The sequence below is a fragment of the Pholis gunnellus genome, assembly GCF_910591455.1.
Source record: "Pholis gunnellus genome assembly, chromosome: 3".
NCBI classification, from domain to species: domain Eukaryota; kingdom Metazoa; phylum Chordata; class Actinopteri; order Perciformes; family Pholidae; genus Pholis; species Pholis gunnellus.
In genome coordinates this window covers 3,123,381-3,195,469 of record NC_136529.1, presented here as the reverse complement: position 1 = coordinate 3,195,469, position 72,089 = coordinate 3,123,381, and the positions used below count along the sequence as shown (strand labels likewise).

At 42.0% G+C, this 72,089-nt stretch overlaps 3 protein-coding genes across 3 annotated transcripts in view; all 3 read right to left on the bottom strand.

The window, feature by feature from the left end:
• The window catches only part of LOC306715795 (putative chitinase 10), an 11,504-nt gene extending 2,709 nt beyond the window's left edge, over positions 1–8,795 (bottom strand). Inside the window, exons 1-17 of the mRNA XM_079186271.1 lie at positions 8,733–8,795; positions 8,602–8,628; positions 8,248–8,452; positions 7,980–8,036; positions 7,649–7,814; positions 7,430–7,554; positions 7,210–7,333; positions 6,429–6,611; positions 6,209–6,325; positions 5,955–6,087; positions 5,516–5,803; positions 2,129–2,211; positions 1,056–1,110; positions 779–805; positions 475–679; positions 185–241; positions 1–19 (exon numbers count right to left, since the gene is read on the bottom strand). The exon at positions 1–19 is cut by the window's left edge and continues 147 nt beyond it. Of these exons, the coding sequence (XP_079042397.1) occupies positions 1–19; positions 185–241; positions 475–679; positions 779–805; positions 1,056–1,110; positions 2,129–2,211; positions 5,516–5,803; positions 5,955–6,087; positions 6,209–6,325; positions 6,429–6,611; positions 7,210–7,333; positions 7,430–7,554; positions 7,649–7,814; positions 7,980–8,036; positions 8,248–8,452; positions 8,602–8,628; positions 8,733–8,757 (1,896 nt within the window). The 5' untranslated portion in view covers positions 8,758–8,795. The remainder of the gene's footprint in view (positions 20–184; positions 242–474; positions 680–778; positions 806–1,055; positions 1,111–2,128; positions 2,212–5,515; positions 5,804–5,954; positions 6,088–6,208; positions 6,326–6,428; positions 6,612–7,209; positions 7,334–7,429; positions 7,555–7,648; positions 7,815–7,979; positions 8,037–8,247; positions 8,453–8,601; positions 8,629–8,732) is intronic.
• A 10,872-nt stretch (positions 8,796–19,667) lies between these two features.
• On the bottom strand, positions 19,668–28,348 carry chia.1 (chitinase, acidic.1). The gene is made up of 12 exons (XM_079186389.1): positions 28,296–28,348; positions 27,901–27,963; positions 26,394–26,423; positions 26,081–26,285; positions 24,744–24,800; positions 24,459–24,624; positions 23,344–23,468; positions 22,738–22,861; positions 22,099–22,281; positions 20,877–20,993; positions 20,557–20,683; positions 19,668–20,106 (listed from the first exon to the last, which is right to left on the bottom strand). The coding sequence occupies exons 2-12, from the start codon at positions 27,917–27,919 to the stop codon at positions 19,898–19,900; spliced, it is 1,362 nt and encodes a 453-aa protein (XP_079042515.1). The 5' UTR covers positions 27,920–27,963; positions 28,296–28,348; the 3' UTR covers positions 19,668–19,897.
• Positions 28,349–32,460: 4,112 nt separating this feature from the next.
• Positions 32,461–67,453, bottom strand: cntn2 (contactin 2; the record flags this gene model as incomplete). Its single annotated transcript, XM_079186099.1, has 22 exons — positions 32,461–32,570; positions 35,028–35,196; positions 36,177–36,289; positions 38,100–38,286; positions 39,690–39,805; positions 42,627–42,861; positions 43,609–43,679; positions 44,643–44,792; positions 45,075–45,233; positions 46,311–46,431; positions 48,197–48,372; positions 48,584–48,711; positions 51,766–51,916; positions 52,525–52,654; positions 54,545–54,681; positions 57,414–57,595; positions 57,810–57,912; positions 58,798–59,010; positions 59,296–59,391; positions 59,568–59,743; positions 60,139–60,280; positions 67,393–67,453. The coding sequence occupies 22 exons, from the start codon at positions 67,451–67,453 to the stop codon at positions 32,461–32,463; spliced, it is 3,126 nt and encodes a 1,041-aa protein (XP_079042225.1).
• Positions 67,454–72,089: the final 4,636 nt, after the last annotated feature.

Below are 72,089 nucleotides of genomic sequence, written 5' to 3'. Positions count from 1 at the left end.
GGACACCATGATGGAGAACCTGAGGAAATTTGTTTCACTCTAAATAAGACTTATACTGACACGCATTAGAGCTTTTGATCATGAGTTTGACATATTTCATGCTTCTATTTCTGTCTAAATCTATTCCTTGTTTGGGATGTTTTTAAAGGAGCACACATTTGATAAACAAAGTAGAAACACTCACTGAGCTGAGCCAAAGTTCCATCCACCAACAGCCAGCAGAGTCTTCAGATGAGGATTTCTGGAAACAGCACAGAGGGTAGGTCATTTCCACCTCACTTTCTCCAAGCGTGTCGTTCAGACTTCAGCAGTGTGTTTACATTTAACAGTAGGGAACATCTCTGGCCTTGAGTCATTGTTTAAGCAAAGTCCCAATTGTAGCAAGCATTACCCTGCTGAGGGCCTCTTGTGCAAGGCACTGAACCTCTGCTAGCTTAGCCTGACCTATGACCTATCTCAACTATTGCCACTTACTTGGCCTTGAGGCCATTGAAAGACTTGTAGAGGACTTCATCATTCCACTCGTAGGTAATCAGCTCGTTCCTAGTGTTGATGATGGAGAAGGCGTAGATCAGGGTGGTGCACAGGAAGGGGTCCACATTTTGTGGCATGTACTTCCCCTCACCAGGTCTGTACTGGGACCAGTTGGTGAAGTAACATACCATCTGGGTGGCAGATCCTGTGTTGGAGTAAAGGAACATTAAAGAAGCATTGAGTCCAGTCATTTCAAGTGAAAATCCAGATCGATTGATGCTGATCAAAAAGTATTACGACTTACCCAGCTGGCATATCACCAGACATAAGCCTAAAGAATATAGAAAAGAAACGGTTAGACAAAGAAAAGCACCAACCTAAAAACATATTAACGGTCGAGTGTGTAGGATCTGGTGGCATGTAGCTGTGACACAACCAAAGAGAACCTTCTCTCGTGTGCCAAGCGTATAGGAATACTACAGCGGCCACATGAAAACGTAAAAATATTAAAACATGAATGAATCTTTGGTTTGTCCATTCTGTTAGGGAAGAGTAATACAGCACCGAATGTAAATAAATACCTGCTAGAAGTGTGAGCCTGGTCATCTTGAATTCACTTCTCACGACACTGAAATACTAGTAGACACAAAGTGAACAAGGGTCAAAGATAGAAACAACAGCAGAAAGCAACCATTCTTAAGATAATCACGGTTAAAAATAAGAACTTAGAGGCATTGTTTTACCTTGTAAACTCACCTTGTGACTGGATGAGAGACCCAAATATCAGCTGCAGAGTTTGGCCTTTTATACAGTCGATTGTGCACAGAAAAAGGAGGTGTATCAGCCTTTGATACATTGGGGTAATAAATGTTGTGATTATTAGAACACGTTTTGATAAGATCCTGTGAAGTCTGAACCGTAGGGTATGTAGATAATAATTGACTGAGTGCAGCACTCTGTTCACAGCATGCATTCAACACATGAACTGGTTGTAATTTTGTAAATAGAAGCCAAAATGCCATGTCATCTGATCATAGTCCTGATATTTTAAATGTGTTTGGATAAACGTCTCATTGTTACTAGAAGTTAAAACGTCACTTTTAAATCAATTAATTAATTACATTCAGTCAACTGATAAAATCAATTAATGGTTTATTCAGCCTGCAAAACCCATACATTAGCTGGTTCCAGTTTCATATTATTGAAATGAAATACCTAAGTTTGATTTTCAGTGTTGCTCTGACAACCAGTAATATGATGAATTTGGGATACATTGTCTTCATAAATGTACTATAGTGGACTAGTGAATAACACGCACAGCCTGCGTAAAGTGTATTATTTGTGTGTATATATTTATAGTCTAGTATAGGCTGCAACTGGTGTTACATTTGTCACATTTTAAATGAAGCTGGACAAGAAAAACTTAAGTGAAATTAAAAAAAGTCTCACTATGTAACACTTAATATGTTTTGACTGAATGCACAATAATACCAATAATAAAAACAAATGCAATATTTAATAAATGAATAGAGGTTGCGACTCTTGTTCCCAGATTAACAGCTTTGATTAATTTATCTCTTTCCTTTGTTGGACACTGGCAATGACCGTTGACCATCAAGATGTTCCACTGCTGGCAGCTTGTTTTTACATTCACTTGGAGATAAGTGTGGAGCTGACGGGGGCATTCTGGGACACAGACTGGTGTGATAGTGGTGTGAAACACATTGGAGGTGTAACCTTCAAACCACAACGATATCAAGTATGGCAGCTGGTGACAAACTAGTAACATCTCTCGTGATTGTAAAATAATGAATTAAAATAGAAAATATGTACCACAATGTTGAAATGTAATGTGTTTTGACAAATTAAATAATAAAACAAAAGAGACATTGTGTTGTTTTTATTTTGTATGTTATTGGGCCAACTACATTATATTACTGATTCATTTACAAATTTGACAAAATGACTTGAACTGGACCCCATTAATAATTTAGTCTATGAGTATATTTAATAAAATAGTTATAGCAAATTGTCAAAGCTCCCTGCTTTGTCTGAGGTTGCGAATTGCAAGCAATGAAAACTTCTCCCTTGTGCCCAGCGTGTCAAAGAACTCCAGTGGCTGACATAAAAACGTGAAAACTTGAACGGCCCTATCTACAGCCAGTGTTTGGTTTGTCCGTTCTAGGCTACTGTAGAAACATGCCGGTATGTAGATATAAATGACTAATTCCAAGCTTACAATGCACCAACGAAGAAGAAAAAGACTGCAGGCCAGTAAACATGTGGACATCGAAATGTCCGCGATGCACACACTGTTTTGGTGAGAAACACTGAATGTAAACAACATTTTAGTTAAACTCCACAAATAATGGGTAAAAAAGCAGCTATTTATGAAGCAGTTATTTTTCTAATTAAGATAGAACATAATATATACATAAAAGCTACAAATTCTCACTTTGAGAAGCTGTGCTAGTCACAACACAAATATTGTGTGAAGAAAGCAAAATGATGGAGTAAAATTCCCACCTTGAGTACAACGCATTCATTTAATAAGTTGGTCCACATGGCTCCTGTGAGCCCAGTTCATTCTTTCATCTGTCTTTAAGTGAGTGCTCAACAGACAGTAAAGGAGGATGCAAAGGGCAACTGATGCTAAATAGATGAATGGTTATCACCACGCCGTGTCATTATTCTTGGATCCAGTATAAACAGGTATATGACAACAGTATCACTGGGATTTTGAAATGAGTCTTGTGAACCAGAGAGCTATCTCTCTCTACACAAACTGACTAGCTCTTGCTATGGTGGTGTGTAAAGTCTACTGCCATGCAGCTGCAACAACACCAGGTGCTGCTGCATAAAACTGACGGTAGGCGTCTTGCCCTCTGAGTGGGTATGCAGTTGTTGTATGCAATTATTGTAAGCACCTTCTATCTTTCCATTCACCTACAGCATGCAGCTTCCAACTTTTCTCTTTTCCAACTTTTGTCATATGCATTGAATGTGTTGTAACTCTGTTATGTTATTCATTCTGTACACATGACATCTATTGCACTTCTGCAACAGAACCCTCTGTTGCTTTCCTTCAGGTTTTTTCCTTTTGTTTCTCCCTGTGAAAGAGTTTTTCCTGTACCGATGTAAGGGTCCCAGGGCAGAGGATGTCTTACAGATTGTAAAGCCCTCTGAGGAAAATTTTTGATTTGTGATTTTGGGCTATACAAAATAAATTTAACTGAATTGAATTGAACAATAAATGTTGCAAGCAAACTACACCAAAGCCTTGATATGGAGGATTTTCAGTAATTGCAATGCCCAGAACGAAAATGGGATTTCTATTTTGGTGTGTCCATAATGTTCTTCTTTCCATAGACAACTATCTTGGCATTCTTCACATTCTTCTCTCATACTGTATATACTGACCTTGCATTGACCTTGCATTCTCCTTCAAAGAGTCATCTTAAACCTGAGTGGATTATTCACTGAAAGCAATTAATGAAGTGGTAAAATACTCTTTTGAAGTAGCCAACTCCACACAGCAAAAACAGGGCTGACCTGAACGTGTTTTTATTGCTCCCTACTTCTAGTTCCAAGTGCCAAAGGGCATGTGTGATACAGTCATGAGTAAAGCCAAATCTGAGGTAACATTCTGGCAGGCATTCAGAGATATACTGTCTCCATCTCATATGGCACAAACACCATGCGGTGCCCGATAGATACTGAGGTGTTTGTGCTGACACACCCCTATCACTTGCCTGCAAAGGTCCTCGGGCAGAAATATAAGCAATGCTGAAAACTGTAATGAAAATGTCCCTCTGTGACTGATATTGTGCTGTTGTACAAATATGTCATGCATTAGCCTTTGAGCTCAATGGCACAATTCTGCACTAGGACTATTTCATGGTGAATGAATATTTCCAGTTTTGGAGCCAAGCTAGTCCATGCCATCTCTTCTATGTGATGGTGGAATTCTGCTGAGATGTTGATTTATTGTTTAAAAGTATCCATTCATAATTAGTGCTTCATTTGAACCTGTCTATATGAGCTTATGGTTTGTGGAAGTGTACAGTGTACAAATGTAAGTCTGAACATAGTTCATTATGTAATAAGTTGTAAGTGCATGGATGCCATTTACAGCTTATGTTTGCACTAATTAGTACTGCAGTGTTGTAAAGGCAGATACAGGTGCCTTATGATTGTTGTTTGTGTGTTTGTGAGCGTCTCTGGGTGTGTACCAAATTATCCTTTTGTTCAATTTTGTCAAAATTGACCAACCCGACAAAATCCTAAAATATTGATAAAATTACTGTTTTAAAAACCCCATGTTCATGATCAGTGTACCTTTAAAATGATTAATATGATGTGATATAAAACAAAACCCATTATCTAGTAACTCCAGTTTGCTAACATTAAAAGCTCACATCACATTATCTGTGACTTTGGCTTGATTAAAGCTTCATAAGGTATGTGCGGCTGTGGGAGCATTCTGCTTTTACCAGAATAAACAACTGGTTGGAGTGAAATGCACCAGTTTGTGCCTCATTCATCACCCAATGCAAGAGAAAGTACACAACTGTGCAGACTTCATCAGGAGGGAAAGTAAACATTCTATGCCAACGCAGGTCAGACCACGTCACCATTTTCCGAATAACACACCCTTGCTGCATGCTGTTTACATTTCCAAACCTGAAGGGAGTGTCTGAATTTGAACTCCATTTGAACCCCTCCAAATGGCATTGAGTGTTTATTTGTATAACGTTCAACATTTATGCGATTGATATAATTCTCCAAAGACAACTTATAGAAATGTGTTGCACTATTTGTCAAACAAATATTTGATCCATCATGTTACTTTTATTCTGATGGACCATATTCTAAACAACACAATTGTGCAGCTTTTTGTAGTCAAAAAGCACAAAAACAGATCTTTCTCAGAGGCCTTCAACTTTTAGAGTCAGTACTCAGATATAAGTCAGTGACAGTCTTACACAAGGTAACACTTAGGGCCACGAACAACACTTGCAGCTGTCATCAAAGATGGTACCATTTGCACATGCGCTCAGAAAGGTTCGGCCTCCCGCACACATGTAGAAGCTGGCATTGTCAGCTGGGTTGGGGTACAAGCCGTCGGCCTTGTCTTTGCAGAAGCCCCGTCCTGGGATAGGAACAGTTGTCTTGGTGGATGGAGCATTGGTGGTACCACTGGGTTTGGGGGTTGTTTTGGAGGTTGGTGCCGCAGTGGTAACAGCAGGTTTGGAGGTTGTGGTAGTGGCTGATGCTGTAGTAGTAACACTAGGTTTCTTGGTTGTTGTTAAGGGAAGTGGAGGCATCTCTGTGACAAGTGAAAGGCACAAAAAGACAACATTAAACCAAAAGGTCAATTTTGTTCAAATATGGCATGTATGAATGGAACCACTGTGTTTCCCAAAAACCTGCCAAAAACCTCTACGTTGCAGATTATAACTTCATTATTCTTTTCTTACCAACATCGATGAGTTTACGCAGATGGGACAGCAGAGGATGGCTTCCCTGTCCACAGAACTCTCCTTTAAAGTCATCCAGATCCAAGGCCCACACAAAGGCACCGCCGTACTTCATATCCTTCATGTACTGGACCTGAGGATTGAACAAGAAGATGAGTCAACCAAAAGATAATAAAGAATTCATCCATCTCTTGAATTCCACCCTGCACACCAACCCTAAATATGTAATCCCTATGTATTGATGTGCTACCTACCTTGATCTCATAGCTCTCCCTGGTGTCGAATCCCACCCACTCATTGTTCTTACTGGCATAGGGAACTTTCTGGTCATCAATCCACTGAATGGTGGTACCCTTCAGAAAGGTGCAGACCTGAAAGACCAGAATAAAGAATGCCATTGGATTGTTTCATGGTCCAACCATTCTACTCATTAAAGAATTTATTTAATTTAGTTTAATTTAGTTCATACTCTACCTCATAGTAGGACCAGAATCCAGCTTCACGTGTGAATGGGCCGGCTGATGCAGCACCGCTAGCTGGGGCTCCAACGCCAGTGTTTGATGATGTCAGATGGAAGGTACGACCATAAGCAGCAAATCCCAACATCAGCTTCTCCACTGGGGTGCCGTTGTCTCTCCAGTATTTCATGGCAAAGTCCTAAATGTAAATGGAAGGATATGAATGACGTGGATTTTTTTCATGCATACAGTTGCAACTGACAGTGCATGTCAGGAATCGAAACATTATCCTCGGGATTTGTTATTGCACTTCCATAAAGTTGGGGGCTTGTGAGAGATGACGCAGCAGAGGCCGAGATATCTTTTTAGTCCCCCTTAAGTGTCATGCCTAAAAAGTGCTGGATCCTATATTCGTCAAAGACTTAAAAAAGCTCTTCAGTTGTAGTTGTAGCCCATTGGTACTCCCCAAAATTAGTAAACAAGTTTATATGTAAAATTGGCGGAGGGGATAATGATAAAGAAGTTAAGGAAATTTAGCAGTAGGCCTGACTAATTCAACTTAACAAAGATAAATCTATTTCCTGTAAATCCCTCACAGTAATTGCTTGTTCCTCGTCACATGTCAACCGCAGTGTTCAAAGGTTGAACTATTTGTCTCGGGATGCAGCCGACATAACCCTGAAGAATAGGCGATTGGGAACGCTTGCGCAGCATTACGGTGTCACGCCCCCTGCGCATCTACATTGATAACAATGAATTTGAGGGTCCAAATACGCAACATGTGAATGAACCCTTACAGTGTTGAAGTAGATGAGGTCACCAGTGTCATGTGAGCCGCGGTACAGTGGGCTGTTGTGACCAGTGAACTGCTCCCAAGCACCATGGAAGTCATAGGTCATCACATTGATGAAGTCGAGATGCCTGGAATGCATATCAAATATTGATTAAGACAAGCTACTATCATCACAAACATTGATTGATTTAATATAATAGCATTTTCAAAAAAATCTGCAGTACTTGGCAATCTCAGCAATCTCATATCCAGCATCGATGGTTCCCTTTCCAGCAGACACTGCAGCAGTTACCATGAGCTGAGGTTTGCCATTGGCCTTGGCCTCAGCTGTGTAGGCTTCAACAAGTTCCTGCAAGTAAAGGCAAATAATTACTTTTTAAAATATAGTGTTATCAATGTAATATATAAATATGGTCCCTATGGCTCATGAGTTCCTGACCCACCTTGCACAGCAGACTGAACCTCATCTTGTCCACTGGGGGACTCCCACGAGATCCAGGGTACTCCCAGTCCAGATCCAGACCATCAAATCCATGAGTTCTCAGGAATTTGATGGAGGACTGGATGAAGGTTTGACGATTGGCTGGTGTGGACACCATGATGGAGAACCTGAGGAAATTTGTTTCACTCTAAATAAGACTTATACTGACACGCATTAGAGCTTTTGATCATGAGTTTGACATATTTCATGTTTCTATTTCTGTCTAAATCTATTCCTTGTTTGGGATGTTTTTAAAGGAGCACACATTTGATAAACAAAGTAGAAACACTCACTGAGTTGAGCCAAAGTTCCATCCACCAACAGCCAGTAAGGTCTTCAGACTGGGGTTCCTTTAAAACACACATGTGGTTTGGTATGATTTGTTTATTGCAGAATAATTGAGTTGAAAAAGCCTGTTTATCATATTCAGTGTTTGTATATATATATAAACTGGGATTTTTTTATTTCACATTTAAATTTTGGTCATTCACAAACAGATTAAAGCTCAAGCTGTAATCACATGGGGAGAATATTTAATACCATTGAAAGACAAGTTCTTACTTGCTCTTCAGGCCATTGAAGGTCTTGTACAGGGTCTCGTCATTCCATTCATAGGTAACCAACTCGTTTTTGTTGTTGACGATGGAGAAAGCATAAATCAGATGGGTGCACAGGAAAGGATTCACATTTTGGGGCATGTATTTCCCAGTCCCAGGTCTGTACTGGGACCAGTTGGTAAAATAGCACACCATCTGGGAGGCAGTTGCTGAAGATCAGTGAAAGCAAATCAGTTGTCAGTATTGCACGTAACCTCTATTTCAAGACACACATACAACTACACTTTGAAGTTTGTCAATACAAACTTCAAATAGTTGTATGACCATGTCATAAGTTTTACTTAGAAGTGTAACTTACCCAGCTGGCACATCACCAGGCACAAGCCTAAAGAGAGGTACACATTTGAGAATAAATTGCATACATTAAATTTAATGTATCATGTGATCAAGACAGGTGACGTAAAGCACTGAGGAATGATGACTGTTTACCTGCTAGAACAGTCAGCTTAGTCATCTTGATTTTCAAAGCTCACAACTTAAACTTCTTTGTTTCTAGAATAAATAAACAGAAGGAAAACACAAATACAAAAAAAAATGAATATAATGTGATTGCATATTCTTTGGAATTTGACAATTAATATTTTGAAGCATATGGCCTGTAACAATGTTGGGCTGGTGCACAGTATCTCCACCAATTTGAACTATCATAGTTTCTTTAAAAAATTGTTGCTTGTCTGAGTCAAACAATATCAGTCAATTATGTATTAGTTACCCCCAAAATTTCATATATAAAAGTAACTAATTTTACATTGTTTCAGAAATTCAGAATAGCAGCAATGTCATGAATTGCACATGTAACATTCTCTTAATAAACAACTTTACCAAAGAAATGTCTTAGATTGAGCTTCACCGTGCAGACTTCCCATGCTCTTTCCCTGTGAACCCCATGTTGCAGGTGTAACCATGTCTGGATGATTCCATTCCAGCCCTAAAAACAACTGCAGCACTTTCCCCCAACTTACAGGAAGCACTGTGTATACATTTGTCTGAAAACTGAGTCATACTAAACTGGTGCTAAATCGCTACAAGAAGTGACACTGCTGAATTCCAAGTGCAAGCTTACCTTAGGACCTCAGAAGGAACTAATGTGTCTGAGGTTTCAATCTTCTTATATACATGAGGAGCAGGATACCAGTCCTCCTCACACACCATGAAGGGGAGGTGGGCGATAATGGTGAGTTTCTTATGTACGTACAGAAGGGGATAAGATAAGTAACATCAGGTCTGAACTGAGTGATAAGCTTTAGTATATGGCAGAAACAGCTTGAAAAACAATCTATTTCTCTGAAAGATATGACTCAAATTGAAGTCATAACATCAAAGCTTTTACCCGGAATATTCAAAGCAGCAAAACAAAAACAGAAAATAAGTATATTTCTAGTGTGCTACTGTGATCTCCTGAACACAGTTAAGCTGTGTTTTTATGTTTCAGTCATTTGTCAGCAGGTGTTACCATGGGAACGCAGCTCAACAATGTCTTTGACTTGTCCAAGGACATCGTCGCCTCACATAGAGTAAGTCATGCTGTCTGCTGTGCATGCTTTACTACTCTTCACTGATGGTCTCAAAGAGCTGATGCAGTAGTTTATGAGCATTAGCAGAGACTGCAAGTGTGGGAGAGCAGAAGAAACGTTTTTTTTTGTGTGTGTTTTGTACCAGTATTTTTTTCTTTTATTAATCTATGTGTCGTAGATTAATACAGCATCATGTGAGGCTGGGCTGGTACATGGCATCAGAAAAGATATGTTATAGAGACCATATTATGGCATGTTAAGCGTGACATGTGAAAGTGTTTTAAAAAGTACGATTTTAGCAAAAATACATATGCTTGAGCATAGAACTGGATAAATAAGACTTGGATTTTATTGCAGGAGTTGTGTGAGAGTTTGTAAACAGATGTGTCAATATAGGTTTGCTGTTGTTAGACCTGGACTAAATTTCCGTCAATGCATCAAAACTTTTTTTCTGTTTATTTGATACTTTGTCTGCCCTAAAGGCATGCGGAAAAAAACAAGGTTTTCTTCAAGAATTCAATGTAACAAAACGTGAGTAATTCCTTTAAAGGCCCAGTGTGTAAGATTTAGTGGCATCTAGTGGTGAGGTTGCAGATTGCAAACAACTAAATACCCGTCGCCACACCCCTCCCTTTCCAAACGTGTTGGAGAAGTACGGTGGCCTTCAGGTAGGGAGAGTTATCTTTAGAATTTAAGTATAACTAGGAGCTACTCTTATCAAGAAAACCTTTTAAAACATATAGAATTTTAAAAACATATAAATTCAGAACAGGATTATAATTTGTATTTCAAATATATCTACATATTTTTTTATAGATCACCAAAGTCACTATATAAAGTCATTAATATCTCACTGGAAACAAATGTATAATGTCAACTTCTGAGTGAAAATTAGAAAGAATGAAGAACAAAGACATCGTCATTATCAGTCATTCCTCCTGTCCTCTGTCCTCTGACCTCTGATCTCTGTCCTCTGACCTCCTGTCCTCTGTCCTCCTGTCCTCTGACCTCCTGTCCTCTGTCCTCCTGTCCTCTGACCTCCTGTCCTCCTGTCCTCCTGTCCTCTGTCCTCTGTCCTCTGCCCTCTGTCCTCTGTCCTCCTTTCCTCTGTCCTCCTGTCCTCTGTCCTCCTGTCCTCTGTCCTCTGTCCTCCTGTCCTCTGTCCTCCTGTCCTCCTGTCCTCTGACCTCTGATCTCTGTCCTCTGACCTCCTGTCCTTTGTCCTCTGACCTCCTGTCCTTTGTCCTCTGACCTCCTGTCCTTTGTCCTCTGTCCTCCTGTCCTCTGTCCTCTGTCCTCCTGTCCTCTGTCCTATGTCCTCCTGTCCTCTGTCCTCTGACCTCCTGTCCTTTGTCCTCTGACCTCTGTCCTGTCCTCCTGTCCTCTGTCCTCTGTCCTCCTGTCCTCCTGTCCTCTGTCCTCTGACCTCCTGTCCTTTCTCCTCTGACCTCTGTCCTGTCCTCCTGTCCTCTGTCCTCCTGTCCTCTGTCCTCTGTCCTCCTGTCCTCTGTTCTCCTGTCCTCTGTCCTCCTGTCCTCTGTCCTCCTGTCCTCTGTCCTCCTGTCCTCTGTTCTCCTATCCTCCTGTCCTCCTGTCCTCCTGTCCTCTGTCCTCCTGTCCTCCTATCCTCTGTCCTCCTGTCCTCCTATCCTCCTGTCCTCTGTCCTCCTGTCCTCTGTCCTCTGTCCTCCTGTCCTCTGTCCTCCTGTCCTCCTTTCCTCCTGTCCTCTGTCCTTCTGTCCTCCTGTCCTCTGTCCTGTCCTCCTGTCCTCTGTCCTCCTGTCCTCTGTCCTCCTATCCTCCTGTCCTCTGTCCTCCTGTCCTCCTGTCCTCTGTTCTCCTGTCCTCTGTCCTCTGTTCTCCTGTCCTCTGTCCTCTGTCCTCCTGTCCTCTGTCCTTCTGTCCTCCTGTCCTGTCCTCCTGTCCTCTGTCCTCTGTCCTGCTGTCCTCTGTTCTCCTGTCCTCCTATCCTCCTGTCCTCTGTTCTCCTGTCCTCCTGTCTTCTGTCCTCCTGTCCTCCTGTCCTCTGTTCTCCTGTCCTCCTATCCTCTGTCCTCTGTTCTCCTGTCCTCTGTCCTCCTGTCCTCTGTCCTCCTGTCCTCCTATCCTCCTGTCCTCCTGTCCTCTGTTCTCCTGTCCTCCTGTCCTCTGTCCTCCTGTCTTCTGTCCTCCTGTCCTCCTGTCATCTGTTCTCTTGTCCTCCTATCCTCTGTCCTCTGTTCTCCTGTCCTCTGTTCTCCTGTCCTCCTATCCTCCTGTCCTCTGTCCTCTGTCCTGCTGTCCTCTGTTCTCCTGTCCTCCTATCCTCCTGTCCTCCTGTCCTCCTGTCCTCTGTTCTCCTGTCCTCCTATCCTCCTGTCCTCCTGTCCTCTGTCCTCTGTCCTGCTGTCCTCTGTTCTCCTATCCTCCTATCCTCCTGTCCTTCTGTCCTCCTGTCCTCTGTTCTCCTGTCCTCCTGTCCTCTGTCCTCCTGTCTTCTGTCCTCCTGTCCTCCTGTCCTCTGTCCTCCTGTCCTCTGTTCTCCTGTCCTCCTGTCCTCCTGTCCTTCTGTCCTCCTGTCCTCTGTTCTCCTGTCCTCCTGTCCTCTGTCCTCCTGTCTTCTGTCCTCCTGTCCTCCTGTCCTCTGTCCTCCTGTCCTCTGTCCTCCTGTCTTCTGTCCTCCTGTCCTCCTGTCCTCTGTCCTGCTGTCCTCTGTTCTCCTGTCCTCCTATCCTCCTGTCCTCCTGTCCTCCTGTCCTCTGTTCTCCTGTCCTCCTATCCTCCTGTCCTCCTGTCCTCTGTCCTCTGTCCTGCTGTCCTCTGTTCTCCTATCCTCCTATCCTCCTGTCCTTCTGTCCTCCTGTCCTCTGTTCTCCTGTCCTCCTGTCCTCTGTCCTCCTGTCTTCTGTCCTCCTGTCCTCCTGTCCTCTGTCCTCCTGTCCTCTGTTCTCCTGTCCTCCTATCCTCCTGTCCTCCTGTCCTCTGTCCTCTGTCCTGCTGTCCTCTGTTCTCCTATCCTCCTATCCTCCTGTCCTTCTGTCCTCCTGTCCTCTGTTCTCCTGTCCTCCTGTCCTCTGTCCTCCTGTCTTCTGTCCTCCTGTCCTCCTGTCCTCTGTCCTCCTGTCCTTCTGTCCTCCTGTCCTCTGTTCTCCTGTCCTCCTGTCCTCTGTCCTCCTGTCTTCTGTCCTCCTGTCCTCCTGTCCTCTGTTCTCCTGTCCTCTGTCCTCTGTTCTCCTGTCCTCTGTCCTCTGTTCTCCTGTCCTCTGTCCTCTGTCCTCCTGTCCTCTGTTCTCCTGTCCTCCTACCATCAGCTTTGTGTGTGTGAGAGACAGAGAGAGCAGAGTAAATGCACGCTGTAGCGTGATAATAAATGACACCAAAACATTACAAAAACACCAATAACGTCGGGGCTCATCAATACTGCGGTAATTTAGCACCGGGGCCCGTTTAATACCGGGTTTCGGAACGCATCCACACCTTCAGCTAACGTCAAACGGGAATTGCTCTCACCAGAGCCAGTGTTCAGTTTGTCCGTTCTGGGCGTCATGGTGATGCAGGATGGCGGACTCCATGGAAGACGACCAGCTCCCATGTAGATATAAATGCCCTTTTCTAAGCTAAATAAAATATAACGATTCTTAATTTCAGGTGCTTGTTCACTGATTAAAACATAGTTTTGAATGTTATATTCCATTAATAGAAACATGCTTATTGGCTTTTATGCTTTAATGTTTGTACATTAAAGAACACATTTGTTATTGGAGTCGGTGCGTGTTTAGCTTAGCTTTGGCTGTGAGGAAGAATATTAACTGTGATTTGAGCACATGTTGGAGCTATGTTCACGAACAGCAGTTTCCAGTCTCAGACATTTCTGTTCATCTTCATGTACGGATTACCAAATGAGATACAGCATATTATTTAGTGAGCATTAGAGGTGCAGGTTTATTTTTCACAGGACAGACCCTGGATAGCTGTTAACCCCTGCTTCCTGTTTTTAAGCTAAGCTAGGCTAACCACCTCATGTCTCTAGCTTTGGACATGAGATGAGTACGATCCTCTCGTCTCTCTCTTATGGGAAAGTTTATAAGCACTTCTTTCAAAACGTGAGCTTTTCCTTCGATGCAGCTTTCCACTAGCCCCTCTCCTTCTCCCGGGACATGAAATATCCAAGGACATGTAGATCATATGAATAATGACACTGTCGCTAAACATGCATATCATTCCATTGTACACAACGTGGCTGTGTACGGTTTAGAGCTAACATCTAGATTACTTTATCTCTCTTTTGTAGTAAAAGCTGAAGAACATTGAACACAACCATTAACAAGCCTAATTATTAGTGAATATTGCTACATGTCTGATAACACATTGGAGCACAAATAAATGATTAATGTTTTTATTGATAACAGTTATATAACTCTTATTCATGTTTGTTGGCTGTGATGTTGTCCTCTATTTGACATGCTTTTGTATTTTCCAAGAGAGAAGACATTTATTATCGGATATCTTATCACAGCCTCATGAACACTTATCTAAACTAGAGCTGTAACTGCTCCTTGTTCACTACTGACTACTAAGCATTGTGCGACACAGATTGTGATGAGTGCTTTGTAAATAAATAAGAGTATTATCAGTATTATTATTGTTCAATGCTCGTGGTCAGGACCAACATTCATTGTTTTCTCTTCAACCCCATATTCAAACTCTTAGTTTTGCAGCCTATTTTTCCACATTAGTGGCAGTGCCACCAGTCGGTGCAAAGTCGATCTAGCTATTAAATGTTAAAAGGCCTTGCCATAGGAAGCAGGTATGGTAGGTTGCAACACTTATGTGGCATCCTTTGGTTCAATACTGTGGACCTCAGGATAAAGATTCACCAACAGTCAAAGTGGACATGAAGCATTGCCTTCCAAGAACAACGTTCTATTCCTAAACTATCCCGATGATACATTTACTTTGGCCTGTCCACCGATGTGGGTTTTGGTGGTGACCTGATGTGATGAGTCTCACCCACGGCACTGTGTAAATGATTTCACGGTCAAAGAGCAAAATTCCAGATCACAATGAATGGAAAGCTCAAGGTTCATGCAATTAATTCATAAAAGCATATCAATAACAGTGCTTGTATCATCATCATCCAAGACCATTAAAGAAGATATAACCTATACTTCTATAAAACTTTCCACGAAAGTCTAGTATTTGTGAAGCACCCTCAATATCTTCACTTGTTATTTCTGGAGTTCGCCGAGCAACTCTCTTTTGCCAACATGAATCATTAGAATGAGCGTTGATCTCCGTCATCATCCAACTTCTTAGTAGAACTCAAGAAGGCATCTTCCTTTGATGTCTTCTAATCAGTTCTGTATTCATGTTTTTCAATTCAATTCATCATCAGTTGAATCTGTAGTTTTCCAACTTTTTAGGCCGAATTTGTCCAACAATGGTTGAGCTACAGAGATGTCCATATCTACCCGAGTCAGTCATGATGATAATAATTTGTGTGTTGTTTTCTAGAGAGTGTTGTTTTCTAGAGATTCATAACGTACAGATGTTGATTTTTATTATTTTGTCATTTGATTTAGTTTTCACCAAGTTAAGATGGCCAAAGCTTATTCATGTCAGTTGCTAAAATATCAGCATCAAAGCTGCTCTTAAAGAGACCTGCACCTGCTGAGTGCTGGAGCTGTGTGCCAGTCAGATCATGGAAATGGTTCCTTGTGGTTTCCATTGTGATTACGATTTAACATCCCTGCTAGTTGAATAACATTCTTGAAAAAAACAAAAATAAAACCAAAGAAATGTTTCATATGCTCTCTTTTAAACATATAAATAATACACTTATCTTTTCACTTGAGTGACCAGATATGAAAGCCAGATATGAAAGCCAAAGACATATTTATATATTATTTAACAAAATACGGCCTTGCAGAAAACAACTAAACTGACTAACTGCAAAATAATGTAATACTTGTTCTTATATCCTAGCCTTATCCTGGTGTGAGACAGGGACGAAGTGAAATGCAGATATTTAAGAAAACGACACACAGAGAACAGTTACTTCATCATGAATGTGGTTACCTCTGTGACACATGTGTTACCGCAGTTCAACGTCCAGCTACGCAGGAGAACTGACAAGAAAGAAGTCACTAATGCAGTGAAATGTATGGAACCAAAGTAGGGTAAAAAGTCTGTGTATCACTATATATGAATGTGTGAAAACATTGTGTACGAATACATTCAAACTTGTGAATGTGTGAACTCATTCTGTACAAATGTATTCAAATGTTTGAATGTCTAAAAAATGTCTGAACAAATATATTTCATTTCTGAATCTGAAAAGAGATCTGGAGCTGTGCATGACATGTGAACAAATGAAAAAGATTTGCAGACATAGTTTCCAATCTGTGAGTGCAGAAAGAAGATCTGTCCAAAGGTTTCCACGCACAGAAAAAGGTTTGCAATGACATAAAGGTTTACACTTCTCTGTTTACAAATCAAATCAACGACTACAAATCAGTACAAGAGAGTTGACCCAATTATAAGGCTTCTTCGTGAAAAGCCAATGAGGCTGCTCAGAGGAATATATCATTAGACTAGATGGTTGCAGGTGGACTAGTGTTTACAGGTCAATGGGGACTATGGAGGAGTCTTCAGGTTTGTCCAAATCATTTTGTTCATGAACATTTTGCAATTATTTTATTATTATATAAATTGTCGCAAGATAGTTTGTCGTAAAAATTTAATTAAAAAGTGCTATAGAATAATATATAAAAAAACTCACAAGGTCACAAGGTCATAAGTCACAAGTTCATAGCCATACAATTTCATAGCATACTATATCACATAGAAAATGATAATATAGTCTATATCAGTGGTTCTCAAATGGGGGTACGTGTACTCCAGGGGGTACGTGAGATTCTTTTTAAATAGATTTAAAATTAGCATCCATTCAAAAATCCTTGGAAAATAGTTATTTAATAAATATTCAATAAAATATAAGTGTAAGTTCATAAACTGAATGTTATATTCAGTAGGCTATTGAATTTCATGATCCTAAACCAGGTGTCGGCAACCCGCGGCTCCGGAGCCGCATGCGGCTCTTCGGCCCCTCTGCTGCGGCTCCCTGAGTCCTCCGTCCACACGGTGTTTAAGCATCGTTTGAGATGATCTCCGTCCAGACTTAAATGCCTGATAACGAATATCACGTGACTATTCACGTACACTGGGCGTGCAGTGGGTGCCGGTGTTACGTCCTACTGGTTTTCAAACCTACTGGTTTCCTTCCGTGCGTGTGTTGTGTTCGTGTAACAGCAGCAGCTGTTTTCTGCCTCTGTTGCCAGATTCACACATTCACAAACATATTGCTGGAGATCTAAAAGCTACATCTCATATATATATATATATATATATATATATATATATATATATAAAGCAGGGATTACGATTGTATAAGTGAGCACTACATCACAGCCACGTATGAAGAAATACATTGAAGAAAATATATTTATGGAAAGATCGCATCAACCTGGATTCGAACTCTGTCGAGCAAAATAGTAATATATTTAAAAACAGCCGCGCTTTCGTCGCTGTCAGGCGCCTTTCCCTGCAGGTGGCTGATCATGATCTGCAGAGCCCCGCCCTCAGTAAGCTATCAATGGATAAATCCAAAAACAGAAAAGTCACGGAGGAAAATAGAGTTTAATTCTGCGTGGACGTATTCATTTGCTTTCACTGCGAATGATGCTGGCTTACCTGTATGCTTGATATGTGGCGAGAAATTTGCAAACAACAAAAAATGTAATGTTGGAAGACGCTTCCAGAACAAGCACACAGCATTTACTGAAAGTATCACGTTGGAGATGAGCGATAAAGAGCGATTCTTCATAAGAGTGTGATATTGTTATAACAGGTAAAATAGCAGTGTCTTTATTCTTGTTCTATAATTTCAGAAATACAACAAACTATAGTTTTTGAATATATAATATAACTATATATAAAACTTTATAAGCCGTGATATCAAATAGCTTTTGCGGCTCCAGACACATTTTATTTGGTGGAAAATAGGGCAAAATGGCTCTTTGGATAGTAAAGGTTGCCGACCCCTGTCCTAAACAATGCATACGTCATAAAAATCTTTTTGTGTATTAAGTTACAAGTTGTCAAAAAATGTCATTGTGAAATATGTCATAAAAAGGTAAAGAAAATGTTGATAAGAAGTGTTGTATAAATAAAGTTAATTTTGACATTCATGACATTTTTCATTTTCATTTTCATTTGTCAGTTTTGAAAATGAATTGTTATGACATTTTTATCGGCCTACTACACTATGACAATCATCCTACTTTTATTTTTTTTTGATCTGCAATAATTAGTCAACTAATCCATTAGTCAATCGGCAGAACAATAACCACCAACTATTTTGATAATCTAATCATCATTTAAGCTACTGTCAGGAACTCTTTTTTAAATAGATTTTTTTCAAAGTTCTCTTATTTTACTGCAGACAAGCTGCCCCGATCAGTCTTGCTTCTGTTCCCTCTAGTTCCCTCCAGCAAGTCGATCAATACGGCTAGCAGCGTGGCGGAGGTGCTCCCAGCGGGAGGTGCTCCCAACGGGGACTGGCGGAGCAGCGAGGCGAAGTTCTGCTCCTGGCGTGAGGTGAAGGAGGAGCTGCTCCTACCAGGCACTGAGTTCTCACCTCCCACCGGAGCTCTGACTGCAGGTTGAAGGCGGAAGCCAAGCTTGATCCGGATCAGTCTTTGGCTGACCCATGACAATTATTAAGAATTACTATGTAGAAATAGCCACTCTTCACGCTGATGGTCTTGTTTACTTATGCAGGTCACATAGAGGCATCAGTTTAAACTGAGACTGTTTCATAAACAGTTAAAAGTTACTTTAAAGTAATTTTTCATGCAAAAAAAGCCATTCATTGTTTTATTTCATATTAAACTGAATATATTTGGGTTTTGGACTGACAAGATAAGAAATGGCCTTGGACTTGGATATACTGGGATGGGAACGTCTAACTGAACTTCTGTTTTCTGATTATTATTTCTTTGACCAAACGATAATCTCAAAACAAGTAGGAAATTTAATCCATAATGGAAATAATCGTAAATTGCAGCCCTACATGTCACCATATTATCATTTTTCATGGAATAGTATACTGACATTTTTACGACATTTTTAGGGCAATTCTTATGAAAAACATTATTTTAGGATACTATGCTATATAATTCTTTATGGCATACCAGACTATGATTTGCATTAACTTTAAGACATAAACTGTTATATATTTACGGTATGCATATTATGGTTTGACTTGTTTTATGACATATTTCTATTCCCTTCTATACTGTACATTTTTTCTTGACATAATATATATAACATTTTTTATGACTTTTTTATGGCATACTTTACTATGACATTTTTTATTATGTACTATTTATGGTATACTATATTATTATTTTTAATGCCATTTTTGATAGATGTATAGTATTATTTCAATGGCACACTATAGTACGACCTTTTAACGGCATAACCTACAATGATTTTTTTTGTATAACACATAATTCATTTTTTATGGCATACAATATTATAAGATATTTATGAGATATTTGTGGAATACTTTATTACTTTTATGTGCATAAGAGTTCCACATATGATTGCCTGTCGGTTTCTCAACACAGCCCTTCAAAATAATGGATTTTTTGTGGTTTTCACTTTATTTGTAATCCACCCATTAGAAAGTCTATGGAGAGACATATAGGAGAATATAATACAGTTGCGTGTGTAATTGTGGAATGGACAAAGAACATAAATGTGTAACTTTCACTTTACACTGAAGTAATCAAATTAAGGATTAATGTAGGGAAGCAGTATAACATTTATTAAATCATGCAATTAAAATTTCACAAGAATAAAAAGGAAATCAGTCATATGATTCATCGGGTCAGTAGATTTCGTTTAATTTGTTGAAGAAAGCCGTGAGCTAGCTGCAAAGAGCAATTTTCTTATCAGCGCACACTGACACTCAGACATAATTCACTGTGTTGGACATTCATAGACTTGGTGTGTGCTTGTAGTTCAGCCTGTGGCTCAGGGCCAGTTGCAGCACTTGCAGGAGTCCCAGTAGATGAGGCCGGGCTGGCAGCGGTGCAGGTACGTGTGTCCCTGGAAGCACTGGAAGTAGGTGTTCTTATCAGCTCCGTTCTCATACAGGCCATCGGGGCGGCCACGGCAGAAGTCTGTAACGGGGTCCCTGGTGGTGGTGGGGGCTGGGGTGGTGGTGGGCTTTGGGGCGAAGCCTGCATATTCACACATGGAGAAAAAAACATCATAAATGGAATAAACAGAGACTAAACCAAGCTTCTCTGAAAACTGACCAAGAAATACACCAAAACTCATTTTTATTAAAACCGTGAAAGGCAATTTTCATTGTTTCAGGTTTCTGGGATTGGGCTATTGATCGATCAATAGATTAGATAAAAAAAGTACACTGTAAATTCTAATTAGTTAACCTTATTTAAAGATTGGCCAGTTGGCTTAAACACTAAGAAACAGTACTTGTTTCACTTAAGTAAAGTGTAATAGGTAAAAAATCTGTATACAGTTCTTGAGACTTTACTTCAAATGTACTCTTGGCTCAGTATGGACTGTTAGGAATTAATATTGCTAACAACAAAATCCTTTCGAGTGTAAAAGACATCACAGTGAGTGGAGACAGCTTTGTAAGTTAGCTGAGCTACAGTATGTACCCATTGACATCCTGAGGTGGTTGACGAGAGGATAAGGTCCAGCTGCGCAGAAGTATCCACCAAAGTCATCCATGTCCAGAGACCACACATGAGCACCTCCCAGGTTGTTGGCAGTCATGAACTGGACCTAAAGGACGAGCACATCAGAGACAAAAAGGATCACACAGCAGCTACAGGGATATCAAGTAGACCTGGAATGGACAAAAAGGGAAACTGCTCTCCTCCACCAACCGCACTAGAACATTTAATCACAGGACACGTGAGTGGTCATTTGTCCAGTGTCATTATAACTACATATAATAGTGGAGCTCTATGGTTACCTTGTAAGAATAACTGCTCTGGTCATCATAGCCCACCCAGGAACTTCCATAGGTGGCGTAAGGAACCTCCTGTTCAGGGATCCATTCAGCAGTAGCGCTGGAGGCGAAGTCACAGATCTGGTCACACATAAACATAAGCAGAGTTAGATCAGACACAAACACGGGGCTTTGAAATGGAGATACTCTTAGTTAAGTTTTAATCTTTACTGATAAAATCACTTAAAGGGACAGTGTTTATGATTTAGTGGCATCTAGTGGGGGGGTTGCAGATTGCAACCAACTGAATATCCCTCCGCTCACTCCTCCCTTTCCAAGGCTGTGATAACGTGAGCCGGTGAGAGCAAAACCGTGGTAACGCCATGGTATCTATCAGGACTTTGCATTCACTCAAGAGGCCATCCTAAACACTACTTTTGGAGCAACAAAATTCCGACGGCGGAATCACGGTTTCACAAGCGTGTAGAGCAGTGATTTTCAACCAGTGTGCCGTGAGAGATCATCGGGTGTGCCGTGGAAAAATGTCCAATTTCACTTAATCGGTCCAAAAAAAATGTATTTAGTTGCTGCAAATAATTTGCCATTGTTGAGCGTCTGAGCCTGGAAGATAGTGGCTGACTAAGTAATGAAATACTCTTCCATGCCAGTGGGTGGCAGTAGGTAGCGCAATAATGATTTAGTTCATTTAAGACAGTAGAATTAAATGAGTAGAACAGCGATGAAGAAATATTTGAAAAGGAGAAATGCAGACTCTGAACTGGGTCTTGGACAAAATTCTATCCCAGATGAAAAGCCTCGTATGAGTGGTGGTCAAAAGAAAGGAAGACGGTGAGCTACATGCAACATGGAGGACTCAGGAGGACCTGCTCCCTCTGTAAACTGTGAAGGCCTGTAAGATAACAAACACACCATTCCTATTCTTATGGCAAAATAGAGAATGATAGGTGATTGTACAATCATATAATGAAAACATAGTTATGAATATTATATTCCCTTTCTGCAAATAGGTCCCCTGAAATGCTTCACACTCGCCCACATTCATTTTTTTATTTCAAATGTTGGATGTGTTTAGGTGCTCAGTTGTTTAGCTCCATGTTCTTCTTGATCAAATGTAGATGACTACAAGTCCTGTTGATGTCGAGCCATGTAGCAGCAGTAACCACAATACTTATCGTGTTCTGTATTTAGGCTTTTCAAAGTCAACTGAACAATGACTGTGCAGTACCTCATAGAAGGCCCAGAAGCCGGCAGTGCGAGTGTAGGGTCCGGCATCTGCGGGACCGTTAGATGGTGCTCCCAGGCCGGTAGCACCGGTGGTAAGGCGGTAGGTTCGACCGTAGGTGGGGAAACCCAGCAGCAGCTTCTCGGCTGGTGCTCCCAGAGCCAGCCAGTGAGCGATGGAAGAGTTCTAACAAAAAGGAGATATATACGACAGCTTAAAACTCAGTATTATTGACATTGGATCAGATGCTTCCCTGGAATGTAAAAGGTTTGCCTGTATTGTCGACCCAACTGTGAATAAACTCTGCAGCTTTCAGCTCATAGTTCAGGTTTATAGGTCAAGCAGTGAAGAACGCAGATTTCTTTCTAAGGAATTTGTGGAGACCATGCAGGAGCCAAACGGGGAGGGGCTTACACCCACATGCTGGATAGAACAAACAGCTTTAAGAGGAAAAGGCTTTCTGAAAACCATATTTAGCGTAGCAATGCTAAACGTCGTCCTCATCAGTGAGATAAAACCTCAAACTGCATTTTGGACAATTAATAAACAATAAATAAACACTCAAACTAACACAACATACTGTCAAAGAGTGTGTGTAGTTTGCAGAAGTCCGTCTTGTGTGTGTCTTTGTGTGTGTCTTACGATGTTGTGATGAATGTGTGAGCCGGAGTCCACAGAGCTGCGGTACATTGGGCTGTTGTGTCCAGTAGCTGCCTCCCAGTGTCCATGGTAGTCATAGGTCATGACATTGATGAAGTCAAGGGAACTGTTGATTATAAACGGTGTTATTTTAGATCAGCAGCAGGAGTAAGTTTCACCGTTGTTGGAGGACGTAGTAAAAAAGTAGATGCAATTCATTCAGTTTAAGAGTAAAAGCTGTTTCACACCGAGCACGGATCTACGTCCCAAAAATGTACACGGAAATAAAATAAAAATATATATAAAAAAAGCTAGCAAACCTCTGCGGAACATTCGTGCAGGGAAACAAAGACATACAGACAAACCTAGATTTCAGCAAGTTTACAGCCCACAGCTGGTTAATTAGCTTATAACTAAAAGACTGGGAGAAAGGTATCAAACCGTTTTTACATTTGAAAAATTCCCATACGGATGTTCTGAATTCCTGCATCTCATTTTCGCAACGCACTGGTGAGAAACAGCTTCAAAGTGACCTTCCTTTCCACCTCACTAAAGATACTCACTCTTCTGAGCATAAACAGACACTGAGTCCACTGAAATCAAACTCACTCTGCGATCTTCTCGACCTCGTAGGCTCTGTCGATGGTGGGAAGTAAAGAAGCCACGTTGGCTGACAGCAGCAGCTGAGTCTTCCTGCTGTCCTTGGCGTCGTCCTCAAAGGCTTTGGAAAGTTCCTGTAGAATGAACCAAAAGAGCTCAGGTCCTCCACATCTGATTGTTTCTCTCCATCTCCTACTACAACACCACAGGTTTTGATGGAGACATCCCACAGCACTGTGTTTGTTAAGACACTCAGTGTGTAATTTGTCTTTTTTAATTGTTTGTCACCTCGTATCAAAAGCTGTAACTAAATGGATTTATATTTAAAAATAATCTTGTCTTGCTCAAAGGTAACATTATACTTACTGGAAAAAAAAACAAAGTGATGAATGTATTACTGATTGGCCCATAGGGGAGACAACACAAGTGTTTCACAATGTATACCATGATGTTAGCCATGCTACTGACGTGGCTTTATGGACAACAGCTTGTTGAGCTCTCCATTTGGTCCTCACTGAAATGTCTCAAAAGCGATTGGATTAGATGCCGTTTCTCCAGAGGAAGAAGCCGTCTGACTTTGCTGAACCTCAATCATTTTTCCCGTCGCGCAACCATGAGGTTGACATATAGATGGATTGTTGGTTATTGTTATCACTTTGATGAGCTCCTGACTTTTTATTTAGCTCCACCATCAGCTCAAACCTTTCATTTGTGTAATACTTAAAGTTCCCATATTGTAGATAGTGATGTTTTTTTATTATAAAGCATATCTAGATGCTATATAGATATTGCGAACGTTTGAAAACGCTTGACCCACGGAGTCTGTATTCAGAAACTGTTCCTTTAAACGAGCAGTCAGGACTTCCGTAAGGTTTGTGATGTCACAACGATACAGTCGGCGGTAGAAGTGCTGCTAAGCTCCGTATATCAACACAATAAGTGAGTCCCCGACTGTAGTGACGCTGTGAAGATGGAGACGGCGCTGATGCTGATGACCGGAGAACACTGACCAATCTGAGCAGGTATGAACATTAAAGCATGTAAACATGTTCTAGTAGAAACACAAAATACAAGTAGGAACCTGAAAATAAGCACGATATGCCTTCTGTCAGTGTATGACTAACCGTGACCAGCAGAGTGAACCTCTCCTTGTCCTGCTGTGGGCTGCCATTGTGTCCAGGATATTCCCAGGCCAAGTTCAGCCCGTCAAAGTTATGGGTGCGGAGGTAACTGATGGCCGACCTGATGAAGGCTGCGCGGCCCTCAGGCCTGGCGACCACGGCGATGAATCTGGTGGGATGTATAAAGACAGATCTCCATTTAATCAACCTCCATTGTTGTGATGCAGCGGCAGAGGGAGGTGTCTGACCTCTGAGTTGAACGGGTGTAAAGGACATGGAGGAACTCACGGGCTCAATCCATTGACTGTTCCTCCGACAGAGAGAAGAGTCTTCAGAGCAGGATTACTAATAGAGAGAGAGAGAGAGAGAGAGAGAGAGAGAGAGCATCTTAACTGTAATCACCACATCAATAAACAACATTAAGTTTACAGTCAAACTTATACTGATGGCATTGTACTTCTCCACTTAACTCGCTGGTCTGGCTGATGTATTTGTATACCTCTCTCATTAATGTCCTCCTGGTCTGGTCCGTGACTCTTGGTCCTCTCTTGGCATGTTTGTTTTTGTGCCATATTCTTTTCATTTTGTACTAATAGATTTAATGGTGCTCCGTGAGATCATGTGACTTCTGAAGGTAATTGGTAGCACCAGATCTTTTTTAGGGGCTTCATAGCAAAAGAGGTAAATACTTATGCAAACACCACTTTTCAGTTTCTTTTTGTGGCTATCCATTAGATAAAATCAAAAATGAATCTGAATTTTAATTCCAGGTTGTTAAGCAACAAAATAGGAAAAAAACCCAAGGGGGTGAATACTTCAGCAAGTTACTGTACATCCCTTCCTCACACAACCTCATGGGTGTGTTGTTTCTCCAGTTCATTCATCGTTACAGTATATAGCTATAAGTACTCACCTTTATTATAAGTAATGAGAACGGTTCTGAACTTGCCAATCAACCATTAGAAGAATCAGCCTGGTCTTTCCAAACAACAAAACTGTCAAGTACGTTTCGAGGGAAACATATTTTCTTCAGGATTACGTTTGTCTGTTATGTCTTATCATAGAACGAGGAAGTCCACGTAATAAGGAGGCGTCAAACCAAAGTCATCGTTGACTTTCTTTGATTCACGTCAATTTATCAATTTTATCTACTTTGTTGTGTCATGTGACCAATACATTGACTTTTACTGAGTTTTTATTGGCCCTTTATTCATTAAAAGACATCACTGATATGGTCATTTATCCTGTTCTGAAGAGATGGAGTAATGCTAACGTTAGCCTTGGACTCATGGCGCTTTAAACGGCCATGACTAAATTAGCTCTGAATTTGAGAATACTATTAAGCAGAAGGAGTGTCATGAGGTTTTTCTTTACTTTTATTATGAAAATGGGTTAATGAGGTTGGAAATGTATATAATATCCCTCCTTGCTTTTTAAAATAGAACATGTTTTACCTGACGACTCAACTTGTTTCTAATGTTCATTAACATGTTGGTACTTTAAACAGGATTCCAGGCTGAAAATGGTTCTGGGTCTAAAACCCAGACAGGAGACCATCTGTGGGAGGGGATTTAACGTAGGTCTGTTTTGACTTGAAGATGGATATTGAAGACACGTTCACTCACATATTCTTGAGGTTGTTGAGCCTGCTGTACTGCTGATCATCATTCCACTCGATGGGGATGATCTGGTTGAAGCTGTTGATGGTGGACAGAGCGTAGATGACATGTGTGCACAGGAAGGGGTCAATGTTGTCCGGGGTGAATTTGGCACTGCTGGGCCTGTACTGGGCCCAGTTGGTCATGTGGCACACCAGTCTATTGGATGAGGCTGAGGGACGACAGCGGAATAACAGCAATGAGACTTACCGGTGTTTGTTCTGACACTTTGATCGTGACGGTGTGAGGAAGAGTCAATGTCTGTATAACTAATGCTTACCAATGTGCACAACGAGCAGAACGCCCAGAGCTACAAAAAGAAACAGAGAAAACAGAAGGAGAGAAGATGTGAGACTTTGGCATTATAGCCATGTGATATGTAGAATGTATACATACATGTCCGAGGAAGGAAAAATAGAATGAACACGGACCAGGTGTGCAAAACAACAAACAACTCAAATGAAAGTCGCTGCGAAACAACCCTAATACATTCACCGTCATTCTAAACCCTACGAGTACCACAGAGACCATCGTATGTCTGTGTTATGGGGGACAGGTGATCTGGAGCAACAGAACATCACGAAGATTCATTTGATTGATGCATCTTTGGTTCGGCGCCTATTCAAGTGTTACAGCATTATAATGGAGGTATATGAGGCTGTTCCCGTTATGATGGAAGTGCATGAGGCCATTCCCGTGATTTATTAGGTCTCATAAGTTGTTACAGCAATTTTTGGGTTGATACCATTTGTTACACAGATTTGGTGCTAAATGTGACCATTTTTGACCATTTAATCCTCGAGGTGACATTGATGTCAAGTTTCACAAAGTAGTCTCACTACAATGAATGACTGACTTCATCCCACATGAATACAACTGAGCTCATTGGATCAAGAGGCTCAGCTGTCCAGTCAAACCCAATTTATTTAATTCCAACACTGTTGAGGGACCCCAGTATGCAGACATATTTAAATGCACCATTTTAGAAAAACACTTGTTTTCTCCCCAGACTGCATGTGATTATCACACAATGGGCTCTTGTCTGTAAAGGAGAGACTCGTGGGAACCACAGAACCCATTTTTATTCACATATCTTGAGGTGAGAGGTCAAGGGACCCTTGTGAATGTGGCCATTCCAGTTATTTAGCTCCCTTCCGAACAAGCTAGCCGGACATGCTACCAATGGATTCATGAGATCGAGTAGTTTCATATGATACGTTCACGAGCTTTAGCCTGAGGCCGCTAACGCCTCTTTAAAACAGTCATGTTGGAGGCAACATTCCATTAGTTCAATTATTTGGTTAATGAATGTGCAAATTAAAAAAGTAATTATGTCATTTTATTCATTTGAGAGCAAGGTTATTACTCAATATCAAATGTCTGCTAGATTACAATCTAGGATATGACTTGATTAGATACTAGTTAATATAATAACACATAAAGTAACAGACACATTTACAATTTGTAAAACAAGAGATCAACAAGATTAATAATGGTTGAACAATACAATATTAAGCAAAAATTAGCACAGTAAATGCTCAAAATAGTTAGAATAGCAATTTCAGAATAACCTCTAATTGAGTTATGACTGAACGATTAAAGAAATCACTGAATCAATGCGAAGTCAATGAATTAAAGAGAAGAGGTCTTCCTACGTCTCTCCTGGAGTGTTGAGAAATGTAAACTATATCTGTATGAAGTGTTTGGCATCTTATGTGTGTGTCTTTGAGTGGACATAACTGGTAAACAGAATCAAACACATGAAAGGTGTAAATGGTATTCATCACCTGTGAGAAGTTTCCCCATTGTGCTGTCTGAAGATCCAACCAATCTGATTCAGCAGCGACGCTCTGAAGATCATCAAACATTCACATGAGATGATGATAAAACACATGAAACACAAAAGCAGATATCATTGAGCTACTGCTGATACAATTATTATGTTCACTTTATCTTTGCTCATTTCTTTTCTATATTTCGTAGATATGTAATTAAACAGCATTTTTTCTCATCACTTTAAACAGATGTATTGACATTTGGCACTATTCTTTAACATTGTATATGCAAAACTATTTAATGATTATTAAACAAAACTATTCCATAAGTTAGTCAATAATGAAAATAATTCTTAGTTGTCGGCCTACAGCCGCTAGACATGCAAACATGGCGATGATCTCATTACCTTTCTTCAAGAGGAAGCGAAGCGGAGTCTAGAGCTCGGTGGCGTCGGGTCAGATTTATATTTGACTTATTAATGACTAATAGTCGGTAGCAAAGTGCAGCTGATAAGGGCCGGTGGTGGTGGGAGTCTCGCTGACGTGCACAATAACCCCACTTCCAGTTAAGAGTGGGCGAAGCCATGTGGGAATTAGACATGCTGGGAAATGAGCTATCAGTTCAATTTCCACATCAAAGCTCCTGTAGCGAAGTGAAGTGTAATCAATGTGCAATAATTAGTGAGTAATGATCATCTGGGGTTTGTTCAGTGTTTGGACAGAGGCAACCCCTCTATGTGGACGGGGGGTTTGGATACTTTGTGCAATCAAATCAGATTTTGTTGATTTTCAATTAGCTCCATTGGAACTCAAGTCAAACTTTTCCTTTTCTATGTCTACACATTTTAAAACTCTTGAACTGCTGTTGGACCATTAATCATTGATCCATGACACCAACAGGAATTGATGCAAACTGTGCACCAAGGACATCAGTAAAAGGACAGTCTCACACAGCCAGGCCTTTCTGCATAGAGCTGTATCATTGCTATGTTTGCCGTAAAATATCTTTCACTGGGTTGTACTTGACTCCATCCTCTTGTGTCACTTCTGTTTGCAAAAAAACAAGATGGCGACGGACAACATTGCCGAACTCGAGGTTTCAAAACTGCAGTGCACAAACCAATGGGCGAAGTCCCTGTGACTACGTCTCCTTATATGGTTACCCTCACAGCAACATGTCGACATCACCATCTGCTCCAGTGTATATGGGAAGTTAATCCATTGACACAACTGTGAATGTAATAAATACACACATTACTCAAATACAATCCCAAAGTGTTTATTTGAAATCATATTTACAAGTAGCACCCCTCCCTCCCTCCCTCCCTCACGTTTCCATTCAATCACAATTATGAAAAAGCCCAAGGGCTGCATTATCCAGTGCATTCAGCCAAGCCATGTGAAACAGACTCGCTGTTACCAACTTCAGTGGGCGATGAGTCAGTCCGCTCAGAGACACGGTGAAATGACTGTATGGCTCTTCAATGAATACTAAAGGCATTGGGAAAAAACGTTGTACACAGTAAAACACAATAAACAGGACATCATTCAACGGTTCTGAAAGCATCTCCACCTTCTGGTCTAGTGCAGAGATGAAGGCGTGTGAGGCTCAGCATCTCAGAGTGAAAGACAGTGACGGTGATTTCTCGTATATTGGTCTAACCCAAATCTAAACTTCAGTTCAACATCATGAAACTAATAATCACAATGACTGTCTACAGCTAATAGCCTACAAAGTGTTATTCTAGGTGTACGTGTTTTGACATTTGTGATATTTTGCTTTACAGTATTCATACAAAATGATCTTTCCTAGTTTGCCTAATATATTGATTTTTCTTTTACCCACACTAATGTAAATGAAATGATATAAGAGAAAAAGTATAAAGCATGAGATGAAAAGTTACATTTTCCTGACAACATAGAAAACATCAATCAAGTATTCATTCTGAGTCATCATTCATGAAGGCAACACACGTCACACTAAAGTAACAGAAATATTTAGGCTTGTGAGTTCCTTTGGATCACCAATTAAACTCACAAGCTTGTTCACACAATGATTTTGTCACTTTTAAAACATGTATTTAGTCTTCTTGAGTGAGTGTAATAATAACCTTAATAATAATATAATAATACAGAGCAGAAAACAAACTGGTGAATCTGTATCTTCAGGATAAATCCTGTGGTTTCTACTGTGATTCACCAACTCTTTGGAGCAGTTGACCTGAAACAGTTACTAGTTTTTTCCAGAGCTTTCAACTCTCGGTTTTCCTCAGTGGATGGAGGTTAAGCAAACTACATGCCCTGAGAAAAATGATAAGTAGCATCTGAAAGGTAGTAAGTGGACTTTGAGTTAAATGTATTCAGGGTCACGGGGCGCTGGAGCCGATCCCAGCTGACATTGGGCGAAGGCAGGGTGCACCCTGGACAGGTCGCCAGTTCATCGCAGGGCACAGAGCGGTTCAATTCTGGGGACATTTACAAGCTAGCTAGCTGGCTAGCAAGTCGCTAAATGGGTAAAATGTAAGAACTTTGCTTCATCCACACAGTGTAGGAAAGCACATCACACATGTCGAGGCTACTGCTGAGTCATACGGGTCAATACAAGTCAACTGTATGACCAATGATGGAACACCATTTCGACCACATGATTTTTTATGAACAATTTCTGGACCGTTTGAGTTTTGCCTTCGTAAACCAAACCAGTTAGAGAATTGGTCCGCTTCTGGAACCGGACCTGTTATGTGTGAACCAGCCCAGAGACTGTTTCCAGGGTCAAGACTGAACTTTCATGCTGTTTGTTGTTAAGATTTGAGATATAGTGGAAACTAAAACATGGCTATTATATAACAGAGAACAAAAGAGTAGACTGATGCACATACTAGAGGTCACATCCTTCCTGTAACCTGTGGTGAACCAGACATGTTACATAAGAGCTGATAGATGCTGACAGGACTACAATGAGAACGATATATGACACTGTTAACTATTCTCTGATAACTCTTTCATCTCTAGCGGTGGCTGATCCGTTTCATGTTAACCTACCAGCGTAAAAGCAGCTGCAATAAACCTAATTAACACTGAACAGAGGCGTTTCACATCGTTATTAAATGATTCAAACAATGCAGGCACAACAAAATGTGAGCAAATAATGAAATACTCCCTTCATTCATCCAATTTGACAAACCCCAAAATGAGACATAAGAAATATAAAATGTAAACATTCATTTGGACTGGTGATGGTTTTATGCAGCTCGCCATAATTACAGCTAAGACAAAACACAAACAAGCATAAAGACATTAGCAGGAGCTGAAAATCCATGATAAAAAGTTCTTCAGTGCTTCAATGAGTGACTGATTCTGTGTTCACACTGTGAGCAACAAGACAGAAGTTCAACTATGGGATGCTGCTTTGTAGGGGAGTTGTGAAAAAACAAGGCAATGTTGTCTCCTGACACAAACGCTTACATGGAAAATGATGAGTTTCATGTTAACAGTGTACATCAGTTGAAGTGTACACGATAAGCTGCATTATGAAATTCCATGTTTTTCACAATTTGGGGAACAGGCATTTTACAATTGACCCTCTGCTAAGCCCCGCCCCCTGCTGCTACGTCAAGCTGTCCGAGCCACCGTGGAGCCCACGCTGATCTCTTCATCTTTATAAAAAGCCAAAGTGATTTCAGAGAATCTGCGTTTGAAGGATATATCCAGGAGCCCCAAAAAACATATTTCTTTCACTTTCCCAGTGTAAAAGTGAACATCACACCACCTGGTGATGGAGACAGAAGACATTGAAATGAAGGAACAACTCTGTTCCTGTAAAGCGAAGTAGATATTTATTCACTGTTACAATCATTTAAAAAGCTAAAGCAGCATGTGTACACATTCAGTATACCTTCAGTAGTTAGCATAGCACATGAGTGCTAACGCCAGTTAAAGATGTGCTAACGTACTCTGCTAATGTTAGCTCCATCTGTTTTACAAATGTTTATCTCTTACAACCTCTCTGGGTAACGAGGAGCTTAATATTGTAGATGCAGACCTTCACACAACCACAACCCACAACCGTTCAGAAAACAGACACGTATCAGTCAAGTTGCTCTCAGAGTGGACAGAACAGGCAGACACCCATCACATGTAAGACTGCACTGGATGTATACAAGTTATACACATCAGTTATTCTATGAAAAATCTACACCTGAAGTCTGTGTCTCGCCCGCTACAGTTCGGAGGACGAGTGTATGAGACGCGTCAGCCACATATGTGATGGTCCCGGTAAGGCATGGTTTTACTGACACTGGTACATAAATACACAACCAGACAGGGATTCCCTGCTCCCTCAACGCTTTCAATCCATCCAGCTTAAAAAAAGACCCTCTTTGTTTTTATTTTTATTTTTTTAAATGAAAACTGAAACCCCTCCTTCCTCACCCACCCGTTCAATCCCTGCAGTGCTACAATCTTCCCCGACCACCTGAACCCCCCCCCCCCCCAACCCCAAACACAGGCTGAGACACAGGACAGCTTTAGCTTCAAGCCATTCAAAGCAAAAAGTCCACAGATCGGCTGAGATCACAGGCCAGCCAACGACACCAGAGGGAGGAGAAGCAAGCTGGTGAGGAGGTGGAGAGGCTGACTGGACAGTGTGGAGGAGGCCTCGTTCTGCACCATCATACCAGTTCCTGTGTGACAGACAGTATGTTACAAGTCAATTTAACATGACGTGAAATTTGTGAATGTAACATGAATATTTCCAGCCTTTCATACTGTTAATCAGTAAACTAACAGGTTCAAATGTGTCCCAGTTAATACTGTACGTTAGTAGGGCTGCTGTTTGAAACTCAATAGACCCTTTTCCTGCTGACATCACGATTACATCACAGTGTTGGCTGGAAGCAAAACAAAGCAAAAACTGGATGCAAACACCAATCACCTCAGAGTAGTGGGCTAAAGCTACACATTGAAAATGTCTTCTTGCTGTAAATCAAAGGAGCATGGCTCTAACTTCATCACGTGCTTGAGAGGAAAAACTGATTCAAGACTAGCGAGCTATAATATTGGGGAAACGTTTCAGAGATGGAGAGAAAATGTAGCCAAAAGTTTAGCTTAGCCTTCTGCTAATACTAGTTAGCCATCACGGCTGCTGCATAAGGCTAAACTTTTAGAGATGGAGAGAAATGTTAGGCTAATAGTTTAGCCTCACTGCTAACTGTGAGCCTTTGACTGCGGTTAGCAAAAGCTAATAAGGTGCATTTTCTCTTCATCTCTGTAATCCCCCTATAGTGTAAGATGTAAGGTTGCTTTGCAGTGGAGGCTGCTATTGCCAGTGCTGGGATAGCAGCTCATTTTGCAGGGTGAATATGGCGTCGGCTTCTCTTCGCACACTTGGTTTCTCTATCAGGTGTGTACAAGTCTAGCCATATAATGGGGCAGGAATGAGTCCTAAATCCCAGAAATGAGTACGAATTTTTCCGATTCCCTCGTCTTAAAGTCAATAGGTTTTTGGTTAGATGCCTGAAATAAGGTCTGTGATTAACACAAGCTGAAGTCATTTATGAGCTCTGTTCTATGTTATAAAATACCCCTCCAGTGAATTTCAAGTGACTTAATTAAAAAAGCGGTTGCTAACAAGTGGCTAAATGAGGCTACAGAACATGATCACACCCAATCGTCCGCCTTCAGCCTGTTTTGCTGAACAAAACGTTTAAGCATCGAATATTTGTGTTCTCCACAGAGCTCATTTTCTGCAATAATCCAAAATTCAAAGGAAGGAATTGTGTGTGTTAGCGTCTGGAAGTCGGCCAATGTTTGCTTTTGGTCAATTTTAACTTGCTGAAGAAACACTTATGACTGGACATATTCTAAAATCTCTGTCATCATGTTTACTATAGAGCGGTGGTTTGGTACCCACCGATATGTATCCGGAGCACTAAAGTATCAACAAGTCAAGTAAGGTCACATCAAATGTCTGCTGAGGTAGTTTCAATCAACATGTTGCCAATATTGGACTGTTTGATTTAGGTTAAAGGGTTTAAGTTGCTGTACTACTGCTTGTGTTTGGACAATATTTAAAAAGGTGTTAATATTTCACAAGATAAGCGATCAAAAGCCTCACGTGGTCCTCTTGACCATGCCTTCATAAGCAAAGTACCTTAAATGTCGAACCATTATAAACTCTCATGCTCCCATATTTGTTTTTAGATACTGCTGACATGTTTATGATCAAACTAATAGATATCCTAATGTTGCTATCAATAAGATTAGAAGACACGGCCTTGCACGTCTCTGAGGAAGGGTTACTTCCTTTAAGAGCAGCGCCTTTAACCTATTACTAAAAGTCTTACTAGATGTCATTCAACTATGGAGTCGTGACAACACTCATCAATATTTGAACATAAAACCCAGAAATCTATACATAATCGTGTAATTATGTAATAAATTCTTCTCTTTTGTTCATTACGGAGCCCTCAGGGGTCATATGTGGAAATCCATGCAGAGGTGATGGACCTGTACGCACACACTGCTAGCACAGCGTGCATGTTTCACCCCTCCTGCTCTCTGTCATCACCTATACTGTGTTTAATCAGCCAAATTCACAATATTGTTGATCTTATTGACATTTCTTTCCTTTTCTGAAATCCGACGTGTTGACCAGCAGTCATTAACAAGCTGCTTTTATGATATACAGTGTGACCATAAACATCCGTGGGTTGAATCACTGATTGGCTCAGTCATTATAGGGCCATGGTCAGTGGGCCTTTCTCAATACCCAAGTTCACAAGTACGGACCCAAGTTCACAAGTACGGACTTGTGAACTTGGGTATTGACTGACCCAAGTACAGGCAAGTCACCTCCGATGCATCCCCGGTAAAACGGGCGGAGCGAGCCACATCCGGGCGTTTGGACCGTGCTTACCACTTCGTGAACATTTAAACAATCATAGACTAGTGTCTTAAATATCTTAAGAACATCCACGAGAATTGTCCTCCACATGATACTGGCACATCAGCGATTAATAATAAACATACGGTTCGTGTTCACTTCATTTGTTCATCATTGTCTATTGTACTCTGCTTATTCCTCCAAAGCATCCCTGTCCCTCAGAGAAAGCTTCAGTGTGTGCTTCTCAGTTCCTCACCTGAGTCCCGGGACACAATAATCTCGTGTGCTGGCCCGTCCCCTCCTTCTCCCCAGGACCGGATCTCCAGCACCACGTAGCCGTTGTCTTTTGGCAGCGGCAGGCTCATGGACGTCTTGGTCTTGTCCAGAACCTTCAGAGAGTTCTGGCCCTCGTGTTTGTACAGAACCTGACACACAGAACACAGCAGGTCCAGATTTAAGTTCAGACCTCATCGTTACAACACAAAGTGCATTTTTATACTTTTCATCAGTTCAGAATTCACAATGTTGCAGACGGTGTTTTTCTGTGATTTGTGCACTGCAACTAAAGCAGTTTGTGTTAGAAACAAAGGATCATTGTTACAGCTGTTATCTTTTGATGGTCATGAGCTGGTACAAGGCTCATCAACATGATCTTTGATTATGTTATACTGCCTCTTTATTGCTTCTCATATCTCACATGTAGAGCAGATTACATGCATTGTGATTGGACAAAACATCAGGCAGCGTGTGTGTGTACTCATGTCGAATTACATAAGGATGGTTATTACTAAGCCTCTTAACAGAATCATCACATGAACTTGACAGCTACATTTGTGTGACCATTGTTAATAATGTAACATCAGGCTACATGGAGCTCTCTATAGATCTTCACTCTGATTTATGCTGTTTTTTAGTCTGACAGTTGTTTTAAGCATGCCAGTGTCATAGACACTTCAATGGGAAGCCAATCGATCGGTGCATTTCTATGTCACCCTACAAATCGTCATAAGAACATAACAAGTCAAACTGCAAGTCTTGCAAGTGTCTGAATGCTAGATGTTAAAGCAACAACACGGACAACTCCTAAACTGGACAACGCTGCGGCAGCGACCTGTCAATCACCCGTAAACCGCCCTAAAGCATACCCTGCTTTATGGTCTGTTTGACTCTAAATGGACCATCATTTACTAAATGAACATCATGCTGTATTGAAGATGACTTGAAACTAGAGATTGAGACCATAAACTCATGTTTACAATGTTTACTGAGGTAATAAATCAAGAGAGAAGTAGAGTCATTTTCTCATAGACTTCTATACAACCAGAGGAGTCGCCCCCTGGTGGACACTAGAGAGAATGTAGGTTCAACACTTCAGCAATGGCTTCACTTTTCAGACAACACTCACTTTGTAGCCCAGTACTGCTGACTCATTGTGCATGGCCTTCACATGATCCCACCTCACCGTTACAGATGAGCCATCAGCCTTCCATGACACGTTGCCCGGACGACGATTAGGGGCTGTAATGGAAACACAAACATGTTGAAGATGTATAGAAAAAGAAAGACAAACGTTCAAAAGAAGAAGAAAAAGTTAAGGTCTGACCTTGGTCTTGTAAACTATGGGAACTAAAAAAAACTAGGTATCTCTGCAATTCTATTTCATATTTGTGTCTCACCCACCTTATGGAAGTGCAGCGCTAAATCACTGCAGCAGCACTTTAAAGGTGCAATGTGTAAGTTTTGGCTATTTGAGCTATTTGAGCGCTATTTGAGCGCTGGCTCAACTGGAGTTACTATACAGCCGCTAACTAACGGTTTGTCTCCCAGAGCTGCCGACTGCTCTTTTCCCAACAAACTAGTCTCCTGGTGGCGGGGAGAATGAGACGGAGGTACGAGTCGTTTTCTCATTTCACTTTTACATTCACAGACCGTACAGCCCCCCTTTAGTGACACAGTCAACACATAACTGGCTATCATAAACTATAGGCCGACACCACATGTGACGATTATCAGACAGCAGTGCTTTTTTGACCGTTTATTTGGAACATATGGCCAGACATAACACATTGCACCTTTAATATAAATTATAAACTTTATTTAAAACCCCTGTAAATACATTCACTGTGATACACTTAGAGGTATCCATTCATCTCTTATGGTATCACTTGTGTATTTACCAGAACATTAGCTTTTTTATGTATTTATTCATCTATATTTCATGTAAGTACAGTATGTCAATATACTGTATGTGTGTCTACATTTATTGATTTATGTTGACTGCACAAGGTTTGAGCAAGCCATTATTAAATGATATATTATGCACTAGCCAAAGTACATGGATACATTTAATTTGAAGTAAAAACAAATGCATGAAGACACATGTTACAATAATGTGGTCTAGAGATAAGTGGGGTATGTTTTGACAGGTGTAGGTGTATCTGCTGACGTGGCTCCAGGCAGAGGAGTGAATGTTGCTCTGAAACAGGGATCACGTCTAATCAACCATTTGAATACGTTTACAGCCACAGACCCAGGACGTACCAAGCACCTACTCTACTTCCTGAGTACTGAGAGTACAGCTGAGAGGGATCATCCATTTCTGCCAGGAGGAGAGGCGGAGGAGGCTACATGGCTCATTTCACCTGGATGTGTTAGTCACAGGATCTTTTATGCCTGAGGAGAGGACTCCTGTGTGTGTCTGGGTGTGTTTGTGCAACTCTATCTGTGGATACGGGAAAAAGCAGTGAATGTAGCACAGCGATAGATTGAGAACAGAATCATGAGTGTTTCAGTGTCTTATGCTTCCAAGAAGAATTGTGTTCCAGCATTTAAAGAGATTTAAGTTTGTACTACTGAGCTGCTTGCTCTGTAGAGCTGAGTAAACTCCACCAGATGCTGTTACTGTCCTGTGCACTCTCACACCTCTGGTTCGGTTCATTTGGTATTAACAGATGAAGACCAGCAGATGGATTCAACAGTGGATTAGCTTTTGAATTTGAGCTAAAAACATGTGCAGTCATAAAATCCAGTTGGAAGCAGAGACTTTTAAAGCAGTCTGTGTGGCTTGATTAAGACTGAGAGCACCCTTACTACTGATGACAGCCAGGTATGGGCTCTTCCTGTTGGATATGTGTTATGTCTAGTCTCGCATTCTCAAATTATCACGCTCTCATTGTTGCTTGAGGAGAATTTCAAACTAAAAGCAAACCAATTCATATTCTGTGAATCTGTCCCTCTTTGTGACCCCAAAGCTTGACTTGTTTTTTGCTTAGTGAGCGGTTCCCACACATGTGGCAGTGTATGCGTGTGTCGGGTGCTGCAGCCGTACGTGGTTTCCTGGTGGTGACGGTGGTGCGCGGCGAGGGCGGCCCAGTGCCGGCGCTGTTGTACGCCAGAACGGCGACGTGGTACCGAGTGCTGGGTCTCAGTCCGGTCACTCTGGCTGTTGCTTCCAGTCCCGCTGTCCGCACTCGGTCTGCTGCCGCTTCGCGCTCGTGCTGCCGCCAGTACCGGATCTGAGGACACACAGGGGACGCCAGAAAACACATTTACACACATAACCTGAAACACTGCTAAAATAAAGTCACAACAGCAGATGCACTAAACGTGTCAATATGTTATCTAGAGTTTGTGGTGGCTATCTAATGACGCCATCCATCTTTAACGACAAGAGAAAAAGAAAGTCAGTATTTCAACTTTAAATGTTAAGCATGCTGACAGCAGCAATTCCCAACATTTTAAGTGATTATTTATGATCCTGGCCATTAAAACAATCAAAGTTTATGAAGTGAGTTTGAATTATGGCAGCTTGTGGGCTGAGATTAGCCAATAAAAAGATTAGAACTTTAACAGCAGGTCAGAGGGCTGCATATCAATGAACTGGTTCTATACCAGTACAGCCATGTGTAACAGACCAACGTTTGAGCTTGTTTTTTCTTTTGCCACCTCAAAAACTTTGTAGCTGTAGATTCAGAATAAACTGAAAAACAGACACAGGACAAGGAACCACGACTCACGACTGTAAAGGAAAAGTATGATGTGGAGAACCTGAACAGATTATCTGACTCCTGTACTACTGTAAGGATATAGTGACAGTCTGATTAAAGTTACCAACTGAACCTTTAACCTAAGTATGATCAAATGTATTATTATTTCCTAAAGTCTTTTCTCCAAATGATTTGCGTTGTGTCAATGCATGTTGTAAATATTGGTCAAAATGGATATAACATAAAGAAAGGAAATAGTTTTTGTAGATTTAGTTTCTTCCTCTCCTCCCTCATCTTTGTGTATGTGGTATTATCACATTTATAATTCTTTCCTGATTTCTTTTCTGTGATGAATTTGCTCAGTGGGTTTCCCCGGGTTTGTTTGATAAATGTTATAAGACATGAGTCATTTTAGAGGACTAGATGGACTGAGACTGATATGGACTTGAGGTGATACTTTCATTCGTCCTGGGATTATTGTGAAAGTAAACATATGAGCTGTATTTTATTACCACTGCTGACAAGTCAATGTTCTGTACCCCTGAGCTTCCCTACAACTACAACTACTAAAACACAAAACAGACACAGACACAGCTGAAAGCCATGAGACAAAATGCATCTGTTTTCACATTAAAGGGAGCAGAAATATTCCTGATAATTAAGTAGAACAATAAGTGAATTTAAACCTTCTCTTATATTATTATTTGAATGTCAAATATTCACATGAGAAATAAAACATTGTTGTGTAGCTTAGTAAGAAGCTGTTGATTGACCTGGACTATATTTAGGAAATGTAAATCTGTCCATGACTTAATCAGATCATTTTTACCCCCTCTGAAGTTTACCGAACCACTTTTCTCTTCCGCTATCTGGTCAGGTACAGTTTGCTGTGTTGGACAAACATCCACATGTGTATCCGTGCAGCTCTTCACCTCATATCCTCTGAGGATGCCGTTGGCGCTGAGCTGCTGGACGGGCTCCCAGGACACCTGGATTTCAAAGGCGGTCAGCGCCGTGGCGTTGATGTTTGACGGTCCCACTGTTGGCTCTGTGAGGAGAGGTCAGGAGGTCAGTGTGTGCAACGCACTTCATGATGTACAAACTAATGAATCAATGAACTCAAAAGTGAGCTCACTGTGGTTAATCTACTAAAGGATGCCCTCTAGTGGTGGAGGAAAGTACTGCAATTGAGCGTGTGGTAAACCAGTCAGTGGTGGGCCATCAGGGCCAGCTAAGCCTTCTCTGCTGGCCCAAACAGAATCACAAAGTTAGAGCTATTTTATCATTTAATAATTTTTCACAAATATACTACATGTATTATAATTTCCCAGTAGCTTATTTTCTCATTGCACAGGTCCTGTCTTCCTCTGTTGCGCTGCTTTCAGCACAGCTTGTTTTAAGGAGAGCTTTTATCCAATCAGATTCAGCCGCTATGTCTCTATGTAAGAGAGGCCCGATGCCCGCTAGAGAGACTTTGCAGTTTAAGTGAATGGGGACGATATTGTTGATTGTCATAGTCTTCAACCAATCAGATCTTTAGTTTGACATGTTGGGCGTATTCTTTGACGTGCCACTGCTACCCAGGTAGCTTGCTAAGTGCGTCTGCATTAACGCTGTGATTGGTCAGTGGGCCAGCGTGACTTTTGTCAAACAGAAAGTTAGCTAGCAGATCTTAGTGTTTAGTAAGAGTTCAGGTTGAAACATATGAAAGAGAAGTTATGACATTTTTTGCGTTTTGCTTGGTGTAGGTTCTTTTTTTTTTTTACCTAGCTTTGTTTTTTATCACTCAATGGCTGAAGGAGGAGAAACAGATTTCTCAAGACCAGAAAAACTGGACATCGTATCTGTTTGAGCCAAATATGGTGTTGTAAATACAACTGTATTTCTCTGTGTGTACACTGGGAGGTGCTTTTTATCGTTTTTATGATATGGTGAATATTGTTCCCTCTGATGTAAATAATATTTGAATGGCTCGTGCTCTTCAGTGTGCGGCGAAATACGCATGTTATCGCTGCAGTGTTGCTGGATTGATTTGTCATGCTTTGTTGTCATACAAATATATTAATGCTGGGCAAGTTAACGCGTAATTATCGCGTTAACGCATTAATTAATTAACGCCGACAATTATTTTATCACGCATTAACGCATTTTTAAAAAATATTATATTGAAAGTCCGTTGCTCAATGGCAGCGATGGAGGAAGTCTTCAGACTATGTTGGATGCAGCGTGTGGGAGAAGTATAGATAAACAAAAGCAAGACAAGCTAACAAATGCTACAGCTAAGTGGATGGCTACACACTGCAGCTGATTAGTGTTGTGGAAGATGTCGATCTGAGGAACGTTCTCAAGGTGCGTTCGCGTCATGTTTGGTGTGAACGCACCTTTAGGATCGCAACGAATGACGGCACGTATGAGCCTCAAGACGAGTTGTATGAAAAGGAGAGGACTACAAAAGCAACGGCGTTACAACGTGCACCAGCTGCTGCTCTCACTGGAGACTACTGGACATCGCTGGCCCGCTGGGTAACCATCATCACCTCGGAGTTACAGCATTATATTGATGAACAGTAGAGCTGCATTCACATGCTCTGACTGTCATGAAAACAGAAGACACACATTTTGCTGAAACGTGCTGAAACATTGTATTCCTGTTGCACAGCAGTGGAACGTTTCACATGAAGTCACACACTGAGCACAGATAGTGAAAAAGCACCGTATTTGTTAAAAGTGTTTACAAACGAAATGTTATCGCACTTTTGTTCATATAGCAGTACTTTTAAAATAAAAGTGCACAATCAGCCTGCAGTTCAGCAGAAGTTTCACAGAATGTTGACTGGTCATGGCTTCCTAGCCCTCGTCACACATGATGTGTTCAAAGAGCTGCATGGTGTGATGATAATAGAGTATTGCTGTGTTCACGTCTTTCTGCAGCTTATTGCAGAAAATAAGTAACCTGACCCTCCAGATGTTTTGTTACACAGAAAAGGGCAGGCATTTAGCAAGTGATTGGATGAACCATCTGCCAATCAAACTCTTACCGAAGCCACTCGGGAGAAGAGAGAAAACACCTGTCCCATGGAGAAAAGCCTTCAGTGTCGTTCTTTGCTCTTCTTTCAATGAAGAAATACTCTCTCAAGTACTCATAGAACTGATGCTTCTGCAGCATCTACGCGAACCTCTTCAGCCATTGTTGTTTAGAACACAGCGGCCTCCCCCTACTACTTTTGAATTGATTATTGAACTTTGCCATAACAATGCGATTAATCGCGATTAATTTGCCGCCCCAAAGCACTAACAGGCGGCTACTCACGCAGCAGTCCCAGCTGCAGTCAGAGCAGAGAGGAGATGCACTCTCGGCGTATTCTCTGCAGTTAGTGCATTTTTGTTTCAGCTGCAGGACAGCAGTGAAGGCCCAGGTATAAAATGCATGGCCTGCCACTGGTTTCTACCTACTGGTCAATCCTGTTGTCATTTGATTTCTGGGCATATTGTACTTGTATGATGTGATGATTGTATATTTACTTTGTAGAGTGATGCAGGCGTGTCTACATACAGATGTATAGTGTATGTGTGTGTTTATGTACATATATATAATGACGTCTGGCACGGCGAAATGAGGTGACCTTTTCATTTATTTACTTTTCTTTCTTCTAGGTGGGTGGGAAAGGTTTGTTGTTTGTATATGTTTAAAAAGGCTGAATAACAATGGAAATCATAAAGTACATGTTTACTGTATTCTATGTCTGCCAATAATTCCCCCCCAAAAAATATATAATAATGATGTTGATTGTAAATGTTATCTGGAAAATAAGCTTTGTAACACAACGTTTACTGGAGGTGTAGCACTATGAACCTGGTGGTAAACTCACCCTCCTCTGCAGAGTAGACCCCAGCGATCTGGCTGAACGGACCTTCTCCTCGCCGGTTGTAAGCTTTGATCTTCACCTCGAAGGGACTGTACGGCGTCAGGCTGTCGTTGTAGTAAACGTATCGGGACGACTCCACGTGAGGGACACGCTCCACCATCCAAGATTGTGTGTCCTTCTTCCTGAATGCCAGGACGTAGCCAAAGCCATCACCATTCTGGTACTCTCTGGCCATGGGCTGGAAGGTTCAGCAGAGAATAAAGATATGGCCCTCTACACAGACAAATGGGCCCAATCCCAATGTTCCAACAGACATCTGACACAACTTCCCACTATGTGTGTGTGTGTGTGTGAACTCTTAGGACTGTCCCACTGCATCAGCAAGCTAATGAGGTATCTCCCTTTCCTCCCTTTCCTCTAAGGATAGGTTCGTAAAACGATAGTCAGGTGGACACTGATTCTTTCTGTTCATACTGGTCACTGGGAGAACACGTCCTACTGTAATGCACCTGGGGATAAACTCCACGGGTCTCATTCTTTAAAAGAAAATGCATTTGTGAACTGTGAACCTATCCTTTAAGTCCATAACCCTGCAGGTATCATACGATGATCCTACAGTATGTGTAGGGTTAGAACATTTCTGTCTGGAATAGTGGTATATTATAATGTATATGAAACATTAGTTGTATATAAAACACACAGTGGTGCTATAATCACATGAAGGTTCAACATGTAGATTACTTAAGTGAGTAAGTTAAACAGACAGTTGCATATTAGTGTAGGATTCAGGGACTTTGAGCCATATAGGGACAGGAAGTCAGGATGCCTCTGCTGCTTCACGTTTGGCCATTATTGTGTTCTTGCAAGACCACCACTCTAATGGAAGTGTAATACTTTAAGTTCCACTTTAGGTGAATGACAGCTTTTTAACATAATAAAGGGGAATGTGTACAATATACAGTACTATGCACAGTCATCCACTCACCGTCCAGGTCACAATGAGTTCGTTGCGGTCTCCTCCTCCTCCTCCAAGACCACTGGGGGCCACAGTGGGAGCTGAGGGCCAAATATCCAGACACAAGATGATATACATGATATAATCCACATTATCAGTGGATCAGTGGAAAGTAGCATGAAACAACATTATGCTTTCAGTTCCCTCACCCACATACTGAATCTGTTTTCATCTCACAGCATTATTTGTTTAATTGGCAGACACACAGAGGTATTAACATAATGGTCGTCATAACATTTGACTGTGTAGCCCGGTGGCACCAGGCAATAGCAACTACTAGCATTACACACCTGAATCTCAGATTGAAGATGCATTGTGGGTAATTTAGGCACCATTGACCTTAATGCTCAGTTGAGTGCCCTTATGACTATAAACAATTCAGAGTTATGCCAAAAATGGGCAAATTGCAATGACTAGAAACAAAGAACATTTTGCACCCTTAAGGTGTGTTCACACCAAACGCGGAAACGAACGCGGCGCGAATCGCGTTCATCGCGTCATTCGCGCCGCCGGCATCGCCGGGGACTATTTGTGTTCATTCGCGTGCATCGCGCTGGACGCGCCGGAGAGGGGGCGCGGCTTATCGGCCTGAAAGCCGTTCAACTGTCCGCCATCAACCGTAGAAAAATAACCTCTATTTCTGCTCAGTACGTGTTGTGGAAGTCCCAGATATCACGGGGAACTAAACGCCGTCATGTCTGGTTCATAACATAGTCCGGAGGAGCTCCGTGGATTTCATCGAGCTCACTGTGTCTAGCGAGCCACACGTCGGCTGTTTACTACAGCTGTATGAACACACTATAAACTGACTTGGCTGTGATTTAACGTCAATAAACCGACAAAAAGGGACTCCGAAATAACTACGTAATGATGCCGATTTGTACTTGTTTTATCAATGAAGCTCGGATCAAAGCTCAACTGTGGGCTAACAGCTCATTTAGCCTGGGGCTTAGTGCAGTGTGAAAAGCCTGAACAAGTAACGGATGCGACCTGTGGCCTCTCACCTGCTTGCTGTGTGCGGATCGTGTGAGAGGGCATGCTGGGCTCTCCGCTGCCCAGGATGTTGCTGGCAATGACCTGGAATTCATAATCCATCCAGGGCATCAGTCCCATCACACGAGCCGACTCTGCATTCCCCTCGATGTTTACCGGGTCTGGTGTTATTCACATAGAAAGATATGTGAAGCATTAATAACCAATAATCAGTCTCAATGTATGTTTAATTAAAAAATCTAAAAAGACATAATGCCAAAATAAATTCCCACAATTTCCAAGTACTGATGTAGTCGTCGCATTTAAAAAAACTGTAACCAGTCGATGTTTGGTTTCATACTGTAAAAATGAACAATTTATTTTAAATTGTTCACAAGACTGTTTCAGTACCCCACACACACACACACACACACACACACACACACACACACACACACACACACCTGTCCTCATCTTCTTCCACTCTGATGAGAGCGATGATCGGCCCATGATGACATATTTGCCGATGGGACTGTGGTTATCGTAGCCACGACTCCACCGGAGCTCCACCGACGCCTCGGCCACGTTCTTCACTAGTAAACCACCAGGAGGTCCTGGGGGGCCTGGACACAAGGCAAAGATTTTATGGAGTAACTGGAATTTGATCAGTACTTCATGATGTAGATGTCCACATGACTCAGAGTTAGCAGTGAGCACATTACACTGACAGCAGTACAAACTGTAGTACGATCCACACAGACTGGGCGATACTACATCTATATACTGTAGTTCAACACAGTACTTGCTGCAAGAACTGTGACAAACTCGCATTTCTTCATTTAGTGAAACTGTTTTTGACATTTTAATTGAAATGTTGTAGTTCTTGATGGTCAAAACAGAAGATTGCTAACATTTGTTTTACCAATAACTGCAGTTTCTCACATAAAATAATCTAATTCAGAACCAGTGTTTGCCCTCAATGAAGCCTACGGTTATCAGTTATCAGAAAGACTTCCACACAGCGCTCTCCCTGAAATCGATGACACGTTGTTCTCTCTGTGTTTTGCGGGACTGTACGACTGGATTCGATGTTGATTTCCTTGCAGCGTTGCCAGATGGGATTTTGAGGAAAACACAAGTCATAGCCCCGAGAACACAATTTTATGTGAACAACAAATCTGTGTTGAAATCAGCAGGAAGAGAGCTAGTTATCTTTAGCTGTTAGCAACTGTTAGCAATTGTTTGGCTAAATAACGGAGCTAGGCCAACGTTAACGGAAGTTCCATTGAGTTACATTATGATGTGTTCAAGCTCTATTCAGTAAAGTGGGCGAAGGTCAGCTGTAAAATATAGTTTTTGGTGAGAGGGAATAATGAGCTGTTTAACGTTTTAACGTACTGGAATCAGATCGATCTCGGTATCTGCCAATACGCAAGTTCAGGTATCGGAAGCGGGCAGGAATGAATGGCATTGGTACCTACAGCACATAGAAGACTAAAACCAAATACTAACTGTAAGCGACACAAACTGGTGAAATTGTTCATTATGGAGCATTTTTTATCTTACAGAGGGCAAAACTATAGTACAAATACGAGCATTATCGTACCTCTGACAACACAGTTTCTTTGTCTTTTCTCTGTGATCGTAAAGGCAGTGACCTTGAGGAAATGACATGAGAAGACAGCTCTGAGGCATCTTACCTCGAACCACTAGTTTGGCTGAAGCTGAAGCGCTGTCCACTACAGTCTGAGCTGTGCACGTGTAGATCCCTGCTTGACTCAGCTTAGCGGTCACAGTCAACAGGTCACCAATGTTTTCCTTCTAAAAGGGCCCACACAGAGCAAATGAGTTAAACACTGTGTTGGTGAGGAGTGTAACAGACAGAAAATACAGTGATGAAGAGCTGCATGCTGCAGCAGAACTGACCATAACTGAGGATTACAGGAGCTCATTTTCAGCTAGACCCACCACTAGCTAATGGCAGGGTGTTATCACATCAACACTCATTAAACATAGAGACATAAAGAGCAGGGACATGAAATGGATAGTTAATTTCATTATTTCTGTCGGGCCCTGTGCTCAGGTACCGTGAAATGTTCAACTTGCCATCCTGAAATGAAGTAATTACGGCTGGAAAATATCCAGCACACAGTGGCGTGGTCAATTTAGTCTCACTGTTCAAGACTAGAATTACCGCCTCATGGTTGTATGCTACCGCCAACCAGTCAGTTTACATCCATGTCTGTCCGAAATGTCATCACGTCATCATTTTATCCTATTAGACATTAGTGTAAAATTGTCATAGTTATGTTATAATTCTTGAGTTATGGCATTAACAACAGTTTTTTTGAGTTCACAGGGACCTTTGACCACCAAATTCTAATCTGTTCATCCTTGAGTCCAAGTGGACAAATGTGAAGAAGTTCCATAAAGGCATTCCTCGCGGTCACGAGACACGGACGGACAACACACTGCGGCTGTTGCCGGTGCGGAGGCATACAAAATGCAGGGAAACCTTGTGTATGTTGGTAATGTCCGTCCAAACATTGGCGCCAGTGTAACAGCATTTACTTTCACCACCAGATCTACAGCAAATAAATTGTCAAAACCATATTAGCATATTAATAAACAAGTAAGCCCAGTGGTGATGAGGGAAGCCTCGACCACACTGCACCGCATTTTATTTGGACTTAAAGGGAAATGTAGAGCTGTGAGGCAACAAATATTAAACACCTGATCCTCAATCCTATAAATGTCCCGGTATTGTAAGTGTTGGATGAAAGCCTGATGTATATTCTCCCTCTGTTCCATAGAGCTCTATTAAAAACACATCAGTGGATCACAATGTTGCAAAGGTTGACATGTTCCTTCATTATCATGAACACACACACTGCAGTTTATTTTGACTCAATCCCACACACACACTGTACTGCTGCCAGAAACACTCACTAGAGCATCAACAGTGGATTAATCCACTGCTGAAAATAGTCCCCAACAAAGGAACAACACGTCTAACACTTTGGTGGTTTTGGTCCTTTAGTGGGATTAATTAATGATGAGAAAAATAGAGACTATCTTATTTCTCCATCATCATGTTACTAGATGATTCAGTCACTTCTCTTTAACTACATAGTCAAATAACACATCTTTATACAGGTATGAACTCAATTATTCAAATGAGAGAAATGATTTGTAAAACAGGGAAAACTGCTAATTTACTTTCAGAGCAACACAGCCTAAGTTTTCAGAGTTTGGTGGAGAGCGTAAAAGGCTATGCAGTGTTTATCATCTTCAGTAAAAGCTTTGATCATAGGAGCAGCAGTTGATTTGCAGTCATTTCATGACAAAGACTAACACTAACAACCTCAAAGCTCAGGTGGATTCTTCCCATGGTAACCATGGTAATTTGTTGTTTGATGTGTTGAAGCTTAAATGGAACTAATGAGAGTTCATCTCAGCCTCAACTATCAGTGAAGTCCCCTCTTCCCAGCCAATACTTTTACAAACACACAGCGATGATGAACATCCATGCAGTAGAATTGTTCTGCAGGGCTTCCTTCTCTCTCCCATGCCTCACAGGACTCACCCCCTCCACCCGGTGGTACGGTCCGGCAGAGTCCTCCAGGTCCAGCAGGACCCCGTTGAGGGCCCAGGTGAAAGTCAGGTCCATGGTGGGGTCGTGGGAAGCGTGACACTGCAGCGTCACGTTCTCCCCTTGGTTGATGTCGGCGTTGGAAGGAGCCAGCGTGATCTTAGTGGCATCTGCATAAAAATGAATGCTAGCTCAGATTCAAAGCGGCATAGCTGTGAATGTTCCTGGTTCAAGACTGGTAGTCTCAGAATTAAAAAGAAAGAAGAAAAGACCGACTTCACAGCAGACGTTTTATCATGTCCCAGGAGGAAAAGCTTCCTCTCTTTACTCCTTTAGCATAGGATACACTGTTTGCTTCAGTGTGTGTGTGTGTGTGTTTACCTCTGACAGACAGGTGTCCAGTGCTGTTGGCTTTGCCCAGGTAGTTCTCAGCAAAACAGGTGTATTTCCCTTCGTCTGCCCTGCTGATGTTGTGGATCCACAGGATACCGTCTGGAGTTACGGTGACTCTGTGAAGACAGGATTATACGGAGGGTAAAGAGCGCCCAACTCAAGGTACAATACTGGGAACAACTCTCATGTAACGACGTCACAAACTATTTATTCAAGTGTAATCACAGAACATGGACATCATCCTCACAAAGATAGTATTTGTACAGGTGTTCCTGTTATTGCGTCCACCTCCTGTATGCCAGCTCACTCTATGTGGTGTAGCATTGTTGAAGAAATAAGTAAGTGTAACGAAGCACAATGTCAAGGTTACTCCGTCCGTTTGCATGCTTTAACCGTTCCAGTTGCATCCTGCTGATGTTTACCTCAGTAAACATTGTAAACATGAGTTTATGGTCTCAATCTCTAGTTTCAAGTCTTCTTCAATACAGCATGATGTTCATTTAGTGAATGATGGTCCATTTAGAGTCAAACAGACCATAAAACAGGAAATGCTTCGGGTGATGTAAACCACTTCTATGTGTCTCCTGCTATCTCCCCCTAAAGAAGACAAAAATGGCTCTATGGCAGGGAAGGGAGGAGTAGATAAGGTTAGTATGAGGTGGACAAAGGAGTGAAAAACCTTTCGAATGCAAGACTTTAACTCTCTATCGTGTGTTTAGCCTGAACCCTCAGAATAAATATGACAAACACCTACACTCAGGTGGTTTCAGACTCAGAATGTGTGTGACAGAATCTGATGAAATCAATGGTAATTCAACCTTCGATACAAACAGAACTCACTGAACTGTGGGAAGTCGCTTTTGATCTCACCTGGAACTACTGTAGGCGTCCTGGTGCTTTTCTACATCTTCCTACAGCTGACATGAGTTACAGGTTGATTGGTTTAATGAGCTGCGTCTGTCAGACTGTGTAGAAGCTGAGGGCTGGTTCGACCTACAGACAATGTCATCACTGTAGCTACTGCTGTTTATCGCTTGAGTCTGGAGTTAAGAGTGGAACGGGTGTGATTATCATAGTTTGTCTGGAGCAGGCTGAGCCTGTGGCAGTAAACTCCAAATCAAGGGAGTAGTGTCTACTGCTATATGAGTCAATTATTCATACAGGAGACTTACAGTAATGTGAAATTCAACCAGAAACATTCTCATCATAATCACTGGTACATTCACCTACGTGTGGGTGATTATGACCGGCTTCAGGGTCCCACCTGAGCTGGAGAGCCATCTGCATTAAAACAAGTGCTACTGCAACTGTAGGAACTACTTTTAGACACTTCTTCATGCAACTCTGCTTTTTGGTGACGGGATCGTCACATACATGCAGACATATTCGATTTCGTAGTAGATTACATAAATGCTTTTCTGATTTAAATATCATATATAGTTCATGAGCCCCAGAATTTCTGTTCCTGGGCAACATCAAGCTAAAAAGGAAGCGGTTCACATGTCATTGTTTGCATTTTTAAATTTGGGAAAGAGAGGAATTTACAGGAAAACAAACTGTATGGCACATGATGAATTTCTGAGAAAAACTAATAAATATCAATCTATCTAAAAGGTTCATCCATCCCTTCTATCCAATCACAATCAAGGATTCTCTCGGGGGCCACGGTATAATCCTCATTATAAAATTTGTAGCTCAAATCAAGCAATCTGATTGGATCATAGCTGTGGTATAATATCCACATTCCACTGCTTTAGTATGACGTCTAATTCCTTTGCAAAACATAATTTATTTTCTCTGACACTGAGTGATATTGAAAGAGTTGTCAAAGGAAGATCAGGTTACAAATACAAAGTAAAACCTGCTATAAAATGAACCATTTAAGGTTAACCCCTATGGAGCAGTGGATTGAGAAGTGCCCATCACCAGAAAAGAAAGCTGCTACTCGACATGCAGCGCTACACAAAGATGAGATTCGACAATCCGAATATGAAAGCATGCAGAAAGGCAGAGGATAAACACCAACACTGCCTCAGCACCGCGATTCACAAACGATCTGATGCAGATGTTGACATCAGAGATGACAGTGGACGCCAATAACCTAATAAAGGCAAGCCTAGTATAAGCAGTTATTACATTACAGTCGTTTAGCAGACTTACAATTCAGATTCTATCACATTTCTACACCGTAGGCAGGAGGTATTTTGGGGTTAAGTGTCTTGCTCAAGGACACATCAACATGCGACTAGCAGAGCCAGAGCCGGGGATTGAACCGCCCATCTTCATTGAAGGACGGCCCTGCTATCCACTTAGTCACAGTCCCCCACAGCAACTTGGCATATTAGACTCATCCTACTGACCCTGGACAGACTCTCAGTGGTTGCACAATAAATGGAAACATACAAATTAAAAAAGCCAAATAATGAAATTTATATAATGCTAACCTGGGATGACAAAAAATAAACAAAACAAAACATGCTAGCTGCTAGTGTACGTTCCATAGCTACTGCAGGCAGCCAGCCCAGACAGGACTATTTTGTTGTGAACTTTATAATTTATTAACACAAATTTGGATTTGGAATGTCCTGTTTTATAAAAGCAATAGCTCACTTCAAACCGGAATATGTTGTAATTATACCACAACTGAGGGAATTGTCGTCATACCACGGCCTGTCAGGAGCTATTGAGCAAAACAACTCTACCAGGACACACTCACTGTACTACTACCCACGTTGTTGTCCTCAGAACTATTGTTTCTTGTTCTAATTGTGAGCAAGAGTAAAAGTAAAGAACAATGTCTGATGTGGTGTGTTACATATAAAACACGGGTCTCCTACAGTATATGATAGACTTTGCAGCAGTCTGCATCTAACCATCCATCATGTCCTGTACTGAATGCATATCCAGCTATCCAGTTCATTTCATGCTGTATGTTAAGCTGAACCTCATAGTTTTTATATTTCATGTTTAGCCTGTATTGTGTGATATATATCTTTTTTGAAGTACTTGAACTCTGAAATCAGAGCCCAAGTCTTCTTCAGGCGAATACCCACAGGAAGGACATGCGAGGTACAAGTAAGGCAAAATAACCAGTATAAATTTGACGGGGTTTCTAAACGTGACGCGAACGCATCGTGCTGTGTATGAACATGAGGTTGACTCAGTATTACCTGCTGCTGTTCACGAGCAGCTCTGTCCCACGGCTCCAGAACAGGCTGGGCTTCGGAGCAGCTCGAGGGCGACACTCGATCATCACCTGCCCCCCTCTGGCTGCTGGGATCAGTCTCCTTACTGGGTTCAACCTGAAGTCTGGAGCCTGAACTGGAGAGACAGGTGGCAGGAAAACAGCGCAGAGTAGAAAACAAGCAAGTTGATGGATGAGATGCAGAAGGGAAGAGTATGGGAGATGGAGGAATAGTGGAAAAACAGAAAACTTTTTACTTGAGGCTAGAGAATGGTACATTATTAAATCGTATTAAACTTAAATTTACATAAATACAAGTACAATTTGCAACCAACCAACAAAAACCTGGTCTAAAGTCAATGGCTAGGTATGTTCCTGCTGTTTATTAGTAAGATGCGCCTACATAGACGGGTTGACAACGTGCGTACACACTGCTTGTTACACACACGTTGCTGCTGCAGCTTTCCTTGAGCCCAGATTAACGAGTTAACACCGCAAGCTGCAACACAAGCAACAGTGGACTTTGACACGCCCTAAACACGCACTTGTGCCATGCACTATAGACCATGCTCTACAGATTGTTTAAATAGGGCTCTTCATGTTCTTTACTGATACAGCTCTCAATGTTTCATTAAGTATAATATGATACTTTCATTTTAGATTTGAAAAGGTACATATTTACAAAAACAGTATTTTGAATGCAGTTTCAAATGACGGAAACTAAAGACACTCCTTAGACGTCTACCTTGGACTCTGAGCTCAGCAGTGGAGTAGACGGTGCCATGTTTGTTTTCAGCAACACACTGGTACATCCCAGAATCCTCCAGGGCCAGATTACTGATTTTAAGACGAGCTCCGTTCACCTCTACCCGGTCCTGTGGGGTAGAAGAAGAGAGAGAAGAGGAAGTGAATTATGGGATATGTAAGCTGTGAAAAGAAGCATACATACATACATGCCCCTTTTTGAAGTCGTTTACTGTCTCTTTGTGGTTTTTTGGTAGTTATTTTTTGTCTGTGGTTGCTTTGCCCATCTTTGTAGTCTTTTTGTGTCTCTTTGTAGTTGTTTTGCGTGTTTTTGTAGTTGTTTGGTCCTTTTGTAGTCTTCGTGTTTCTTTGTAGTTGTTTTGTGTCTCTTTGTAGTCACTTTGTGTCTCGATAACGTCCCTAAATGTGTCACAGCCCTCATTAAGATAATCATTTCCAAAAATATGCAAACGAAAAATCAAATCCATTTTTAGTGTCAGCAATAGAAGTTAAGTTACCGGCAAGTAAATACATGATTTATGTGTAGTCATTCACTACATTTATACTCACAATTGTGTAATATGATGTAAGACTCTTTGACACTTTTACAACTTTGAGCTGTTTTTTAGCAGCGTGTACACCAATCTAAACCAAAGAAGATCTCCATCCAGGAGGCTTACTTAATCACAGTAATGATTTCCCTCTAACACTGCAGGTTAGGATGAGAAATGGTGAGAAAGTTATCTTTTTTTGAGTCAAATTATTTCTTCTCCTTTATTGTGCAAAAGGACGATCAGAACATTTGGCATCGGCACAGCTCGGTCCCACCTCACAGATTTGTCTAAATCAAAGGACTTTCTGTGGGTGGAAGATATGAAGCTCTAGAGTAAGTTCAGACAGGAAGACTATACTCTTGCATGAATAAGCCCGTAGTTTATTTCTCAAACATCCACCATTCACTCCTCACACATGCTCACTCATTATTTCATTGCTGTCATTGTTCTAGGCTGTCAATCATGATATCAGCTGTTTAGATCATCTGGTCTCTTCTATCCAATAGCACAATGAAACAATGACATCATTAGCCTATCATATGATTGTCTCTCTACCTTCAGTAAGTTCATGCTGCTGTTACGCACCCCTCCACCTCCCCATCTCCTCCCAGTCTTCATCAGATTCATCAACTCATCATTCTATCAGCCTCATCAGCCACCACCACCACCAGTGTCTGGACTCCACAGGGGGTTTATCTTGCTGCTGCTCAGGGCAGACGCCCCTCCATGACAAATCTCCCTGTAGAGTCTAAGCGCCAAAGACTCTGTCAAGACTTTATCATCCCATATCATCTGTTAATAATAAACAGTGGCGGGCTGTGCATTTTATACCTGGGCCTTCACTGCTGTCCTGCAGCTGAAACACAGCTACGGTTATTATTTGTTATTTGTCTCAATACCTATAAATGCACTAACTGCAAAGAATACGCTGAGAGTGCGTCTCCTCTCAGCTCTGACTGCAGCTGGGACTGCTGCGCGAGAGAAATGTGTCCCCAGCGCAACATTGGACGTAACAATAGTTCCTATCACATATAAAACCATCTTCATAAAAATAAGTTGTACAAATAATAATATATAAACAAGCATATTAAAGCTGCAGATGTAAAAACAAACTTACCAAAGCTGTTGTTCACTTAAAGACAATCCTCCTTTCTTTGTTAACAAAGAGTTTAATCTCACGGTTGTTGAGATTAAACTTTGTGATTCTGTCTAGGCCAGCAGAGAAGGTCTTGCTGGCCCTGACGGCCCACCGCTGACGATAAACAATTATCTTTTCTTTATCTGACTTCTCTCTTCTGATTGAAATACAATTACAGATATTATTCAACAATTTGGTGACTGACCATTGACCATTAGTGCAAAGGGAAGATGGTAAATAGACAAAATGTCCGTGTTACAGTAGAAGGAGTATTTTAACATCTTTGTGTGTGGAGGTAGAGCAGTGAGACAGCATACTGCGTGTGTTACCTGTGTACTGAGCGGCTGTCCGTTGCGTAGCCAGCGTATAGAGGGTCGGGGTTTACCGGCAGCAATGCAACTCCAGAGAAGTTCTGAGCTGATCTCCACCTCTGAGTCGCTCATCACCTGCAACCACTCGGGCTGAGCTAGATGTTTGGAGGAGAGAGATAAGGGAAATGTAACATAGATAAAACTGAGACAGTAAATGGCATTCAATGAAAATAAATGCATTAAGGAAGTGCACTACAGGTGCAGTACAACAAGACCTTTTGTTCCATTCCGACATGAAATACATGACATTGCTGGTATGTTAAAGTGATGGCTTTTACATTGATGTTCCATATGGCTTCATTTAGACATTTACTGACAGGGCTGAGCTAAAAAGTTATGATAGCGAGGAAGGCTGCATCACTGATGGATTTTAAAACATATTCTGCCCTTGAAGCCTTGAGTGTGAAGGACAAACAGTGAACACTACAGCTACATTTTCACATCCGTTTAACCATTGAACTATCTGATTGTCAATTCTGCTGGGGAAAAGTGTTTCATAGTAAATGAACTGATATTGTGCATAAGAGACAATGATTGAGATAATTACTCATTGCATCAATCTTGGAAGGTGAAAAAAGACATTTTGGTCACCCTTTCTCTGCATACCCAGGTCTTATGATGGAGGAGAAAAACCCTGCTGTTTATTCTGGCATCACATTGGCTGGAATGTTGGTTACATTCTTAAGTGAACAAATACACACGGGCAAAATCGAGGTCATCAAAAAAGGATTGAGGTCATGTCCATATATCGTATGATAAGTTTATAACATAAAAAACGATTGAGGTCATGTCCATATCCATCCATCCATCCATTTTCCTCTGCTTATCCGGGGTCGGGTCGCGGTGGCAGCAGGCCAAGCAGGCTGACCCAGACTTCCTTCTCGCCCGCAACATTTTCCAGCTCATACTGGGGGATCCCGAGGCGTTCCCAGGCCAGCTGGGAGATATAATCCCTCCAGCTGTTCTGGGTCTTCCCCGGGGTCTCCTCCCAGTTGGACGTGCCCGGAAAACCTCCAGTGGGAGGCGTCCAGGAGGCATCCTAATTAGATGCCCGAACCACCTCAGCTGACTCCTTTCGACGCGAAGGAGTAGCGGCTCGACTCCAAGTTCCCTCCTGATGTCCGAGCTCCTTACCCTATCTCTAAGGCTGAGCCCGGCCACCCTACGGAGGAAACTCATTTCGGCCGCTTGTAGCCGCTACCTTGTCCTTTCAGTCACGACCCAGAGTTCGTGACCATAGGTGAGGGTAGGAACGTAGACCGACCAGTAAATTGACCAAGACGGTCCGGTGCAGCGCCTGCTTTACTGCTGCAGCCGCACCGATCCGCCTGTCGATCTCCCGCTCCATCTTACCCTCACTCGTGAACAAGACCCCGAGATACTTGAACTCCTTCGCTTGAGATAGGGTCTCCGTCCCCACCTGGAGGGAGCAATCCACCGGTTTCCAGCAGAGCACCATGGCCTCAGATTTAGAGGTGCTAACTCTCATCCCCGCTGCTTCACACTCGCCTACAAACCGCCCCAGTGAATGCTGGAGGTCACGATCCGAGGAGGCCAACAAGACCACATCATCTGCAAACAGCAGAGAGGTGATCACGAGACCCCCGAACCTGACGTTCTCCACCCCCCGGCTGCGCCTAGATATCCTGTCCGTGAAATTCACGAACAGGACCGGTGACAAAGGGCAGCCCACCCACTGGGAACGTGTCTGACTTATTGCCGAGAATGCGGACACAGCTCCTACTGCAGTCGTACAGAGACCGGATCGCCTGTTGTAATGGGTCCGGCACCCCATACTCCCGCAGCACCCCCCACAAGAACCCCCGAGGGACCCGGTCGAAAGCCTTCTCCAAGTCCACAAAGCACATGTAGACTGGTTGGTCAAACTCCCAGAAGCCCTCCAGTAGTCTTGCGAGGGTAAAGAGCTGGTCCACTGTTCCACGGCCGGGACGGAATCCGCACTGCTCCTCTTGAATCCGAGGTTCGACAAACGGTCGGAGCCTCCTTTCCAGCACCCAGGCATAAGCCTTCCCCGGGAGGCTGAGTAGTGTGATACCCCGATAATTCGAGCACACTCTCCAGTCCCCCTTTTTGAAAATGGGAACCACCACTCCGGTCTGCCAGTCCATGGGCACTGATCCCGACCCCCATGCGACACTGAAGAGGCGTGTCAGCCAAGACAGTCCAACAGTGTCCAGCGCCTTCAGCATCTCAGGGCGGATCTCATCCACCCCCGGCGCCTTGCCACCAAGGAGCTTTTTGACTACCTTAGCGACCTCTGCCAGGGATATGGGTGAGCCCCCCCAGGTCTTCAGGCGCTGCCTCCTCTGCAGAGGACATGTTGGACGGGTTTAAGAGTTCCTCAAAGTGTTCTTTCCACCGCCCGACGAGCTCCCCCATCCGGGTCAGCAGTCCCCCCCCCCCCCCCCCCGGTTTGCCAGAACCTCCTTGAGGCCAACCGAAAGTCCTTCTCCATGGCCTCCCCGAACTCCTCCCATGCCCGAGTTTTAGCATCCGCGACCACCGCAGCTGCAGCCCTTCTGGGGCATGAGGTCATGTTATTGTCACAGGTCTAGCTGCTGGAGCTTTGTTCTTAATCAAATGGCATTCAACTTAGACTTGTGCTGTGTTGAAAGTAACATGGAAATGTTTCTATGTTACTTTCAGTGACGGTTACTTTAAGAGTCACGGTTTCTGCTGTGACTTTTAAAGTAAAAGTGAACTGGATGTTAAACTGGTGTGAAATTGCCATCTGAACATCACGGATTAAACTGATACACTATGTGCTTTGCTGCAATACCACCAGATGTTTACAGATGTTCTGTACCTTGCACGTTGATGCGTCCCTGGTATGTGTCACTGCCCTCTGAGTTGTAGGCTTCACATTCGTAAACACCCTCGTCATCGAAGGAGAGTTCTGGTAGGATGAGGGTGGGGGCCTCGGCACTGGAGCCCGCCTTGGACGGCATCAAACCATCCACTTTCCTCCATCGCAGTTTTGGGACTGGACTATAAGACAAAACATAGAAAGAGACAGAGGTGAAATAAAGGAAGAGTTTCAGAATGAAACAGCACACGGACCAGATGGGGATGAAGTATTTAAGAGCTTTTAGAGGACAACATACAAGTAAGAAGTACACACAAGTTTAAAGCTGGACAAGGCACACATTTTGACCCAAAATATTGCGGACATTTTGCAATGATTTCAGGTTGGGAGACTTACTTTCCATAGGCGAAGCACTCTAACTGGGTGGTGCGTCCTGCTAGGGCATAGGTCTCTGCTGGGAAGCGCACTTTGATGCTCGGAGCTGATTTCCTGGGATTGGCTGAAATAAAATATATATATTGTAAACATCTGAGGGTCTAAATGTTACACACATACATACGCATACACACAACTATAGAGACATTTACCTTGTTAATGATGTTGGCCTGTGTTTCGTTCTGAAGCAACATACTTATACAATTACTGACAAGATAGTTGTGAGATTATATTCATGATCTCTAGTGGAAGATTACTACTATTATTACTTAAGGGATCACCTCTACCCTCATGTTGCCTTGACACTCTGACAGACTGCCCCGCTCAGTTCTGGTTCTACCGTGCCTTCCTTTACTTCAGTGGGCCTAGCAATACGGCCTGGGTCTCCAGCAGCATGGTGTTGTTGGAGACCCAGGCCGGCGGAGAAGAGGCCCGAGGCTGCCCTGCTACTATCACATTAATGCCAGTTTGTCACGTACAAGTGGTAGAGAAGTGAAGAAGACATTTGGAAATGATCGTTGGACCATGAAATGGGAATGAGTACAATTTTCTTACCAGCCCTGTAAGTGTTGCTGCCGAAGCATATTAATCAGAATTTCAATGATACATTTTTTTACACAGAAGATAGAACAATTATTTTATAAATGATACTGAGATTTGGAAATGGTTTATTTAAACCAATACCACTTATTAAAAATAGAGGAGGGGCCAGCCTCCTCTGGTTCAGATATGCCCAGCCAATCAAACCTTGGGGTGAAAAGCTCCAGGTTTTAAAACAACAGCTCCAAACAAGCTTGTTGTGAATTCACCCTAAGACAGGGTACCACTTTTAACATTAACACCACACCAAATCTTTTCAGCTATCCCTCTGTCCTCTGTTTGTTATTCATCAGTTACACACACTTTCTGCATCATGTGGCTGCTAATACATCAGCCATGTCCTGCATACCGTCCGGCAGCACAGTGAGCTGGTTGGCCTTGCTGAAGGTGCTCTTGGTGCTGATGTCCATGTTGATAGTAGTGAAGCAGAAGTAGTTCCCGGTGTCGTTTGGCTCTGCTTTAGCCACGTACAAGTTCCCCGTGACTTGCGACACAAACCAGCGGCCGTCGTCCTTCTTGATGAAGTTGGGGAATTCGTTGATCAACCAGCGGTAGGACAGAGCTGCAGAAGAGACACATTCATTACGTCTTATTGCCGTTCTACCAGTACTTCGATTTCAATATGGAAATGATCAGCAGTCACCCTCATCCCAAAAGAGGTTTATAATTCTGCTCATTTAAATCACTTTGATCTGTGGACCACCTATGGACCCTTATCCCACCTGTGAGCTGCGGGTTTCTGACAGCTGACTCTCTCATTTTTGATGGTGTCTAACTGTTTCGCTCATCTTCCAGGTGGTTTAAAATAATAAATAACTGGCGTGGAACCCTGAAGTAGAGTGGATACCTGGGTAATGTATAGGGGGCTGGCAGGCCAGGAAAGCTCCGATGCCTTCATATGCTGTCTGAGGACTCCTGCTGTCCGGAGGGAAGTCATGGAGGTCTGGAGAAACAAAAGATTACTGTCACATATACAGATGGTAAACAGAAGCAGCAACAGTATACAGTTGATAGTAACTAAAGCATATTAGTGTAAAGTAAATCCTATCTAACTCCTTCTGTCTCTGCCACAGTGACCAGGCAGCTCATACAGGTCAAAAGGTTAAGGCTCTCACTCACAGCCAAATTTGAGGTTAGCTGCTCGGCTGATGATGGTGCCACAGCGGTTGATGACCAGACACTGATAGGAGCCTGTGTCTCGATTGGACTCGGGGCTGTTGATCACCAGGTTGCCGGCCACCAGGGTATAGCGCAGGTCCAAACCCAGCGGGACCTCTGTGCCATTCACAAGCCATCTGCAGAGAGACAAGAGTGACAAGGACACAGCGAACAGGAGAGAAAAACATAACGGACCATTACAGGGTTGAAGAGGCTGAAAAGAGTTGATGATGTTGGTGGTGAAGCGAGTGTCTTTGTATGTGGGAGATGTCAGCACATAGTCATAGCTGCAAGACAGTAACATGCTGTTAAGAGTGGCTGCGCAACTGTAGTCATCAATTAAAAATGTCGTAAAGCTCAGGCTAAGTCCTCTGAAGAACACACCTTCAGAGGTCAGGTTCTGAGGAATAAATGGTCTCTAAAAGTGAGCACAGCTAGTATCTGTGTGTATGTGTTTGTGTGTGTTTGTGTGTGTGTGTCTGTGGTTGTGTGTGTGTGTGTGTGTGTGTGTGTCTGCGTGCGTGTTACCCACCTGTAGGATGCAGCTGGACTAGCTCTGGCCTGACAGCTGAGGGTCACCTTGCCTTCACTCAGGCCTTCTGGGTAGATTAAACTGCTTGGCTGGTCTTCAAACAGTGGCCCGCTGTCATGACCCGACACACACACGTCTCCACCTGCAAACATTTTCAACAACACACTAGTTACACACCAAACCCTAAGCCAGAGACGTCTCAATGGTGAGGACCTACAGCTGTGCCCTGGACAATTCTATTGTGTACTCTTAGACAGTGTGTGTGTACAACATTCAGGCTGCCGGAGATTTGAATAAACAAAACTAGGTGATGTTCTGAAAGGACTCATGGGTCAACAAAATAGAGCGTATAGATAGATAGATGATGCGTCTCCACTTCCTCCCACTGTACAAAAGAGGAGGCAACCTTCGGGTCTGAAAAGTGAAGCCAATGTTAAAGTGCCTTAAAGCTGCATTCTCTCTAATGTCCACCAGGGGGCGACTCCTCTGGTTGTATAGAAGTCTATGAGAAAATGACTCTACTTCTCTCTTGATTTATTACCTCAGTAAACATTGTAAACATGAGTTTATGGTCTCAATCTCTCGTTTCAAGTCTTTTTCAATACAGCATGATGTTCATATGTAAATGATGGTCCATTTAGAGTCAAATAGACCATAAAGCAGGGGATGCTTTAGGGCGGGGCAACCTTTTGATTGACAGGTCTCTACCATTGTCCGATCTGAGAGTTGTCCGTGTTTCGTCTTAGAACTTTAACCCTTTCACAGTGTGTTTTCACTTCATTAAAGTTAACTGTAACATTTTGGTTGTCTGAAAATGTTCATTTGTAATTAGCTCCACCCTCTCGTGTCACTTCTGGTTGAAAACAACTAGATGGCGACAGACAAAAAACAAGACTGTGACGACTGAAATACCGAACTCGAGGATTAAAAACCAATGGGGGCTGCCATCTTGCGTTTTTGACGTCACGTGGAGCCAGAGTCTGCACAGTGGTGATCGGGGGGCTGGAGTCGCAGTAGCGAGGTCCCGCCCACAAACCTGCCCAAGCCAAGTGCGAGCCGAGCACAGCCACATCTTTTTAGCATTAGCCACCTAGCTGCTACGTTAGCACCACAGTGGCTGTATGGCACAACAACTAACCATAATATCTATATAAATACATGTTTGATGAAAGAGAGACACGTTCTATTACACAGACTCCTGATTCCTGTTTGCCGAAACGTCATGTCTCGCTGACACTGATAGGAACACACGATGTGCTCCGCCACTACTACTTTCTGTCAATCATGATGTCACAACTCCATTTCATAGCATTATATGACTAACTAAAACCAAACTTATCAGAAAATTAACTCCGACAGAAACCATCTTTGGGAAAATGTATTTGACTTGTGATATTTTAGTTTGGCCTATGTCCCATCCCCTAACATGGAGGGGGTGGGGTTTATAACCTATAGTGGGCGTCCCAGCCATCCGGGGGGGATTGGGGTTATTTTGCCTTCACTGTTGGCAAGCTGTCATGTCGTCCATCTATGGTCAAGAATCATAGAATTGTGAGTACTGTTAGAACCGTTTTGGATGCACTGCAGCCCGATGTGCAAAGCTACAGACCCCCATCACTCTGTAAAGCTTTATGACCCCAATCAGAAACAAGCCTATGTTATGTAGTCTGCTTTTAAATGCAGGTGTAATGGAAGACATGCGTCTTTAAGAGTGTAGTCAGACTGCAGTCTCTCTTTGAAGACAGATGCAAAGAGCATTATTGTCTGCAGCAGTAAAGCTGCCCACAGAGCTTAATCATTACACAATATTTCCGCTCAGCATGAACACTGCACCAGCTGCAAATAGCAAGAAATGTATAATGCATAACGCAGAATGTAAGGTGTCTTTGTTTGAAAGCAGAGCGATCGGATTGTATGAAATAAATGAGATATTTACATTGTTGTAAAAGGTTTTAGGTGCAAAGTGCAGACTGAAATATTCTGGACATCCCTCTGCCTCTGCTGATACATCACTTTAGTGCTATATCACAGCAGTCTTATCTGTGTGCCTAAGTACAAGATAACATTTGTGAATTGAATGAATTTAATTAGAGCTTCTAATATTCTCAGGAGGACAGGAGGGAAGGAAGAGAGTAAACCTGTCCATCACTGAGCTGTGTATCTACTGTACACAATTACTGTGACCCAGTGCATTGTGGTCTAATGATGGCGGTCCAACCAGGTACCTAAACACTGGGACTTTTTGTCAACACACTCTGAGATTCCTCCCACAATTCCCCTCAGCACAGAGGAAAACACTGGATCTTTATTTGTTCAGAATCCCCACATCAGTTTCCCAAACAACGCAGACAGTCTCTCTGGCGTGTAGCCGTAAATTCAACACATGACAATTATATATTCCAATCCATATGGAACAGAAGTTGTTCAACAAGTTTCGGGAAAGTCTGCAAAAGAAGAGTTTGTAAACAAGCATCCAACATCTTGTACCAATGTTAGCTTGTCGGAATGAGGCTGAATCAGGCTAGGATAATCACGGCCTCTTGAAACTTTACAACCACAAACTAGAGACCCAGAGCATTCAGAGGAAGTGTGGCTTTCCACACTATATGGACAATAAGGGGTTTCTGAGCAGGTTCCACACCAGAAGTGCTCACTTTCACTTTCAAAACATGTAATTGAAAAGGTTTTAGGTACCAAATCACAACATATATTTCTCCATGGAGTTCTTCAGGGTCTTGGTGTCTTATTGAAGAAGTTTGTAGAGATTTTTGATCATTCCTATCAACTCAAGTGGTAAGACGTGTTAAATTTAGCACCAAATGTGTCCAACCAAAGGAATCGACCGAAAATGAAAGACTTTTTACATTGAGGTTCATTGAAGTACATTGAAGATCAACTATTCATAATGTTTACGAGTAAATGTTGCTCTGTGGCTGTAAATAAGCAACTGCTTTCTAACACATTCACCATAACAACTTCATGCATTGAGTCGTTATGTGTTTACAACTCGTTCTGCTGCCCCCTAGCGCCCAAACAAGTCTACTAAGTGTTGCAGTAGGAGTCAGCATTTCACCTCTACTACTGGATCCATACAATGTATATTTACATTTGCTGGCTGGCTACCGGCTGGTGGTCCGGGGGTCTCATTTATCAAACAGTAAGTAGGATCAACACTAAATGTTTGCATATATTCAAAGGAGAAAATGCACATACACCAACAAATATTCAGATCTATAGAGCCTTGCGTACACCTGCCAGTGTGCAATTTCCTTTTAGAAATCCCAAATCAACCTGTAAATGTGAGCAGCTGGTTCAGCCTCACATCCCGCACTCTACACGCCCACATTCAACCATGAATGGTCAAAGCAAAGCACCTCATGAATGTTGATGCATAGAAATGAGCTGCTGATCAGTGTTTACGGTGAATCACGGACACTACCGAGAAGTTTCTGTTTTACACAGAAATCAAAGTGTTTGTGGATGAAGGGGTCCCTGAACAGTCGCTCACTCTTAATTCTTCCACTTACGCAGTCCTAACAGTGCCAGAGTATCTATGGTGCAACACAACACATCACGAGTGTCACCGTAGGATATCATGTAAAAAAAAGGAAGTTTGATAGGTGAACACCATGTATTTATTTATGCATTTATGTTTTCTTTTGGCATTATAATTAGGACTGATAATGAGGATATGGAGTGATGGTACGAGAACTGTCACTGGCTTTATTTACATAATCCTTATGTTTAGATGGGGAAGGTTTGCCAGGTGAGGTGAAGGTGTGTGACAGTCACCATGGTTACTCCTCCGCTCCAGTGAGCTATGATATGTGTTCACTGCAGTGATTTTACTCACAGACACTTTATGAATGTAAGATTTCTCTGTTCTGCAGTTATTTAACTCTAGTTGACGTGATATGTTCATCAGCTGACCACGAGTGTCGGCGCTCGGTCTCTCCTCTGCGCTCCGGGGTGCAGACAGCGCTGATGAAATATGAAGCGAAGTTTGATTTGAGGTTTTAGTTAGTTTATATCTTTTACAATAGAAATGTGCTTTTAGTTATGGATCACTTGTACAAGCACAAATAACACTGCTGGTTTGACTGTTAATGATAAAGAGAATATATAAGTAAGTAACGTGTGAGAGGCATCATTATACGTGTAATGATGCCTCTCATTGAATTCCTACAATCCGGCTTCCATTTACCACCTCACCATCTGTGTCTCCAACATGTTGGTATGCATGGGCCACAGCTTGTTTGAATAGATCACAACGTTTGCGTGTGGAGTGGTGTACGCCACTAAAGAGACCCCTGATCTTACAAATCACAGCGTTCAGTAAAAGATCTGAATGCTTCTTTCACCACTGAACATCTTGACAATAACACCATTGTAGTACAACGCATTTCATTGCTGCTTCAAACCTCATGTGGCATTCATGTCGTGGCATATTCATTTGAATCCTCTGTCAACACACAACACGTGTTCTTTGTTTGTCATTGTGTATGATTGGAGTGGAGCCATGTAACAGAGGGTGGCAGCACTCTACTCTTGTGTTTATAAGGCAGGTAATAAAAGCCAATGAAAAAGAACAGCAATGCTTATTCAGAAAATATGTTTCCATCAGCCTTCATAAGACATTTTCTTTATCCGCACACAGACTTAATCAGCCGGTGTGGATTCCATATTAGGGCATGTTTCTTAATCAAGCATTTCCAGTTTTCTTTGTTCTATTTTAAACAGCCCTTAATGGAAACCTTCCATCCCTCAACTCAAGTCTGTAGAGCAGCTTTTGTTTTGGTCTTTTCCACACTCTCTGAGTTCAGCTTGTAGAGACTCAGTGTGCACAGTGTTGTATAATGTGTACTGATTCTAACTGATTATGTTTTCCACAGGGCCAAAACAATGTGTGTGCAGAGCGTTGTTACTCTAGATCCAGTGTGTAGCACTGCACACACACACACGATAACATATCTCACTTCCTTGCGAGCTTATTATTTAATCGTACACTGCGTCACCTCAGCAGTGTAGCTTCATGATGGCTGCAGCTGCATTCTGAAGAGTACATTTTGAGCCAAGTATCGGTTCGTGTTGTTCACATATTCACTCAAACAGTGTGGACAGATGAAGACTTTCCACAGCTGTGTCTGAGAGCATGTACACCTGTTATTCAGCTCAACACTGTTGATGATGAACAGCAATGCTTATGTGTACTATGTGTTCATACTGGCAGAGCTGGTTCATTTCAACAGAAGCTACATCATCATCTACCTGTGCAATTCATCAAACCGGTGCATCAGTTCAACGCGAAGGCCCGGCAGAGAAAGCCGTCTCCATGGAGACAATTGAATCCTCTCCCCAAAACAACAATCATGAAATTTCAATCCAGCCCATAAGCCCCAAAATGAACCTCAACCACCACATAGAACTCGCTCTCCATCGCTCTTACACTCAAACTCAAGCTGAAACAGAACTGAGGGAGAGTATTTGTTACTTTGGTTCAATTACTAATTCTAATTCTGTTTTTTTAATGGCAATAATAGACAAGTTTCTTTCTTCAACTTATCATTATGAAGTGAATGTTGATTGCAGAGTGTAATGGCTGTTTAGATTGGTTCCCTGTAAGCCTGGAATATATGTATTCAGTTCTGTCTGCCTGAAGGGTCCATACAGCACAGAGGAAGAGGACACACCTTGATGCTGATGAAGGTCAGAACATCCATGTACCGTCCAATAGTCCATGCCATGCTACAGCTTCACTCCTTCACTTCACTTCTGTCCTTACCTTTCACAATAAAAGCCCTGGACATACATCACTGCTTACCAGAGATCATTTTGCTCTCTGAAAAGAGCTTAAAGTAGCGATCCCCAGTGGAGATGTTACCGTTTACTGTGGGAACTCTACCGTTAACCCAGGAGGCAAAGAAGGCTAAGAGGTTCTACTGAACTGGATCAGCAAGTGGAAAGACCTGCTCACTTATTAATACCCCTGGTTGTTTTAGTGTGCTGTCGTGTCTTCTTATTCTGCAGTGTTTAACAGAACCCGACTGGATCATTAGCGCCACCAGCTCAATGAACCAATGAAGCAACTGCTAATTTGCCTAACAGCAGTGGATAGAAACTTTAGTCACTTTAGTTTTTAAACTTGGTTAAAATGTGTGCTACATTTGAACAAACACTAGAACAGTGAGGCAGCAAAGGAATGAAGAGAACAACCTCCATTTCCTCAGTGCGTTTTAGCATTAGGCTACATGGGCTGTGTTTCAAGTCATTCAGATGAATGTGGCAGCTCTGATACTGACATCTGGTCATGAGTTTGATCTGCTCAATGTGCTGACTAGCTCATTAGCTCATCTATCACTAGCCAGAAGACATTTGTCCCCCTGGTGGATGTTGGTTTGTTAATTTGTCCAAGGTGCAGTACAAGACATGTGTCTATGCTTGTAGATAAGAAGGAGACACAGAAAGCTAATGTGGGTCTCACTTCAAAGGCTGATGCTCTCTGTTGAGTTGAAACACGTCTGTTTTAATAATAATGTCTTTTTATTGTCATATACATTTACACATACACAAAATTTGACCTCTGCATTTAACCCATCCCTTATAGGGAGCAGTGGGCTGCTGAGAAGCACCCGGGGAGCAGTAAGGGGTTCAGTGTCTTGCTCACGGACACTTTGACACATGCCACGTCCCAGCCAAGGATCGAAACCGTCGACCTTGCGGTTACCGGACAACCCTCTTAGCCCAGTGTGTCATGGCCGCCCCCTGTTTTCTGGCTGTTAGTCTCACCAATCATCATCAGCCAATGAAATGATCTGATGGCTGTATGCAAAGGATTCATCCGTCTACATAGAGGAGTCGGTGTCATTCTGACTGGAACATGCACCATCAGGAGGTCATTTGCAGAGCAGATATTGTAGCAATTTCCTGTCAGTCCTCATTATGTCACTCTGTTACATTAGTGTTGAGGTTGGCTTTCATGTGCTGAGCTATCATGCTTCAACAATGATCACAGCTCCAAAAGAGCCAGGTTATTTTGCTGCATTTATTCAAATCAATGTGTGGTTGAGACATATGTAGTACACAGATGGACAGATGCAAGTTGTTCATTTCCAAACTAAATCCTAGACCCAAGTTCTAATCCCAAACAGCCTTTAACCTTAACTCCTCCGTGGGCTGAAACTAAACCTAGTTCTTAAGTTATCATCAAAAACCCACTTGGACATGCATATTTGTGTACATTACAGAGGAACTTACCGACAGCCTGCTTCAGGGCTACTGAGCTGAGGACCAGCAGACACAGCAAGCGCTCCATCATCTGGATCCAGCTGGATTACAACAGGATCACAAACGGATCAAGAGCAGCTGGAATCAGAACCTGCTCCCCTTATCTCACAGGAAGAAGAGGTGTTCAGTCTGGGCCTGTGAAGGAAAAGGAAGATTACTTACATGACAGCTCCAGTAGCTCCATGGAGGAAGTGAGTTCATCAAGCATTGTAACAATTGTTTTTATTAATGTTGACTTCCCATCCATTACTTAAATCCAGGCGGCAACCTGAAAAGTGAAGCCAACGCTTCAGGGCCACTCTGCTCTTTCTGGTAAGAACATTTCTTTTCGCTAACCAAAATTATCATCCCAATTAAAGTGAATTAAGGATGCAAAATGTTAGCTAGCTAGTGCTAGTGTTAGCTGGTAATCAAGCGTTTGCTATGTTAACAGTACCTGGTCCCACTCTTCGCTAGCGCCACCTTGAGCTCACCCTCTCGTCCAAATACGGTCACTTCTAGCACCAAAAACAAGATGGCCACGGCCAAAATGCCCACAAACCAATGGGCAACGTCACGGTGAAAACCTGGGCCCTATTCCTCGTAGGTGGTTCAACTAAGTCGATCAAATGTCCTATTATCCAGCTTAAATTAACTCGATGATTGACATCAGGCTATCTCGGTTCCTCAAAGGCTGATCCGCGCTCAAACAGTCTCGTTAATTTGAACCAGATGTCAGTCATCAGGATCGTTGCGCGTGCCCGTCCTACTTCAAAAGGGGGAAGCGTCGATCACCGAAACCATGATTTTCTAACAGTACAACGGCAAATAAACTCTTTTTTTCTCCGCTGACGAGCAGGAGATGATCATGAACGCATATGAGGAATTCAAGACCATAATCATGGCGAAATCTAACGCTGCGAGGGCTAGACGAGAAGCATGGCAACATATCGCAGACGTCGTTAAATGCGCAAGTATTGGGAAAATGTATCGGTTAATTTTAAGAGCCTCATCACCTCAATCAATCAGATGATATTTCTTTAAATGTGCCTGCTGGCAGTAGGCTTAATGGAATGCATCATCCAATGAGATCTATAGCGAAAATAATTATATCAACACTTTCAGAATAAGTAGATAAAAACAAGCCCAAAGAGTATCTAACTGATACGAATTAATAGATACTTATGAGGATATATGTAGGTGTGTGCACGTATGTATCATGTACTATATATATGTGTGTGTATATACATGTATGTGTAGATTACCATATAGAATAGGAGTTTGAATATGCGTGTGTGAATCTGTGTATGGACGGATCAGTGTGTGTGTATTATTCATAATAAGCAGTGAAAATAAATTGTGTGTAATTCTCTCTATTCGTATCATGAGTCCACCTTAATCATGTTCAATAATGATATCTATGGTGTACTAATAATACTGTCATATCATTATGAGTGCTTTCAACCATCATAGTTCAACCAGCCATCAAGAGGACACGGGAGCAAGTACACACTAAGCACACACACATTATTCAGAATGGTGATCAATACAACATGTGTCATGGTGATGTAATGAACACATCCATAAGTTTCTTAATCGCCAAATAAACTTTATGAACAGCACGGCATGCAGCGGCTTTCCCGATGTTCTCCGCGTCACCGACACTGTACAAACATGAAGCACTCGCAACACAGCGCGAGGCTGTGATACAGTCCGTGAGACAGTAGATGGCGTGTGGTGTTCAATGTACGGCTCGAGAAGGTCTTTAAATAAATGATTCCTTGTCGGCAGAATCGATAGCGCTCGTACAGGAAGTCATCATGATGTGATAACGGATCTTGGCGATCTCGAAGAACTCTCTCCCTATAAAACGCTAATCTGACTAATATCGCTTCCTCATCGATGGATCTCTGAGGAAGGGAGCTGACACTTTTTTCCGGGGGAGTGGCAGCTTATCCAGCGGATCTAGCTCAAGCCTGCTCTGGAGCAGGTTCAGGTTTATGGATGTGTTGCTATGGTGATTTTTCCAAACTTGCTTGAGGAACCGAAAAGCCTCACTTATGTAATCTCATCCTGAAAATGATCCAGCTAACTAAGTTAGCCACGTACGAGGAATAGGGCCCTGCACTTCTTTTACACTGTTTATGCTAAAACCTAAACAAATCTATCCAGTTTCAATTCAAAGCACTGGTATCTGTTCTCTGCACCTGTGAAAATCCTGACAGTCAAACTCGGCTTGCAACAACACTGTTCATAGTAATGTATTCTCCCTTCTCCCTCTATATTCTTTCCATCCATCTATCATGTTTTGATCTGGTTCTGTCTCCCTTTGGAGGCCAACAATGTTTCTAAAAGTCTGTCCATCACAGACTCTAGCTATGTTCTTGCTTTGAGAATAAATCATAATAATGTATTTGTTGATAGCCCCACCAGTATCAGAGCACCCTTGTGTATTTATTGTTGCGTAATAATTCAGATCAGTTCAACTTTTGTTCAGCTACATCTTATTCTAACGGTGGAGCCTGTCCTACCCATATGGTCCTCTTGCTGCTAGTCATACTTAAAAGAGCCATGTCAGTAGCTAAAAACGTTGTGGTAACCTCAAACCATTTTACAATGTATCAAAAATATTCACTATAATACTCCAGTGACCACCATTTATACTTTATCTGGGTCCTGAACACAGCCCTGTCTCCTGCTGGCTGCTTCAGGTAAAAGCATGAAGTCATTTAACGTTTCCTGGTTTCAAAGACTAATAAACAATGCACACAAATATAATAGGTATGGAGCAGTAATATAGTAAAAATCTATCTTTTCTTTTTGACCTGTGGTGTTGGAGGTTGCCTGACATAGTCAGTCAGTGAGTTCTGAGGCACTACACTCATTGAAAGTCTTACAAAGAACACTACTGTATCTGTTGGTACGCTCCAAACTACCTCTCATGTCTCTGCTCCAGAGACAGCAATGGATGGGGCATTATGGTTTCGGCACAAACGTACACTTGCCATCAAGAAAGAATGTATATGCATTGTGGCAATTTCACATGATGACATTTTAGACAGACATGGATATAAACTGCAACATGACTGTTTGGTCGAGGCACACAACTGCACGCTAACATGTTAATAATAGTAAATACAGTTGAATGAGGTGAAGTAATCTGGAGACAAAGGTATTTGTATATATTATTTGACCTGCAGCACAAAGCCCTTGTGTGTCTGTCCTCTCATTTGTTAACAGCTAGTCACATACACAACAACCAACTCTAATTCAAAGGAAGTAAACCAGTTTCCCTTTCAACATAAAACTGTGTTGTGAAACAGAAGTGGTGGATTTAATGGCCTGTTTAAACATGTTGACATGAACTACATGTTGCTTTGCTGCATGGCTCTTTGTCTCGTTTAAATCAGAGCTCAAAACATTTTGTTTACAATAAATTAGATACATAACTTATTTTACGCTGTAACTCTTTATTTGTTTGCTTTTTATTGCTTTTGAAAATGCAGTTTTAATCTTTAACTACTTATTTGCTCGTTCTCTTTTTTTTGCTTGTTTATTTGCTGGTGGAATTATTTTCATTCTCTTTATTGTCTTTTTAATGCAATTTGAATGTTTCCTTAACGTTTAATATATCTCTACGCCCCTGTAAAGCACTTTGAATTGCCTCATGTCTGAATGATGCTCTATAAATTAAATTGCCTTGCGAACACAGTATTGTTTCTATGAGTTATTGTTTCATCATTGATAGTGAGTGTAGTGATTTAGGAATCGAGCGTCCCAGAGACTTTAATTAAAAGTGTTTTGGTTTCTCTATCTGACATCTTTGGTCTTCTCTTCACAGATCGTTACGGCCTCACAGAGCCTGGAGCACTGCTGAAGACTTGTTTTGGTCAAATGAAGACAGAGTCAAGGTTAGCCCTACTTTTACTTTCAATTTGATATTGATTTCATTTTGCACATGCCATCTATCTCTCTATCTCTCTCTATATATATATACTGTATATATATACATATTAGGGGTGTAACGGTTCACAAAATTGGTTCAATACAATACAGTGGTGCCACGGTTGCCATCATAAAGTATGTTCTGTTTTTACTTTGAACAATAAGGGATTCATTTGTGTACAGGAAGCTGCAGCAACTCTTGTTTTGTCTGCTGTTGTGCTTCTGTGAAAGAAGGTCACCCTCTCTCTGAGCTCTGGAGGAGGACGTTGCTTTCTGAGATGCTGGTTTAATGACACCAACCAATTTGTGTCGTTACAGTCAGCTGGCTTTGTGTAGTCCATGACGTCTGGCCGTCTGTTGTCAGAGCAACAGCGTCTGGGTTTTTGTTTTCTTTTACAAAGCAGGAATTATGGTCTGGAGAAATGGACTCGTGAGTGAGTAGTGTTACGGGGCTCAATAGCATGAAGCATGTTCGTACAGCTTGGTTTTCCACTACAGAGTAGGGTCCCATATCCGCGGGTATAAATAGACCTTTAGCCCGGTTTGAATCAGTGAGGAACAGCTAAAGGCTGCGGGGAGAGTTTTCAGCGTGTGTGCTGCTGTTGGTTTTCCTGCTAAGCTAATTTAGCATAGCGCCTCTCCCTGAACACACGAGCCTCAGCAGTCCAATGTTGTTCTTCCGTGGTGGGCGTGTCAGACAGCACGTTGTCTGTTACGTTGGGTGGGTTGCCAGGTTGAGCACA

Bases quoted from the DNA above. Each gene is read 5' to 3' on its own strand.
- chia.1 (XM_079186389.1), bottom strand. The intron at 26,286-26,393 runs GTAAGCATTAGT...GTCGTCCCTCAG, and splicing joins TCTGCTCGTTGTGCACATTG to CCTCATCCAATAGACTGGTG. The intron at 22,282-22,737 runs GTAAGACACACA...CCTTTTTGTTAG, and splicing joins CACACATTCATCACAACATC to AACTCTTCCATCGCTCACTG.